The following is a 72,089-nucleotide window of genomic DNA, read 5'->3' as shown; positions in this document are numbered from 1 at the left end:
ACCAGGCACTGGCTAGGTGCTCTCCCTCTGTAATTGTAGCTATCTAGGGCAATCTCCCACAGTGTCTGCTTCCAGTGTTTAAAAAAGTTGATATCCCAATATTTAACTTCCTGTCCTCCTAAAAAGTTCTTTAACTAACTTGCAACATAAATACTAATAATTTTTTAAAAAACCTGAAACTCATAATTCAGATATTTATTAGTTGTTCTACAAAATTTAGACTCTGAGAAACAAAAAGAATAATATTTATGTGGCATTTTGCAATGATTTTGAACTGGTTAGTGGTAAAAAATGTCAAATATTTTTACAATGTAAATAAATTTCTGGGGGAATAATTGTACTGGAGATGTGAAAGCACTTATATCTAAACAACTTGCTGTGTGTAGTTGAGGTAGATGATGTTGTAAGAACCAGTCCTAAGCACAACCATTTAAGTCATTGTGCCCATGTACAAATTAGGAACATTATGAGAACTCTTCACAGTTGTAAAACCCTGAGAAATTTTCTCAAATTCAAAATGTAGATCAAATCCTTCTGTCATTTTAAAACTCTAAGTATAACAATGTGAAAAGTCACATAAGAAGAATTCAGTGTCAGAGAAGCCCAGCCCATTAATCCATTTCTCACCGCAACATTATAATTCCTCTGGCTTCAATAAAATGAAAAAAATATACAGTGCATAGTTTTGTTATCTGTTCCCCTGTATGAATGCTCTCCTTTTCTTTCTCGAAAATCTCTGATTTTCATTTGTGAATCCATGAGGTTTTGGGGGAAATGACACTATTCATATAAAACTGAGGTATCTTACTTGTTCTAGGGTAATCAGCATATGAAATAACCTAGAGAGAGTGATTAATTTAGAAATAGGCATGTGCTTCAAGCCAGTCAAATGGAGCAAAAGTCAAGATTTGTGAGGCAAATTATGCCTATATGGTAAGCATGGTATTTGAAAAATATTTAGAACCATTTTTGCTACATTACAAAACTAATTTTAATGAAACTAACACACAGAGGAAGGGAATAATGAGGAAATCTTAGATAAATGGAGCTTTATGTCATTGTACATCTCTGAAATAAGACTCAGCTTTATTCACAAATAATTCAGTTTGGATTAGTATTTCTGTTACTACTGTCTGTAAAGTAGTCTAACTGCGCAAAAATATCCACTTTAAATATGATTTTGATGCAGTAACAGATCACAGGGTATATTATGTTAGTAACTTTTTTATAAAATATAAAATTAGATCAAAAGCAAAATGAGATATACTTTCTTGAGCAGGATATAAATTTCATTAGAATGTATATATAGTAGTTATTTGTCTTTGTTAGGAATGTGACTGACTGTGGCTATTTGTCACACCAGTAGCTAAAATGTGGATTACCTCAGAAAAAAAGCCAAGTAGGAAGAACAAATATTTGAGGGACTTGCGTAGGAAGAGAAAATGTGAATTAAATACTTCAATTAATTATTTCATCAATCTTTAGAACAGTTAAGAAATTCAATCAATAAAACTCTATTCACGACACCATACAATCATGTCATAAATATGCTAAAATAATAGCTTATAAATTGTGAAGGACAGATTTGCATTTCCACTAAGCTGTCTCTCTTAAAGGACTTTGTAGCAGTAATTTATTTGTATGTCTTATCTTAGCCATAGCCATTTTTACACGAATCTAATTCTTTTTGTCTCCAAAAATATTTCGTATAAAGTTTGATTGCCTCAAGATGTACAATCTCATCAAAGAAAAGTGTTTTTTTTTTTCCAATACTATTTTGCATTATCGTTTATGGGGCTCAAGGAACCTATCACAGTAAAATTATTACTTTATGTTTTGGTGAGCTAGTCTTTATTTGGTGAGCTAGTTTTCCATACTGTATAGATATTCAACTCATTAACTCTTATTTTATAAAATAAATATACTTTATTCTCAGAAATTTTTTCTTGCAAGCATCTTTTATCCTTTCTACAGGTGATAATTTATATATTTATAAAAATACCATAAATATTATCACAATATCTACAAATCTCTAAGCAAATAAGAGAACTGGAGAAAAGTGTTGATATTCTTTCTCTTTTATGCTATTTTATAATAATCTCTTTTTCATTAAAGAGTTGAAGTTTTACAATATGGCCAGAGATTTTTTAGAAATTTTTGTCTGTTGTCCATTGCTTCTCAATGCAAAGCAACGTTTCATAGTGGCCCTCCCATAAGGATTTTATTCTTCCTTTCTTTACAGTTTTTTTTTTTGTCAATATACATTGAAAATTTTCTAAACATTTTTACAAAGCCACCAAAAACTTTATAATCCTAAAATGGGAATTTTACAACTGTGTTGTCAATTGTCCTTATTTTTATAATTTTTAATATTTTAAAAATGTTTTACTTAATACTCTTCTCAATTTGAGCTGCCTTTGTTTTAATCCCATTATATTGCTTTAAGTAATATCTTAATATAATGACTCCCAGATTAATTTATTCAGCCATGACTGCTTATCTGAGCTCCATACTTTTATATTTAACAGCTTGATACTTGCATGAGTATTTCCAATAGGCAGCTTATTATGGTTTGGATATGGTCTGTTTGTCCCCATCATAACTTACGTTGAAATTTGATCACCAATGTGGCAGTGCTGGAGGGTGGAGACTAGTGGGAATTGTTTGGATTATGGGGGTGGATCCTTCATGAATGTCTTGGTGCAGTTCTCCCTCTGACAAGATTGGATTAGATCTCTGAGGAATAGATTATTTCCCTCAAGAGTGGGTTGTTATAAAGCTAGGATGCCCCTTATGTTTTGTCTCTTTGCATGTCTCCACTTCCCCCTTTGACCTCTCAGCCATGCTATGCGGTAGCATGAAAGCTCTTCTCAGAAGCTAGGGACATGTCTTTGAACTTCCCAGTTTACAGAACGGTGAGCTAAATAAACTTTTCTTTATAAAGTACTGAGTCACAGATACTCTGTTACAGCAACACAACATGGACCAAGACACAGCTCAATCTTAAAATGGATAAACATAGAACTATTAATTTCTTCCACCATCCCTAAATCTGCTCATCTCTCCCATTTCAAGAAGATAGCACAATGAAATAAATATCTGGTAGTTATCCGGGATTATTCTATTTTTTTCAGCATCCTTATCCAATTTGATAGTAAGTTCAAAAATGAGATCCATCCATTTTTTTTCCATTTCTATTGTGAGGATCTCTAGTGAAGACTACTAATTCTTGTTTAAAGTCTTAATCTGATTAAATTACTTATTAGCTATATAATTTATTAGAGGGCTTTAAAACTCTCAAATGACTTAGAGTGAAATGTTGGGTCTATATGACCTGGTCCTTATCTATCTCTAACTTCTTTTCTTCCCACTTTCCCATTTATCCCCTCTGTGGTAGCCATGAGGGTGATCTTTTGCACCTTGCTCAAGCCAATGGGTTTCTATCTTTGGGCCTTTACAATAGCTGTTAATTTTTCTGTGATGTACTTTCACTTGATTTCTGTTTGATTGAATTCAAATCACAGTTTGTTATATTTTTGAACACTCAGACTTATGTTTATTCTCTACATAACTACAATTACAATCTGATTTCTTGTTTATGTGTTTATTGTTTTTCTCTATTAAAATCTGAGCATCATGAGAGGAATCATCTTTTTGACTATTATATTCTTCGTGCCCTGTATATAAAACACAGTAAAAACTCTATAAAAATTTTGCAATTAGAATTAATGTGATAGTATAAATTGAATAGTTAAATGTTATTTCAACTCAATTATTTCACAAACTGTGACAGTATAAAATAGAATGCAGAGTTAAAATTGAGAGCACAAGTATTATTTGAACACTACTAGTCCGTGTGGTACTTATAAGAAATTATAGCTATATTACCAATACTCCTTCTTAAGTTATTTTTAGTTGGCTATTCTAAAATATTTTATGTACATTTTGTCTTTTGTTTTGGAGGAAAGAATCACCTAATTATGGCACTATTTATATCATGAGTATAAGGTATAAATCATCTTGTACAACTTTATTGAAACTCATGCTTTTTGGGAGAGAAATTTCAAATGCATAACTTATGATTATTTTTTCTTAAAATTTTTACTTACACTGGCATCCTGGATCACATTGCTACTTTTCCAAGAGTTAAACCTCTATCAGTAAAGGCAGTGTGATCTCTTTTTTTAAGAATATTTTCTTTGCCTTCATTTAGTTTTACTCTTAGGCAAGAATGAAAATGTGACTGCCCCTTAATAACTGCTCTCAGATAGGTATCCATGTACAATTACAGCTGCCATCATAAAAATAAGCTTTGACAAAAAAACTTGCTAAATTATTGAGAATATAGAATTACATATATGTATATACACACATTATGTATACACATATAAAATTAGTAAGAAAACAAACACTGATTTTCATTAAAACAGACTTTGTATGGGGTCTGGTTCTTCTGATTCAGTTCACTACTAGGGAAAACCTTTTACTGAATTTTAACAAACCAATAGAAAACAAATAGAACCATTGAGATGTTGGAAATATTGCTCAGTGCAGCAAATTTCTTGTGGTATAATTAGACTACATTTTTAGGATGCCTTGAGATACACTGTTCCCAGTCTTTAAGTGGCTACTTTGGTTAAGTATTGAATGTTCAACATAGATTGCATGTTCAGGGGCTTCCTCTTGTAGTGCTTTTACATTAAAATGCTTTAATAAAAACACCATGATAATAATAGGAGTAAGTAAGTGAAGTGAAAAATGACAAGCATCTTTATTGTCATTAAAGTATATTCAAATTCATTTGCATGTTCTATTAAGTTCCAAACACCTTCCTACATATTACTTCACACTTTGGATAATTCCTATATAGCATAATGATAGTAAAGATTTACACATATTTCAGGTTCAGATACTTATTAAGAAATACCTATATGAGTTGTGCTTTAATCTAGCTACTTTATTTTTTTCTGAATCTCACTGAAAGTAGCTAATTCTGTCTTGTTCTAGAATTACTTTTTAAAAAATAGATGTTATTTTTATTACATTTTTAAGCTCACAGCAAAATTAAGCAGAACTTACAGATATTTTTCATACACCTGCTGTCCCCAAACATGCATAGACTCTTCCATTGTTAATTTTCCCCATCAGAGTGGAACATTTGTTACAATTGACGAACTTGAATTTATATGTCATTATAATTCAATGTCCATGGTTTACATTAGTATTCTTTCTTGGTGTCCTACATTCTATGGGTTTGGACAAATATATAATGACATGTGTCCACCATTATGATGTGAATCACACAGTCACTTACTGCCCTAAATATTCCCTGTGCTTCTCTTATTCATCCTTCCCCTCCACCTAATCACTGGGAGACCTCGATTGTTTTGTTTTCTCTGTTTTTTTGTTTTTTTTTTCAGAATCTTATATAGTTGGAATCATACAGCAGGTAGCCTTTGGAGGCTGCTTCTTTCACTTATCAACATGCATTTAAGTTTCTTCCATGTCTTTTCATACCTTGATAGCACCTTTCCTTTTAGCACTGAATAATATTCCATTTTCCAGATGTACCACAGTTTGTTTATCCATTTATCATTTATTCATTTACAGAAGGACATCTTGGTTACTTCCAAGTTTTGGCAATTATGAGTCAAGTTGCTATAAATATCCGTGTAGATGTAAGTTTTCAATTCATTTGGGTAAATACCAAGAAACATGATTGCTGGATCCTGTGGTAAGTACGTACTTAGTTTTGTAAAAAAAAACACCAAACTGTCTTCAAAGTGGCTGTACTTTTTTGCTTTTCCACCAAAAATAATTGAGGGTTCCTGTTGCTTCACATCCTTGCCAGTATTTGTTGTTGTCTGTTCTAGATTTCGATCATTCTAACAGGTGTGTAGTGGTATCTCATTGTTGTTTTACTTCGCGTTTCTCTGATGACAGATGACATAATCATCCTTACATATACTTATTTGTCATTCAGATCTTCTTTGGTGAGATGTCTATGCAAGGTCTTTGGTCTGTTTTTTTTTAATTCACTCATTTGCATTCTTATTGTTGAGCTTTCAGACTTCTTTCTGCATTTTGACTAATAGCCTTTTATCAGTTGTTTCTTTTGCAAATATTATCTCCCAATCTGTGGCTTGTCTTTTATTCTTTGACAGTGTCTTCTGCAGAGCAAAACTTTTCATTTTAATGAAGTCCAGTTTATCAATTTTTTCTTCTTTGATTGTGCCTTTAGTTTAGCATCTGTATACTTTGAATGTTTGTGCTCCTCCAAAAATCATGCTGAAACATAATCACCAATGCAATAGTAACAAGTGGAGGCTTTAGGAGATAATTAGGTCATGAGGGTAGAGTCCTCATAAATGGGATTAATGTTCTTATATATAGAAAAAACAACTTGAGAGTGTCTGTTTAGCCATTTTTGAACTTCCACCATGTGAGGACACAGTGTTTACTCTTTTCACCATGTGGAAATGAAGCAATAGGTGCTATCTACAAAGCAGAGAATGAGCCTTTACCAGACACTAAATTTGCTGGTACCTTTAACTTCCTAGCCTATAGCATTTTGAGATATAAATTTGTATATTTATAAATAACCTAGTCAAAGATATTTCATTACAGCAACAGGAACAAATTGTGACAGTATCTAAAAAGTCATCCCCAAACTCAAGACCATTTATATTTTCTTGTTTTATCTTCTAGGGCTTTATAGTTTTAAATTGTGTATTTAGGGCTATGTCCATTTTGAGCTAATTTTTGGGAAGGATATAAACTCAGTGTCTAGATTCTTATTTTCTTTTTGCATATTAATCTCTGTTTTTTTTCACTGCCATTTGTTGAGAAGACTATATTTTCTCCATTTATTGCCTTTGCTCCTTTGTCAAAGATCAGCTTTTTGTCTGTATCTGGGTCTATATCTAGGCTTTCTATTTTGTTTCATTAATTCATTTGTCTATTCTTTTTTATTATTATTATAAGTTCTAGGGTACATGTGCAAAACGTGTAGGTTTGTTACATAGGCATACATGTGCCATGTTGGTTTGCTGCACCCATTAACTCGTCATTTACATTAGGTATTTCTCCTAATGCTACCCCTCCCTCTGCCCCCAACCCCACGACAGGCCCCAGGGTGTGATGTTCCCAGCCCTGTGTCCAAGTGTTCTCATTTTTCAATTCCCACCTATGAGTGAGAACATGTGGTGTTTGGTTTTCTGTTCTTGTGAGAATTTGTTCAGAATTATGGTTTCCAGGTGCATCCATGTCCCTGCAAAGGACATGAACTTATCCTTTTTTATGGCTGCATAGTATTCCATGGTGTATGTGTGCCATATTTTATTAATCCAGTCTATCATTGATGGACATTTGGGTTGGTTCCAAGTATTTGCTATTGTGAATAGTGCTGCAATAAACATATATGTGCATGTGTCTTTATAGCAGCATGATTTATAATCCTTTGGGCATATACCCAGTAATGAGAACACTGGGTCAAATGGTATTTCTAGTTCTAGATCCTTGAGGAATTGCCACACTGTCTTCCACAATGGTTGAAGTACTTTACACTCCCACGAACAGTGTAAAAGCATTCCTATTTCTCCACATCCTCTCCAGCATCTGTTTTTTCCTGACTTTTTAATGATCGCCATTCTAACTGGTGTGAGATGGTATCTCATTGTGGTTTTGATTTGCATTTCTCTGATGACCAGTGATGATGAGCACTTTTTTCATGTGTCTGTTGGCTGCATAAATGTCTTCTTTTGAGAAGTGTCTGCTCATATCCTTTGCCCACTTCTTGATGGGGTTGTTTTTTCTCTTGTAAATTTGTTTCAGTTATTTGTAGATTCTGGATATTAGCGCTTTGTCTGATGGATAGATTGCAAAAATTTTCTCCCATTCTGTAGGTAACCTGTTCACTCTGATGGTAGTTTCTTTTGCTGTGCAGAAGCTCTTTAGTTTAATTAGACCCATTTGTCAATTTTGGCTTTTGTTGCCATTGTTTTTCGTGTTTTAGTTATGAAGTCCTTGCCCATGCCTATGTCCTGAAGGGTATTGCCTAGGTTTTCTTCTAGGGTTTTAGGTCTAACATTTAAGGCTTTAATCCATCTTGAATTAATTTTTGTATAAGGTGTAAGGAAGAGATCCAGTTGCAGCTTTCTATATATGGCTAGCCAGTTTTCCCAGCACCATTTATTAAATAGGGAATCATTTCCCCATTTCTTGTTTTTATCAGGTTTGTCAAAGATCAGATGGTTGTAGATGTGTAGTGTTATTTCTGAGGACTCTGTTCTGTTCCATTGGTCTATATCTCTGTTTTGGTACCAATACCATGCTGTTTTGGTACTGTAGCCTTGTAGTATAGTTTGAAGTCAGGTAGCGTGATGCCTCCAGATTTGTTATTTTGGCTTAGGGTTGCCTTGGCAATGCAGGCTCTTTTTTGGTTCCATATGAACTTTAAAGTAGTTTTTTTCCAATTCTGTGAAGAAAGATATTTGTAGCTTGATGGGGATGGCATTGAATCTATAAACCACCTTGGGCAGTATGGCCATTTTCATGATATTGATTCTTCCTATCCATGAGCATGGAATGTTCTTCCATTTGTTTGTGTCCTCTTTTATTTCATTGAGCAGAGGTTTGTAGTTCTCCTTGAAGAGGTCCTTCACATCCCTTGTAAGTTGGATTCCTAGGTATTTTATTCTCTTTGTAGCAATTGTGAATGGGAGTTCACTCATGATTTGGTTCTCTGTTTGTCTGTTATTGGTGTATAGGAATGCTTGTGATTTTTGCACATTGATTTTGTATCCTGAGACTTTGCTGAAGTTGCTTATCAGCTTAAGGAGATTTTGGGCTAAGACGATGGGGTTTTCTAAATATACAATCATGTCATCTGCAAACAGGAACGATTTGACTTCCTCTTTTCCTAATTGAATACCCTTTATTTCTTTCTCTTGCCTGATTGCCCTGGCCAGAACTTCCAACACTATGTTGAATAGGAGTGGTGAGAGAGGGCATCCCTGTCTTGTGCCAGTTTTCAAAGGGAATGCTTCCAGTTTTTGCCTATTCAGTATGATACTGGCTGTGGATTTGTCATAAATAGTTCTTATTATTTTGAGATACGTTCCATCAATACCTAATTTATTGAGAGTTTTTAGCATGAAGGGCTGTTGAATTTTATCAAAGGCCTTTTCTGCACCTATTGAGATAATCATGTGGTTTTTGTAGTTGGTTCTGTTTATGTGTTGGATTATGTTTATTGATTTGTGTATGTCGAACCAGCCTTACATCCCAGAGATGAAGCCGACTTGATTGTGGTGGATAAGCTTTTTGATGTGCTGCTGAATTCGGTTTGCCAGTATTTTATTGAGGATTTTCGCATCGATGTTCATCACGGATATTGGTCTAAAATTCTCTTTTTTTGTTGTGTCTCTGCCAGGCTTTGGTATCAGGATGATGATGGCCTCGTAAAATGAGTTAGAGAGGATTCCCTCTGTTCCTGTTGATTGGAATAGTTTCAGAAGGAATGGTATCAGCTCCTCTTGGTACCTCTGGTAGTATTCGGCTGTGAATGCATCTGGTCCTGGACTTTTTTTGATTGGTAGGCTATTAATTATTACCTCAATTTCAGAACCTGTTATTGGTCTATTCAGAGATTCAAATTCTTCCTGGTTTAGTCTTGGGAGGGTGTGTATGTCCAGGAATTTATCCATTTCTTCTAGATTTTCAAGTTTATTTGCGTAGAGGTGTTTATAGTATTCTCTGATGGTAGCTTGTATTTCTGTGGGATCGGTGGTAATATCCCCTGTATCATTTTTTATTGCATCTATTTGATTCTTCTCTCTTTTCTTCTTTATTAGTCTTGTTAGCGGTTTATCTATTTTGTTGATCTTTTCAAAAAACCAGCTCCTGGATTCATTGATTTTTTGTAGGGTTTTTTGTGTCTCTATCTCTTTCAGTTCTGCTCTGATCTTAGTTATTTCTTGCCTTCTAGCTTTTGAATTTGTTTGCTCTTGCTTCTCTATTTCTTTTAGTTGTGATGTTAGGGTGTCAATTTTAGATCTTTCCTGCTTTCTCTTGTGGGCATTCAGTGCTATAAATTTCCCTCTACACACTGCTTTAAATGTGTCCCAGAGATTCTGGTATGTTGTGTCTTTGTTCTCATTGGTTTCAAAGAACATCTTTATTTCTGCCTTCAATTCGTTATTTACCCAGTAGTCATTCAGGTGCAGGTTATTCAGTTTCCATGCAGTTGTGCGGTTTTGAGTGAGTTTCTTAATCCTGAGTTCTAATTTGATTGCACTGTGTTCTGACAGACACTTTGTTGTGATTTCTGTTCTTTTACATTTGCTGAGGAGTGCTTTACTTCCAACTATGTGGTCAATTTTGGAATAAGTGTGATATGGTGCTGAGAAGAATGTATATTCTGTTGATTTGGGGTGGAGAGTTCTGTAGATGTCTATTAGATCGGCTTGGTGCAGAGCTGAGTTCAAGTCCCAGCTACCCTTGTTAACCTTCTGTCTCATTGATCTGTCTAATATTGACAATGGAGTATTAAAGTCTCACATTGTTATTGTGTGGGAGTCTAAGTCTCTTTGTAGGTCTCTAAGGACTTGCTTTATGAATCTGGGTGCTCCTGTATTGTGTGAATATATATTTAGGATAGTTAGCTCTTCTTTTTTAATTGATCCCTTTACCATTATGTAATGGTCTTCTTTGTCTCTTTTGATCTTTATTGGTTTAAAGTCTGTTTCATCAGAAACTAGGATTGCAACCCCTCCTTTTTTTTTCTTTCCTTTTGCTTGTTAGATCTCCCTCCATCCCTTTATTTTGAGCCTATGTGTGTCTCTGCATGTGAGATGTGACTCCTGAATATAGCACACTGATGGGTCTTGACTCTTTATCCATTTTGACAGTCTGTGTCTTTTAATTGGGGCATTTAGCCCATTTACATTTAAGGTTAATATTGTTATGTGTGAATTTGATCTTGTCATTATGATGTTAGCAGGTTATTTTGCCCATTAGTTGATGCAGTTCTTTCCTGGCATCGATGGTCTTTACAATTTGGCATGTTTTTGCAGTGGCTGGTACTGGTTGTTCCCTTCCATGTTTAGTGCTTCCTTCAGGAGCTCTGGTAGGGCATGCCTGGTGGTGACAAAATCTCTCAGAGTTTGCTTCTCTGTAAAGGATTTTATTTCTCCTTCACTTATGAAGCTTAGTTTGGCTGGATATGAAATTCTGGGTTGAAAATTCTTTTCTTTAAGAATGTTGAATATTGGCCCCAACTCTCTTCTGGCTTGCAGAGTTTTTGCTGAGATACCCACTGTTAGTCTGATGGGCTTCCCTTTGTGGGTAACCCAACCTTTCTCTCTGGCTGCCCTTAACATTTTTTTCCTTCATTTCAGCCTTGGTGAATCTGACAATTATGTGGCTTGGGTTTGCTCTTCTCGAGGAGTATCTTTGTGGTGTTCTCTGTATTTCCTGAATTTGAATGTTGGCCTGCCTTGCTAGGTTGGGGAAGTTCTCCTGGATAATATCCTGAAGACTGTTTTTCAATTTGGTTCCATTCTTCCAGTCACTTTCATGTACACCAATTAAATGTAGATTTGGTCTTTTCACATAGTCCCATATTTCTTGAAGGCTTTGTTGGTTTATTTTAACTCTTTTTTCTCTAAATTTCTCTTCTTACTTCATTTCATTTGTTTGATCTTCAATCACTGATACCCTTTCTTCTACTTGATCAAATCAGCTACTGAAGCTTTTGCGTGCATCACTTAGCTCTTGCGCCATGGTTTTCAGCTCCATCAGGCCATTTAAGGTCTTTTCTACACTGTTTATTCTAGTTAGCCATTCGTCTAATCTGTTTTTCAAGGTTTTTAGCTTCCTTGTGACAGGTTTGAACATCCTCCTTTTGCTCTGAGAAGTTTGTTATTACTGACCTTCTGAAGCCTACTTCTGTCAGCTCATCAAAGTCATTCTCTATCCAGCTTTGTTCCGTTGCTGGTGAGGAGTTGCAATCCTTTGGAGGAGAAGAGGCACTCTGGTTTTTAGAATTTTCAGCTTTTCTGCTCTGGTTTCTCCCCATCTTTGTGGTTTTATCTACCTTTGGTCTTTGATGTTGGTGACCTACAGATGGGGTTTTGGTGTGGATATCCTTTTGTTGATGTTGATGCTATTCCTTTCTATTTGTTAGTTTTCCTTCTAACAGTCAGGTCCCTCAGCTGCAGGTCTGCTGGAGTTTCCTGGAGATCCAGTCCAGACCCTGTTTGCCTGGGTATCACCCGTGGAGACTGCAGAACAGCAAATATTGCAGAACAGTAAATATTGCTGCCTGATCCTTCCTCTGGAAGCTTTGTGCCAGAGGGGCACCTAGCTGTATGAGGTGTCAGTTGGCCCCTACTGGGAGGTGTCTCCCAGTTAGGCTACACGGGGGTCAGTGACCCATTTGAGGAGGCAGTCTGTCCATTCTCTGAGCTGAAACACTGTGCTGGGAGAACCATTTGTCTATTCTTTTACCAATACCTCATTATTTTAATTACTGTAGCTTTATAGTACGTAAGTTTTACAGTCAGGTAGTGTCAGACTTAACTTTGTTCTTCAATATTGTGGTGGGTAGTCCGCGACTTTTTCTGTATACGTAAACTGCGGAATAATTGTGCCTATTTCTGCAAAGTAAGCTAAGATTGCATTGAATCTATATATCAAGCTGGGTAAAACTGACATCTTGACGATATTGAGTCTTTATCCATGAACACGGAATATCTTTCCATTTAGTTCTTTTGGCTTTTTTTCATCAGAGTTTTGTAGTTTTACACATATACATTTTTCACATTTTTGTTAAATTTATAAGTGACGCTTTTTGGTGCTAATGTAAATAATATATGTTTTAAATTTTGAATTCTAATTTTGTTTATTGCTGATATATGGGGATGATTGAGTTTGTATATATCCTTATATCCTGTAATCTTGCTGTAATTGCTTATTGGTGATATCGGGATGTTTTTGGTCTATTCTTTCACATTCTCTACATAGACAATCATATCATCTGTGAACAAAGAGTTTTATTTCTTCTTTCCCCTTATGTATACCTTTTGTTTCCTTTTCTAATCTTATTGCATTAGCTAGTACTTTCATTATAATGTTGAAAACTAGTGGTGAGAGGGGACTTCAATGCTTTGTGGTAAATATTAGCATGAAAGCTTTTAGTTTCTGAACATTTAGCTTAATGTTTACTGTAGGAATTTTATAGATATTCTTGATTAAGTTGAAGAAGTTTTCTCCTATTCCTAGTTTACTGAGACTTCTATTTATCATAAATAGGTGTTAGATTATGTCAAATGCTTTTGAAATGATCATGTGACTTTTCTTCTTTACATCAATTGATTTCCAAGTGTTGTATCTGCCTTGATATCTAAGATAAATTCCACTTGGTTATTATGTATAATATTTTATACATTGTTGGAATTGATTAGTCATATTTTGTTGAGGATTTTGCATTTATTTTTATTTGAGATATTAGTCTGTTGTTTTCTTGTCTTGTGATGTTTTTGCCTGGTTTTGGTAGCAGGGCATTAGCCTCATAGAATGATTTAGAAAATATTACTTCTACCTTGTGAAGTAGCATATAGAGAATTGCTATAATTTCTTTATTGGAAGTTTGGTAGAAATCAGCAGTGAAAGCATCTGTGCCTGTGCTTTCTGCTTTAGACCTTTAATTATGGATTCAATTTCTTTAATAGATACAAGCCACTTAAAATTGTATGTTTTTTCTTGTGCGAGTTTTGGAAGATTATGCCTTTCAAGGAAATTTTTCATTTCTTATAGCTTATCAAATTTGTGGGAATCAAGTTGTTCACAGTATTCCTTTATAATCTTGTTAATATACATGAGTTATATAGTGATGTCTTTTCTTTCATTTCTGATATGAGTATTACAGCTATGTTTTTCTTACCCTAGCTAGAGGCTTACTGATTTTATTCATCTTCTAATAAGTAGCTTTTGGTTTTCTTGATTTTATATTTTTAATCTTATTGATTCCTGCTCTAATTTTTATTATTTTGTTTCTTCTGCTTACTTTGGATTTCATTTTCTTCTTTCCTAGTTTTCAAAGATAAAGTTGTGGTGATTTATTTTGGATATTTCTTCTTTTCTAATATATGTACTCAATGCTACAAATTTTCCTCTAAGCACTGATTTGCTGCATCTCACACATTTTTGATCAGTGGTGTTTTTATTTTTATTCAGCTTACGCTATTTTTGAAATGTGTATTCTGCTGTTGTTGGATTTAAAAAAATATATAGATGTCTGTTATATCCAGTTGACTGATGATGTTGTTGGGTTCAGCTAAATCCTCACTGATTTTCTGCTAGCTGGATATGTCTATTTCTGATTAAAAAAAAAAAAAGTCTCCAATTATAACAGTGGGTTTATCTATTTCTCATTTTAGTTTTTGCTGCACAAATATTGATGCTCTGTTGTTAAGCATGTATACCCTAAAGATTTCTATGTCTTCTTGGAGAATTGACCCCATTATTATAATATAAATTTCCTTGCTCTGAAATCTGCTGTGTCTGAAATTAATATAGTTACTCCTACTTTGTTTTGATTAGCGTTAGCATGGCATATCTTTCTTCATCTATTTACTTTAAATCAACTTGTTTCTTTATATTTAAAGTGGCTATCTTATACACATACATAGTTGGGTCTCTTTTTTATTCACTCACAGTCTCTGTCTTTTATTTGGTGTATCTAGGTCACAGTAATTAATCATGTTGTTGGATTCGTATTTATCACATTCATTACTGTTTTCTATGTGTTGCCTTCGCCTTTGGCTTCTATTATTGTCTTACACTTTTTTTCTGCTTTTTGTGGTTATAATAAGGCATATCATAAAATTCCACTTTTCCTAACATATCAGTTGTATTTTTTTTTAAATTACTTCCTTAGGAAATTTTAATTCCTTTCTCTCCATTCATCTATTATAATGAAAGGAGTGTGTACATGTGTGTATGTCAATATCAATTAATATATGTTAAATGGATTAACTGAAGTAATTAAAGTAAGCTCTGGCACACAATTGTCCTTTGTAATAAGTACATCAAAAAACCATAATTCAGGTGAACTGAAAAATAATTAATTTAGTGTTACTCATGTGTAAGGTATTATTTTTTAGTGTTGCAATCCCATTATGCATCTATTTGATTTTAGCTCCTCAAATAGGTTCTAAATTTCTAAACCAAATAGACAACATACTTTTGACACTGCTGATACTGGCTTATTCCTTAATTATTCCTACAATTAGCCTATAAGATTCATGAAGCACAGTTCATACCCAGTACAACAGAATTTGGCACATAACTTTGCAATTGGTCAATTATATACCTGTGTCTTTAATCCCTGAGAGCAGAATGATGAATATTTGAGCCCCAGTATATCATATATACATGTAATTAATTTTAAAAAGGTAATTTAATATTCAAATTTATTGCAAAGGTGGCCAAGACAGTGCAAGTGTTGATGACTTATAAATAGAACTACATTGACTATTTACATTAGGTTCTTGAGGATTGAAATAACATTCTTCTGTTTTTCCTAATAAATGACAGGCTTATATACATAGACTTGAGTTAAAAATTGACCAATATTAACTGCCATGAGCCTGTGAACCAATTATTGCTGTCATCTCAAACACAATAATTAATAGATTAATTGCTAGGATTTACCAAAATGGCTTTTTGAAGATCTATCTTTAATGTTGTTTTCTATTAAAAGCAACTTACACAAGTTTCCTAAATCTATACTGCCACTAATGATAGTTCCACACTATCTTAGTATAAAATTTCTGGAGTTTGAATGTTTGCCCCCTCCAAAATTCATGTTGAAATTTAATTGCCATTGTAAAAGTATTAAGATACGAGACCGTGAAGAGGTGATTAGGCCACCCAGTATTATGGGTGGAATTAATGCCATCTATGAAAAAATGAATTTGGTTCCCTTTTTCCTCTGTGTCCTTTGGCCATGTAATGAGACAACAAGAAAGCCCTTGTCAGATGTCACCACCTTTATATTGGACTTTCCAGCCTTCAGGTCTGTAAGCTATTATATTTCCATTCATTATAAGTTACCCAGTCTTGGTATTCTGGTACAGTAGCACAAAATAGATTAAGACAAAAAATGTTCCCTCATATTTATATAAGAACGAATAGTCTTCCTTTTAGTTCTTTTATTTCAGTGATCATGATTTGCTCACCCATCTGCCAGTTCTAGTCTTGCTGTGTTATGTATTGATTAAAACAGTTGTACTTAGTTGAAACATTGGAACTCATAGGGCAATAGACATACATAACCAGACAGTATTGAATCTGTGATATTGGTTATAACTAAGGAACTATGTAGAGGCCAATTACTCTCACCAAATCACACCCATAAAAGTAGCTTAACTGTAAAAGGAAAATTTGATATTTGAGATACTGGTCTTTCAGGTCAAAGTAATTATACAGTCAAATTATGTCCGTAATCTTGGGAAACTTATAGCATAAACTGCATAAATGATAACTACATGCTCTAGAATATATGCAAGTTTTTGTAATGCAAGCATAGTAAGAAAACTTGTTAGCAAACTTTATTTTCCCTAGGAAAATTATTCAAAATTATGTCATGTTAAAATATGATATTTGAATTTGAATGTCATAAACAGGTAAAAAATATATGGGAAAACACAATGCAATTTTGATATCTATAAGAATTCAAAATTTAAAACGTAGCTTATATTAAATTTTAGCAATATTATCTACCATTTATAGCATGCTCAATGTGTGCCAAGGATTTTACATGAATAATTTAATTTAATCATCGCAGTTCCCATATCAACCAACCTACACTATTCCAAATTGCCAAATAAAGTAAGTATGGCTCTTTGAAGTAATTTAGTTGCTAAGTTCAAAATTAGATCTGTTTGTCTGACTCTAAAGACCCTGCATGTTCTCTAGGCATATCATGCATTTTTCAGTTGGCCAAAGTTGTTAAGGAAGTAGATTTGTTTCTACTTACCTCTTATGGCTGAAATTTAGAAACACTCAGATAGGGAAAAATTATAAAATTATATTTAGTTTCTGGAGCAGAGGGTCAAATGGCCCAAAATACTCCTCAGATCTCTTTAAGCTGACACATATAGCATTTTGTATTCAGGGTAAATGTCTGGAAGTAAATTAATTCAAGTTACGAGTTAAGTAATTTTAAGGATAGAGACTCATTTTGAGGAAGACACAAAATTTAAGCACCTAAAATTGTTGAGTTGTTTCTCCAACATATTCTTCTGTTTCAGCATATGATCCTATAATAGTGCAGTACTTTTTGAACTGGCCTGCCTCATGTCCTCCCTGTTTCAGCCCATTCTGCCAAGCACAGCTGGCAAAGTCATTATTCAAAAGCATTTTAGTAAACACAGGCTCTTTGAAGATATATCCCAGGTTCCCAACAACCCATCAGCAGATACATAAATGAGAGCCACAACTCTGATATGTATGGTATCTTCTAGAAATCATAGTCTTGTTTTGCCAAAGTGGACCCCAGAATTTGAATTAAGGCCATCTTCATTTTATCTTCTCTTTTTCTCATTGCCTGAGGTGCTCAGATATGGGATGGAGAAAGAAGGTATGGGGACAAGTATCATGATCATCTATTCCAGCCAGTTGTTTATTTCGCTGCAGATTGATAGTCTTTGCAATATATAGTTTAAGAAATTTCTAGTATTATGGTTTGTACCATATATACATGTCTTACAAATCACATTGGGAAAATGATGTAAATGAAAATTGCATGGAATAACAAGTACTGGTGAAGATGTAAAAAGATTGCAATCATCATAGCTGGTGAAAGTATAAATTATTACAAGCATTTTGAAAAATTCTAGGGCAGCATCTACTAATGCATGTAACGTATAAACTTAGGTTATATACTAAACATAAATGCATACATATATGCATCAAAAAGTGTGTTCATAGAAGTACTATTCATAATAGTCCCAAACTGGATAAAACTTATAGTATATTTATACAATGGGCTATCATATGACAATGACAATAACAAGCTACAACAATTAATGGAACTTCATAAATGTTATGTCGAGTGAAATAAACCAGACACAGGATACAGTCTGTGTAACCATATTTATATGAAATTCAAAAAAGGCAAAGCTAATCTTTTGTATTCGAAGTTATAATATGGTTATACAGATGTAGCAATGGAAGTGAATGTTAGGCAGTCCTGGGTTTCTGCTTATGTTCTATTTCTTGAACTTATTGCTTGTTACCTAGGTGAATTTATTTTGAAAATCAAAAAAAAAATTACCAGTCTATACACTTTGATCTGTATTATTTTCCACATGTATAGTATACTTTAATATAATGTTTGTATTTACAAAAACCCACTTTTCTCTCTGGAGTATGAGATTTGAAACATGTTTAAGTAACACTTATATTTAAAAATATATATTTTACATAAAAGTTCCACTGTTACTCTCAACTTATCCATGTAGCCCATCTCCCTAAGTCAATTTTATGGGAAAGACAAAAAATGCTTATATTGACATAAGTCACACTATATCTGATTTAGGCTTATCATGCAGCACATTCTGTCACCTCTGGTGTGACTTCAGGGTCTATTGACAAAGATCATTTATCTCTACAGGTATCTTCCCCACTTACTCAATGTAAATTGGAAAACCATTCTGGACCTTTGTTTTGCTAGGAGCTTTTATATTTTAATGTGGATTTGCCTAGCGATATAATAGTTTGAGTCATTTATGTTCTAAATTAGTTTATAAAAATAAACATAAAATTTACTCACATAGCGGGCAGGAGAAATATGAAAGAGAAGTATGGAAAGTTCATAGAGTAGAAGAACTGGTACTTCTCCAGTTTCACAGATTTATGTAGAGTTGAGATAAGGCCCCCTTGAGTAGGGTAGAGACAGAGAAGGCCTGTGAGTGAAATTAATATTATTCATCTTATCTTTGAAGTAAATTTATAAATCTAGTAGTAACTTTGGAGCAACGCTTAAAAATACTGCGTTCATCAATAGAACTAAAAAGTAACTATATTACATAGCACAACATTTTTTTTACTTTTTTCCTTCATGCTTGCCTTCTTTCTTTTTTATTTTACTTTTATAATTGACAAATACTAATTTTACATGGAGTACATAGTGATGTTTCAATACATATGATGTAAAGTGATTAGATCAGGGTAATTAGCATATCCATCATCTTAAACATGTATCATTTATTTGTGTTTGGAACACTGAATATCCTCCTTCTATCTATTTGAAATTATGTAATATAGCTAACTATAGTCATCCTACAGTAGCATGGAACACTAGAATGTATTACCGCTATCTAGCTAATGACCCCGTATCCTTAACAAATCTTTCTCTATTCCTTCATTCCTCCCATTATTCCCAGCCTCTAACATAATCTGTTCTACTTTTTGCTTCTATGAGATCAAGTTTGTTTAGCTTCCATATATAAATAAAAACATGCAGTGTTTAATTATGTTTCCCTGATGTGTTGGAGGACATAAAGTCCTCTAGTTTCATCCACGTTGCCGAAAATGACAGAATTCTTTTACATGGCTGAATAGTTTCCTTGTGTGTGTGTGTGTGTGTGTGTGTGTGTGTGTGTGTGTGTGTGTGACGTTTTCTTTATCCTTTCATCTGTTGTTGAACACCTAACTTGATAAGACCTCAAATGCAAAAGCAAATAAGCAAATGGGATTTTATCAAACTATAAAGCTTTTGCATAGCAAAAAAAAAAAAAAAAAAAAAAAAAAAAGAGTAAAAAGGCAACCTAGAGAATTAGAGAAAATATTTACAAACTACTCATTTGACAGGAGATTGACATAAAGAATATACAAGGAACCCAAACATCTCACCAGAAAAAAAAAATACAATTAAACAATGGTTCTGGGCTTATTTTTGTGTTGGTAGGCTATTTATTACGGACTCAGTTAGAGAGCTCATTATTGGTCCGTTCATGAATTCTATTTCTTCCTGGTTCAGTATGGAAGCGTATATGTGTCCAGGAATTTATCCATTTCCTTCAGATTTTTCTAGTTTATAAGGTTAGAAGGGTTCATAATATTCTCTGATTGTTGTTTGTATTCTGTAGGGTCAGTGGTAATGTCTCACTTGTCATTTTTCATTGTGTTTATTTCAATCTTTTTTTTTCTTCTTTATTATTCTAGCTAGTGGTCTATTTTATTAAAAAACAGCTCTTGATATCATTGATTTTCTTTAAATTGTACAAAAAAGAGCTGGTACCATTCCTACTGAAATTATCCCAAAAATTGAGGAGGAAAGACTCCTCCTAACTCATTCTATAAGGGTATCCTGATACCAAAAGCTGGCAGAGACATGACAACAACAACAAAAACTTCAGACCAATATCCTTGGTGAACATTAATGCAAAAATCCTCAAAAAAATGCTGGCAAACTGAATCCAGAAGCACATCAAAAAGCTTATCCACTATGATCTAGTAGGCTTTATCTCTGGGAGCCAACTTTGGTTTAACATATGCAAATCAATAAATGTGATTCATCACATAAACAGAACTAAAGGAAAAAAAAAGCACTTAATAATTTCAATAGTTGCAGAAGAGGCCTTCGGTAAAATTCAACATCTCTTCATGTTAGAAACTCTCAATAAACTAGGTATTGAAGGAACATTCTTCAATATAATGAGAGCCATCTATGACAGATTCACAGACAACAACATACTGAATGGGCAAAAGCTGGAAGCATTCCCCTTGAAAACTGGATCAAGACAAGTATGCCCTCTCTCATCACTCCTATTCAATGTGGTATTGCAGTCATGGCTAGACCAATCAGGTAAAGGAAAGAAAGAAAGGGCATCCAAATAGAAAGAGAGGAAGTCAAACTACCCCTGTTTGCAGATGACATAATCCTATATCTAGAAAACGCAATAGTCTCAGCCCAAAAGTTCCTTAAACAACTTCAGCAAAGTGTCAGGATACAAAATTAATGTGTAAAAAGTCATTAGCATTCCTATACAGCACCAGTCAAGCTGAAAGCCAAATCACAATTAGCACACACACACACACGCACACACACATAAATATCTAGCAATACAGCTAACCAAGGAAGTGAAAGATTTCTACAAGGAGAGCTATAAACCACTGATCAAATAAATTAGAGATGACATGAACAAATGAAAAAAAAGCATTCCATGCTCATGGATAGGAAGAAACAGTATCTTTGAAATGGACACATGGCTAAAGCAATTTATAAATTCAATGCTATTTCTATTAAAATTACCATTGACATTCTTCACAGAATTAGAAAAAAAAACTACTTGAAAATTCAGGTGGAATCAGAAGAGAATCCAAATAACCAAGGTAATACTAAGCAAAAAGAACAAAGCTGGAGTCATCATGCTACCTAACTTCAAACTATACTACAGGGCTAGAGTAACCAAAACAGAATGGTGCTGGTACAAAAACAGACACATAGAACAATGGGACAGAACAGAGAACCCAGAAATAATGCTGCACACCTATGACTATCTGGTCTTTGATAAATCTTTCAGAAACAAACAATGGGGAAAGGACTTTCTATTCGATAAATGGTGCTGAGAAAACTGGCTAGCCATATGCAGGTGATTAAAACTGGACTCCTTCCTTACCCCATATACAAAAATTAACTCAAGATGAATTAAAGACTTACATGTAAAAACCAAAACTACAAGAAACTCTGGAAGATAATCTAGGAAATACCATTTTGGATATAGGAACGAGCAAAGATTTAATGACGAAGACACCAAAAGCAAATGCAACAAAAGCAAAAATTAAAAAATGGGATCTAATTAAAGAGTTCTGCCCAACAAAGGAAAATATCAACAGAGTGAACAGGAAATCTACAAATGGGAGAAAATTTTTGCAAACTATGCATCTGACAAAATTCTAATATCCAGCATCTATAAGGAACTTAAGCAAATTTACAAGAGAAAAACAACACCATTTAAAAGTGGCCAAAGGATATGTACAGACACTTTCTAAGAAGACATACATGTAGCCAACTATCATATAAAAAAAGCTCAACATCAATGATCATTAGAGAAATGCATATCAAAACCCCAATAGGATACCATCTCACACCAGTCAGAATAGCTATTATTAAAAAGTCAAAAAATAACAGATGATGGCAAGGTTGTGGAGTAAAGAATGCTTATACACGGTTGGTCGGAGTGTAAATAAGTTCAACCATTGTGGAAGACAGTGCGGCAATTCCTCAAAGACCTAAAAACAGAAATAACATTCGACCCAGCAATCCCATAACTGGGTATATACCCAAAAGAATACAAATCATTCTATCATAAAGACACATGCAAGCATATGTTCATTGCAGCACTAGTCACAATATCTAAGACATGGAATCAACCTAAATGTTCATCAGTAACAAACTGGATAAAGAAAATATGATACATATATACCATGGAATATCAAGCAGCCATAAAAAAAACAAGATCATGTCTTTTTGCAGAAACATGGATGGAGCTGGGGGTCATTACCCTTATCAAACTAACACTGAACAGAAAACCAAATACTGCATGTTCTCACTTATAAGTAGGAGCTATATGATGAGAATACATGGACACATAGAAGAGAACAACACACACTGGGGCCTATTGGAGGGTGGAAGATGGGAGGAGGGAGAGGATCAGGAAAAATACATAATGAATTCTAGGCTTAATACCTGGGTGACAAAATAATCTGTACAACAAACTCTCATGGCACAAGTTTACCGATATAACAAACCTGCACATGCACCCCTGAAGTTAAAATAAAAGTTAAATTTTTAAAAATGGGCAAATGATCTAAACAGATATTTCTCAAAACAAGGCATAAACTTGGCCTTCTTTTGGCCAAAACTATTTGGAAAATTGCCAAAACTATTTACAAAAATACTCAGCATCACAAATCATCAGGGAAACGCAATTCAAAACCACAATAAGATGTCATCTCATTCCATTTAGAATAGCTATTATCAAAAAGACAAAAAATAAATGCTGGCAAGGACGCAGAGGAAAGTGAACTCTTATACATTATTGGTGGGAATGTAAACTAGTACAGCCACAATGGAGAACAGTGTGGTAGTTCCTCAAAAACCTAGAAACAGAGCTACTATACGGCCTTCTTTCTTGAACAGAGGAATCAGCAAGTAAGTTACATGTTTTTTTCAGAATGCTTTGTATCTCAGATTTTCACTGAGGTTAAGAATTCACAAAATATTTATGACTCTAAACTGTAAAATAAATTTTCAGGGAAAATGATAAATTTTTAATGCCACTTTCCTTTTTACTCTCTGCTTGCCTACTTACACGTATGCACACAAGTGTATTCATATTTTAAAGAAAATATGCAATATATAATATAAAAACATGCAGGTAAGTACTTTTTCTTAGGAGAAAAAAGGAAAAGGGAACTTTCATAAATTCAATGTAAATAGCAAGGACCTCCTCCATTGCCATTGCTTCCTCAAGTACTTCTTGCCTTCTCCACATCACTCACCACTGCTCTATATTTTCAGTCACTGATAGTTACCAACCCTGCCTGGTCTAGAAATCTCTATCACCATTCAGCTGACACATCTTCTGCAAAAGCCATAGTCATGACCAGGGAAACCAGGGAGGGTGAACTACTATGATAAGTGACCTCTGACCTTCATACATAGGTTTTAAAGACAAGAGTGGCAAGATAAAAAAAGAAAAATGTGGAGTTCCATATATACTTCCATATTAAATTTTACAACAAGATTATACTTTCTCCCAGTTGGCTGAAAAAAATATAATGTTATCGTTTAGTAAGTCTTAATAATCTACATTAGAATTTTTTCTCTGCTTTTATTTTTATCCTTTCTTATTCATGTTTTCAATATAGCACTGTCTGCTATGGATGGCACAGCATAGCACCGTCTGCATATGTGCAGACTGAAGAACTCCTCAACAAATAATTATTTATGAGAGTGTATCCTAGAAAATCTCATAGTTAAGCAGGCTGTATTATTATAAGTGACAGAGAAGTGTCAAGCCAAGGTCAGCCAGTAACTCTGACCTCCCTGGAAAGCTGGACCTTGGCTAGATTTAAGATTTCATGCATTTCACAAATGACAACCATATACTCTTCCTTGAAGGGACATAGTAAGATAATAGCAAGGAATTTCAAAGCAGTTAGAAACCCATGATTTCCCCTGTAAATAGTGTTTTTAAGTGCATGCACATCTCTTGGTTAGTAACAGCCAGTAACCTGCAAGTTGCATTATTTATGACACACTTTCATATACATACTGCCACCTGCTGGTGACTGTGTAAATATCAGCCCACAAAAAGTCCTAAATCCTGATTTTTCAAAAGACTGGTTGTTTCAAAAGCCCAATGGCTCAGCTTTGGATTTTAATCATTCTTTCTGTTAATAATTAGAGAAATGCACTGGTGTCAACACCTAGATTCAAGTGAATACTTATGACGATAATGGAGGCTTTTATACAGGGTTTTGTAGTTTAATTGAATCAACTTTTTGAGACAAAAGCAAGCAATACTAGTGAAATATATGGTCAACTTTTTATAAATACACTGACTGAGTAATTTGTAACAGTCTTTTTATCATGTTTATGACTTTTAGTTTACAAATTTATTAAAGTTAAAAATATATGACATTCTTAATTATAGCTGCTGTTAATATGGAGGGTGTATTATATCCCAACTACATTAATTATCTCTTTCCATCCTTACAACAGCATTATGGGGCATTTACTGGAAAACCCTCTTCTTAGAGATGAATTCAAGGACACAAAGCTGGTAAGTGGATTATAAATAGATTACTGAATATTGTGAAATATTAGACAACGTCATTGTTAAATTAAACTTGTCCTCCAAACTGGTTGACTTAGAAATTGGAAATTGTGACTTTCTAAAAACGCAAATCTTTTTATTTTGTAATAAATCTAATTATGATCCTACATTTAATTATAAAGGGCTTTATGTGACGAAAACACTCACTAAGATCGGCGGCTATTTAAAAACACAAAATTGAACAATTAAAATACGTAGTCATGATAGTACATACAATCAGTAAAGGCCTAAAATGAAAAATAATGCAGACATTTCAAAAAAGTTACTCAGTATAGATTTAAATTAGGGAGGAAAAAATGTTGAAAACATGTCTAGGATGATGATACCTATGCTATTACCTAATACAAATACAAGAAATCATTTCCAAGTAGATTCTAGTGATTTAATAACTAATAAAACAACAAAGACATTTTAAAAACATATTTGGAAGACAAAGCAATTTCTAAAAAAGACATGTTAATTCATTTTTTGAAAAGACTGGCACTTAAATTCTGAATGGTGTCCCCTAATGTATATCCATTTACATAGATTTTAGAGACACAAATGATGTTAGAAGGATGAGAAACCTGATTTGTTTCACCATGCCGTGCTGAAAAGCACAATGTAAGACTTAATCATATTTATAGTAACCATATGTTTTTTGTTTTCTGGGACAGTCAGGATATCATATTTGCTTTTCAATAAAGATGACCAGTTAAATTTATAACTAATATGATTTTATTTTTATGCCTTTAGAGTGATAATAAATATATCACTTAAATAAATACAAAGTATAGTACAAAATGTTTTATTTTATTGAATACACTCAATTTTTATTTGGCCAATATAATTATTCTTTATGTTATTGAGCTGTTTTAGGATAAAGGAATTTGGTTGTATCGAGGAACAAGTATGATTTAGAACCTTGAATTTTCTAGTATGTCCAGAAGTACTTCATCTTATGAAATGATGCAAAGAGTGACCAGCTACCTGTAGTCAGGCTTAGGACCAGTGAAATCCTATGCTCTCATTATCCTTTTACCTAGCTCACTAATTTGAAACCCCACCTTTAGATGCCTACTCCTTTATTCAAAGTAAACATAGCTTTATACGCTTAAAATGGAATTTCTCTATAGAAATCTATATGTATTATGAGTTGTGCATTTAAATAACTTACATTATTTCATATGATCAGGTGTCATAGAATACTGAGAAGACAGTGTGATCCTGAAGGGAGAAGCAGAGGTAAACTTCATCTACCTTACTATTATGCTTATTTACATAATATGATGCTGTTTTTGTTCAAATGGACCTAAGTTAAAGCTCATTTGTCATGCTCTCCAGATGGTTCCATAAACCACATATTGGTAGACTCTAAGATTATTATAATATAAATAAATTCCATGTTAAGAAGATTTTTCTCCTGAATTTTGGCATTTAAATGAAATAGCTGTACAAGCTTTAAGGCACATTACACATATGTGTTATTTTCTTCTTTTCTCGAAGTTAACTATGACCAGGTCCATACATAGCTCATGTTATGTTCTCAAAAGTAAACTCCAAACCACATTTTCAACCTTATGTTGAATGTTTTTCTCTGATTGTTAATTCAACAGACATTTTTTAAAAATTCAATGAAACCACCATCCATTGTCATACTTGCACCACAAAAAGAGTACATGTATGGGTAAGGCCCAAGCTACGCTCTTAAAAAGCTTATAGTCTAAGAAGAAACAAGTTAAACATAGGGATATGCTGATAGGTATTTAGCAATCACCTCTTCAGGGAAAAGAGGGAGCCTGATTTGAAGCATTTGCCAATATTTTTGGTGTTAATGCTCCCACCATGACAGGTTTTAGGCTACCAAACTGAAGTCATTGAAGTAGGGATTGGGAAGGAAATGCGCACAGTTAGCTTTTGCAAATTTGTAAAAGTTGACACTAGCACACCATTGGTTATGCACACATTATTTCAAGCACAATGTGATAAATGATGTGATTGAAACATGTCGTAGTGCTGAGGAAACCCAGGAAAATGTAGGCAGTTTTGTCAATCAAAATCAGAGAAGGCTTCCAGTAGGGCAAAGTCAATAACCCAAACTCAGTGTCATCTCATTATTTCCTCAACTTTATTATTTTCCTCATCTGCTTGCTTATATTAAAAATAAAATAGTATTTTTTAAGTTACTTAGAAGAAATACAATCTTAGATTTACCATTATTTCTTCTTTGTTTTTTTTTTTGGTCCATCACCACATGTGTTCAGATGTGAAGCCCCATTATTTTGACTTTCCTTAAAACATTAATATGGATCTCCTGACTTCTGAGCCTCACTGACACAATCCTTTTGCCCTGGTCTAAGACACTTTTCTGATCAAGATAAAGCAGACATGCGTTTTCAAGATGTTGAAAGAGGTTATCTGTGGTTTAGCATTTCTTGCCTCATTCTCGCCATTCATTATATCTATATTTTCTTTGTAATTATTTATTTGTCTTTATAAGTCTTCTTTCAATAACTTACAATTTGCTTGAGGGCAAATGTGTTGTCTTACTCACCACAGTAGCCTTAGGACCTAGCAGGTGTCTCATATTAGTATCCCCAGTAAATATATATTGAATAAATGAATTTATAAATAAGTATCTACTGAATATTTTTTCTTTATTAGTTCTCTAATTATCCTTCTCCTCCATTTTTAGTTTGATCTTCATATCCTTTATTAGACACTGCTCTTTTACCTACAATAACATGCATTATCTGCCTCCTAAGTAACAAATATACTCAAAGTAACAAGACTTGCAGCTACCGGTTGGTCTTGTTTGGCCTCTCTGTGGCTATATGACTAGAAATGGCTTTGTGACTATTCCTATCCAATGATAAGTAAGTGGAAGTGTCTAGGAGTAGTTTGAGGAAGTCTTCTTAAAAAGAAGATAGTAGGCTTTCTTCACCCTTTTTGCTTTTTGTTGCTGGAGCACAAGTGTAATGACTCAATTTCCATTAGCCATGTTAGGACATGAAATGACTTCTAAAATGAAGGCCATGAACAAGATGGTGAAGTAACAAGATAAAAAGAACTTGTGTTTATGACATAACTAAATCATTATATTATCTCTGAATTAAATTTCTCAGAAATTAATTGACTGGAGAGATAAACAACACTGAATTCTCATAGAAACTACTATTATCATAAAACTGCTCCTATTTCTTATCAAATGTAGCATAATCCAATATTAACCAATATTGTTTCCACCATTTCTTGCTGTTCCAACTTTATTTTCCAAGGTCATTTTATTTCCTCTCATGATCACCACTTGTTTCTATTATGCACTGTATCTTCAGCCTGATCTTCTAAATCAATTACTGATTAAGGGTTTCTCAGGGCCCAATACCATCTTCTTGGGGCACTTGTACAAGTTTTGAGCCTCTCCAAATATCAAAGCCCAGTATATCTGCATGTGGTTACTGTCTTCTGTTTCTGAAGCCTCTTTCAGTTGTATTCCAGAAATAGTGCAAGTTCTCCAAGCCAAAAAAAGCTCTTCCTTTATCTTGGAGATAAGGAAAAATTGCAAACAGACCCCTTTAGCAGATTTGTCTGTAGAATGTATTTCTTTTATTCTGGGTTTAGCATTTTTCTGATATATGTCACTGGGATTCATAACTACATGGAAATATCAGGCATCTGTATGATTCACTTTGTGAAGTTTGAGACTTTGTCCACTTCATAAGATACTTGCCCCAAAATATGATGGTGTAGGTAGCTCCCTGGCATTGCAGATGTGGAATGGAAATCACTTATATGTATGAAATTCTGTATAGTTTACAAAGTTTGCCATTAATTATCTGATTGCAGCCTTACAAAACTTAGTGAGGAAAGAACCAGCATTACTACTTATATATTGCACAAAAAAGGATTGAGACTCAGGGAACTTGCCCAAAGAAAATAAGAATAATTAAATTTGACACAGGTGTTTTTAATGCCAAGTCCTATGATCCTTCATTTTAACATTTCTTTGGACCTCTACTGAGCAAAATTTGAACTTGGAATACATTTATTATGAGGGTATTAGTAAAATCTTTCATTTTAATATCAAGAGAAAATTATTAATCCCCAAATACCTTTTGCCTGGTTTAATCTTGAATATGGACTAAGGTATGTTGCAGTAACTGACGGGCTAAACGTTTCAGTAGCTTAAAACCACAAAAGTTTATTTATTGATGCCTTTTAATACATACCCTGAGTAGATAAGCTGGAGTAATATGTTTTTTAAGTCAGTCAGAGACACAGGCTGATGGAAGCATCTTCTTGATTCACGTGTCCACAATCACTCTCAGTTCTTGCTACAGGGCCCTGTACTAACAATTAAATGCTTCCACCTGAAAGTGACTGTCTTCATTGATGCTCATATTTTACTGGTCAACACAAGTCACATGGCCCCAAGGAATGTGTGTTAGTTTCCTAGGGCTGCTGTAAGAAATTACCATGAACTTAGTAGGTTAAAATAACAACAACAACAACAACAACAACAACAAATTCTTTCAGAGTTATGGAAGGCAGAAGTCTAAAATCAAGGTATGAGGAGGGCCATTCTCTCTGAAGCCTCTAAAGAGAATCTTTCCTTGTCTCCTCTAGTTTCTAGTGGCTCCAGGTGCTTCTTAGCTTGTGGCTGCATAACTTCAGTATCTGCCAGTGTCTTCGCATGATCTTCTCTTCTGTTTGCTAAAAGACACTTATAATTGGACGTAGGAGGATGGATGCAACCAGATAATCCAAGATTATCTTATATTAGTATGTGTCTTGTTGGGATAAACCCTAAATATTCACTTGCCATTTGAATTTAATTTCTGCTGCTTTTGCAGGGCTCATATAATTTGGCTTCAATTTGGGTGACTGACGGTATCCTAGTTTCCCTTTTAGAATGGAAGTCAATACTTTCCCTGCCTCTGCACCCCCTCCCACCACTCTACTTAAGGCCAAACCACATATTTCCATATTTCCATATCTCTTATATATGGGACATGGTAGGCAGAATTCTAAGATGGTACCCAAGATTACTGCCCCTTGATTTACATATTCTGTGTAATCTCCTTCCCTTGAATGTAAGCAAAATCTATGAAAATGATGAGATGTCACTCCCATGATTATGCCCTGGTATATGGCAAACGTTGTTTTGAAGATATAACATTCTTAATCAGTTGATACTGAGCTATTGAAAAAGGAGGTTATTCTGGGTGAGTCTAACCAAATCATGTAAGCTCTTACAAGAAGTCAGCAATCTGAAGCCAGAAACACTCACCTACTAGCTTTGAGAAAGCAACAGGCCATGTTGTTGAGACCGCCACGTGTCAGAGAATGATGGGCACCCTCTAAGAGCTGAGGAATTCGGTCCTACAGCCACAAGGAAGTGAATTCTGCCAACAATTTGAATGTGCTTGGAAGTGAACCCTGAGCTCCAAATGACAATTGGATTTGGCTGATACTTGGATTTCAGTTTTGTGAGATCCTGAGTAGAGAATCTCTTATGGTAAACCTGGATTCTGAGCTACAGAACTGTGAGATAATAAATGAGTGTTGTTTTAAGCTGCTACATTGGCTGTAATTTGTTATATACCAATACACAACTAATATACGGAGCATCGTACTTTTTATTGCTTAGTAATATTTGGCTTTAGCTCCAAACGAATTAGCCACAACAGTAGCCTAAACAGTGAAACTGTCACACATGTAACTCATTGACTTACTATTTTATAAAAATGACAGCTTCCGATTTTTATCTGTGAAATTATAACCCCCTTATAAGTATTGATGCTGGCCCATGATACATCTAAATATGTCACATCCCTTTGAACACTGGTTTTTTATTCTGCCACTGGTCATAAAGCTCTCCCATGGTGTAACATTAAGCCAATTATGACCCCTTCTCTGATTTCTGGTTTCTTTCTTTTTCTGAGTAATTACTGATGGGAATTCCTGTCTATTTAGCAGCAAAGCCAGGAGGGATTGCAACAAACATATTGTTAAATTGACTAAAATTGTAAGAGAGCAGTAAATGAAGATGCCACTCTTGGTTACCATCAATGAGATTTCTAATAACATATTGCTTAGAGTAGAAAAATACAGATGGTTTTAGATTATGTGAATTCAATCATATAATAGCAGCAGAGCTGTACATCTTCTAGCATTTTCTTTGTTTTGACATAAAATAAGTTTTAATTTTCACTGAGTTTTGTACTTCTGATTATACCGGTATTTTTCCCTTTTATTTCATTGTGTAAATGTCTAATAATTTCCTATTAGAACGTTGGTTACATTTGTATGTATTTATATATAATCCTCTCATTTTATTCTTTAAAATATGCATAGTTTTGAATTCCTTTAAACTCATTTGTACTGCACACCTCTGTATATTATGTCAGTAGTGAAAAGTTCATCCCAAGAACAAAGATGATGAAGAGGACACCACAGCAGGGAAATTTAAAATAAAAGATAAAACATATTTATTAGCATGGCTATAAGAAAGAGAAAGATGTATATTGTGTGGAAGACCTTCTGCCAACTCCTCAATTTGAACTCCCAACAGTCCTCATTCAAAATAGAAAGAATTCCTCCCCATTTGATGTAAATTCCTTTGCGCTACAAGAATCTGCATTGGACACAAGGGAAGAGATAGGCATGCTTTTAAGAATCCATGGAGGTTACCAGGAAATCAGGAAAGACAAATGGCAACCAACAAGGAGTAGAGTAACTTGGCATTTTAGAAACCTGTGGAACAAATCCAGAAGAAGAAAGGGCAATTTAAAAGCTTGAACAGTCAAGACTCTGATAAATTTGATTTAAATTAAAACTACATGTCTCTTTCATTTTTAAAACATGGATCTTGCTTTGTAAGAGACAACAAACAACACAATGGAAACCTGCCTGCCCAGCTGCTAAGCTCAAGTTTGGCCCTGTCTTCAGTTTAATCTGTAGTCTTGAGTAAGTCACTAAACTGTCATATCCATTGGATTGCAGATGTTTAAATCACTAAAATAATATTTACCTAACTCAGGGGGATTTTGAGTTTTTTTGTTTTTAATTCTTATTCCAAAGCAATCTTTTTCTTTAAAACTTTTAAGTGAACAGTACTGAGATATATAAAATAGCATTATCAGTTTCCTTCTAATTGATTGATTACAAAAATGCAGTCATGTCCCAGTTTTCACCAGGAAGTCAAGTCAAAATCTAAAACTGGTTAAGTCTTAAATTTTACTTTTTTTTTTTTGATAAATGTCCCAGGCCAAATGTACAATATATCTTACATGTATGGCAGGAAAAGAGGTAAAGACAACCCCATATGCACATTTATCTTACTATATTCAGTAGACAGACTTTAGTCTCAAGGTAATGGATAGTCATTATCTCAAATATTTGAGATTAAAACAACACTTAGTAAAAAAGAAAAAACTTATATGCTCTTGTGGCTTACTGCATTATATCTGTAACAGCAGAGTAACTTCGACATCTCACATTGAGACACATTTTATAGTTTTTTAATTTAATATCTTCCAAGCTGACCTCACTAAAAAAATCTGAGGCTTATATACCAGAAATTATTTTGTACTATGCACGTTCTGTATATTACTACAACTTTTATTAATTATTTGTTTCCAGGTAAACTACAGTGGCTTATAATTAGCAAGTTATACTTCTATGTATTGTGGGACTCACAAAGAGTGTAACCACTCGTCCTCAAAGAATCTAAATTTTACATTGGTAGGTCAAATTTGTAAACATAAAAACTCATTTAGAAGAGAATTAAAATACAAAGCATCGCAAGTTCAAAGAAAGCACCAGAAACATTGTTCAAAAATAATTGCTTTCAGATGCATTTCCTTATAAAACAACAAGAAGACCAAAATGTTTCCTTTTTTTCCAGTATTGGTGTTCCTTTTGTAACATGTGAAAACTGAGGCTCAGAGAAGTTAAGAAACTCTAAAGTAGAAAACAGAGAGAAAATCATTTGTAAGTTAGAGAAGTGGGACTGCCAATAGCACATGTAGGGTGAGGAATCTAGACTGACTAGAGCAAGGAATTCAGATGGGGAGTGGTAACATAAGACTAGAGAGAATGGTTAAGTTGGTATCTGGAATAGATTTTTCTTAAGAAATCAGCTTAATTATTTTATGAGCACACACAGTGTCATCTAAGACAGTTTGGCTTTTCAGTTTTTTAGCATTGTCTTCTTGTTTGAGATAGACAATTATCAGTGATTCTACTCGGTTGCTGTGAGTGTAAAGTACACTGGTAGAGTAGATGATGATTTTTTGTTTCCCTGCGTTCCTTCTTTTTTATATATATTTATATAGATTTTTTTTGCCACCCAACATCCGTTAACTCTACATCTGACATTAGCCACCAGTTCCCACTTGAGATTCCATACCGTATTCATTCTCAGTCTGTGTGTTTCTGCCATAGCTAACAGTATTCTTGATGCCAAAAATGGCACATAACTTAAGACTTAAAACCTCCAGGAACAGTGATTAGATTAATAATAGGACTCAGGCCAGGCAATAAAAGCCCAAGACATTAAATTGATATTTTTATTTTGGCTAAGCGAAATGGACACACGATGTGGATGGAGCTGCTGCAGCACTCATTTTGGTGAATTAAAGGAAATAGAGCTGAGATATTGAGAGAAATATGGCCTTGGTGAAATAATTTATACAAATATTCTAGATAAAGCTGTATCTGACTAATTCTATTCCCTAGAATTTTTTGGAATATGAGTTTGGTAGGCAGAATAAAGCCCACCAAAGGTATCCACGTTCTAGTCCCTGGAAGTTGTAAATTTACTAGGTTACATGGCAAAGGAAAATTAAGGTGATGGATGAAATTAAGGCAGAAAAATCAGATGACTTCACAATAGAAAGATTAGTCTGAATTATCTACTAGACCTAATGTAATTGCAAGAGTTCTTAAATGTGGAAGAGTGGGGTAGAAGTAGAGAATCAGAAGATAATCAATCTATGAAAAAAGGGTGAGAATGTTGTAGTATTGCTCTCCTGCAAGATGAAGAAATGGGGGCCAAAATCCAAGAAATGTGAGTGGCCCCTAGAAGCCAGAGAAGGGAAGAAAATGGATTCTTCTCTAGAGACTCTAGAAAAGAACAGCCTTATGACGCCTTGATTTTAGCCGAGTGACATGCATGTTTAATGCTAGTCTACAGAACTGTAAGAATAAATTGCGCTGCTTTAAACCACGAAGTTTGTGGGAGTTTGTTACAGCAGCCACAGAAAATATATTAAGCGAATAAATCTCCCCCCTACCACTTATTTTATTTCTCAAAAGTTTTCCTTCACTTGCAGCAAAGTGGTGGTTTAACTGGTTAAGGTGAGAAAATATATAAAAAACTTACAACTACTTTAGATCAGTTTAGGACTTTGTGACACAGTCAAGGACTACATACAAATTCCATAGTACAGCAGCTTTATGTTATCAGTTTGAGAAACTTAAAACATTAAGCTTATTGCTCAGATAGATTGATTCCTTGGAAAATTGATATTAACAGTGCTGATGTCTGGGGAAATATAGTGAACTACCAGGTACATTTCATGTTGTTTCTTTTTCTATAATTTTTATTATTAGATATATCAAAAATTATAATTTTTAAGGTAATTTCTTTCAAAAGAATCATTACAAGACATTTTTAAGGTAAACAAAGGGTTAATAGATCTAATTTTATACAACAATGCATTTAATTTAAGGAAAATGAGTTTTCTGTACATAGTCAGGAAAAGTTATATTAATTTAGAGCAAGATAGGAGAATTCAGTATTGCATTTCATGAATTATTTTTATAAAGTATCTGTTATGTTTACCATTTATAAAATTGTATTGCTCATGAAATGTAGTTAATCATTCTCTTATGTTCTAGGAAAAACAAAACAAAATGTTACTGTATGTAGAAACGATGAAGCCACCCCATTTAAAAATACCAACCACATGCTTTTAAACTGTTTTCTAACTCATAATGTGTCTAAGAGTGTTAGTGGATTATACAATCTCAACAGACGTTTTTTATTCAGCTGTGGCTTGGAGCCTTGGAGAAACTTTGCAACTGAATCAAGCAATTTTTGGTAGAAACATGTGTCTTTTCCTTTTTTTTTTTTTAAAAAAAAAAGACTGAATAGTTTGTTTATGTGCACTCATATATACAACAGCAGCCATGCAAGTTATTAATGATTATTAATTAAACTTTATATGTAGACTTAAATAAATGTATCAAGGAGAGTAATTTTTTTATTGGTAACTAGAAACAAAATGATGTAAGATGTGAAAAAAAAAAATTGTAGCTTCAGAAAACCAGGCTCATAGCAATATTGGGCAAATAAAAGCATGTTTTGTGTTCCTGACACAGATGACCACCAACACAGTTATGTGACTGTCTTGAAGTCTTCCAATCTATGAGGCATGCAGGAAACAATGACAAAGTAGTTATTCCACTTCACTTTGAGCTGTTGATAATGAAAGCAAAGAAGTCATAGAAAAACTAAGAATTCAGACAATTCTCTAGTTTCAGAACAAATCCATAAATGCCATCTGCTAATTCTCAGGAACTGGATAAACCAGTCCTTATTAAAGTTTTAAGAGTTGACAAGTCAGTATCATAGAAGCTGAGCTATATTATGAAAATGAACTGGGTTCTAATCTTGGATCAAATTCTTAAATCACGTATTAAGTCAAATACTTAAGCGAAAAAATAGTCTTCACTTAAATACTTTTTATTTTCCCCAAAGGAATAATTACCCCTGGTTTATGTTATGGAATAGTAGGCTCTCAATGTAGCAATTTGAAAACACTTGTAAGATTTTATTATGGTTATCTCTTTTCAAGAATATTTTCTATTAAATTTTTGGATGACATATCTAGAGAAATTAACTCATGTAGTTGATGAATCATGATCAAATCTTATGCCCCATTATGTGTAGGGCCCCATTTCTTCATGTCCTTCTAAAAGTACATTCTCTCCCACTTACTTTGGGCAGGAGGCTTTTTTTTTTTTTTTTTTGAGACAGAGTCTCGCTCTGTTGCCCATGCTGGAGTGCAATGGAGTGATCTCGGCTCACTGTAACATCTGCCTCACGGGTTCAAGCAATTCTCCTGCCCCAGCCTCTTGAGTAGCTGGGATGACAGGTGCACAGCACCACGCCCAACTAATTTTTGTATTTTTAGTAGAGACGAAGTTTCGCCATATTGGTCAGGCTGGTCTTGAACTCGTGACCTCATGATCGGCCTGCCTTGGCCTCCCAAAGTGCTGGGATTACAGGCGTGAGCCACCGCGCCTGGCCAAGGATTTTTCAAAGAGTTGCCTGCACAAGTAAGAGCAACCTTACTTGGCTGTCTGCACAGAAGTATGCTGCCTATATGTGTGAAGACGATCATGTCTCATTGCATCCCTGTGGATGTTTTATAATACCAGTATTATACAATTGCAGGCATTTGCTGTTCTAAGCACTTAAAACAGAATTTAAAGCATAAAAGCTATGATAAGAAACAAAATGCTATTTTATTGCCAGAATAAACCTTAAGAGTATGCTGAATGAATTATCTTTTTGGAAACAATCTGATATTACTGTGTTGCTCCACATGTATTGGCATATTGCATTTCTGGCTTGCTATTTAAAAAAAAAATGTTGATTTCAATATTCCTTTTGGTGTAAAGATGAGGGAAGCAATTATGTTTGACTCAAGCCAAGAAAGAAATAGGAGTATTCCATTTGGTATGATTAGGACAAGGTCAATAATAAGTATGAGAGAAAATAACCATGCTTTTGGGCTCACCAGTTCTCACTAAATTTTTATAAAAGAAAAAACAACCTTAATTAAACAATTTGCTATAATGAGAATAATAATAAAATAATCATTTACTGAATATAAAGTTTCTCTAATCTGTCATTTCCTTTCCATCCTAACCATAGTTTCCTGGGTTAGATTTGTATCTTTTCTCCCTCGATTGTTAGTCTCTCTCCCAGTGCAGCTAAAATATTCTAACTGAAACACAAATCAAACCACATTATCCCCCTACTAAAATCTCTTCAATGGTTCTGTAAGTTTAAATCCATTACTTGACTCTTACTTACTGGTAGTTTTTGTTGTTGTTGTTGTTTTTGAGATGGAGTCTCGCTGTGTCCCCAGGCTGGAGTGCAGTGGCGCAAGCTCCGCCTCCCGGGTTCACGCCATTCTCCTGCCTCAGCCTCCCGAGTAGCTGGGACTACAGGCGCCCATCACCTCTCCCGGATAATTTTTTGTATTTTTAGTAGAGACAGGGTTTCACCTTGTTAGCCAGGATGGTCTCGATCTCCTGACCTGGTGATCCTCCTGCCTCGGCCTCCCAAAGTGCTGGGATTACAGGCGTGAGCCACCATGCCTGGCCACTTACTGGTAGCCAGGCTTTTTTTTTGACTTAGTAATACAAATTGCGTTCAGCAGAGTTCCACACATACCACATTCTGATATGCTTTGTTGACTTATTCATTCCCTCTGCCTAAGTGGTCTGCCTATGTAATTTTTGCCAGGCCTATTTTAATTTATCGTCTATAAATTAGCTTCCTGGAACTGAGTTAACTTTATTATTCCCGCTTGAGCTAAATACTCTTATGTTCCCTTAACTACCCCTCTCCCTTGGATATCTCTATCTTAGTATTTATCACTTTATTTTGACATTGATTGTCTTTCTCTTCCATTAGATTTTAAATTCCCTAAGACCATTTATGTATTCTCAACAACCAGCATGACTGACACATAATTTACTCACAATAAATTTTTGTTAGGATGAATTAAGTTAAATCAGATAACTTAGTGCATTATTATCTAAATAATGCTCACACAAACATTTCAGATAGTCTTAACTAATATTATTATTTATATTTTATGTATGAGAAAACCGAAGCATAAACAGTTCTGGTGATTGATCCAAAACCACACATTGAGTGAGAAGAGATGCTGAAACCAAACTCCAGACCTTCTGATATCAGATGTCTTTCTTTCACTGCTTTTCTAGAACATGGGCAATGACAAATCAAAGTTCTGATTTTGACTTTTACATTAAATTTACTATGTGACATTAGGCATGCCATGTGGGTTCTTTTGGTTTCAGTTCCCTCTTTGTAAACTTTGAGCATTAAACTAGACTCTAGAGTCCTGCCATTTTATTTTATGGTCCACTGAAACCAAAATAAGCAGTTTGTTGTTTCACAGTAGTACATTACTCTGATTGCACACTTCTACTTGAACTTTTCCATAATATAAACAGTTTATGGACTTAAATTTTGCTCAATTTCAATTAGCTCCTCTGTGCTAGTTGTTGAGGATTGAGGGAGTCCACTCAATAGCTCTATTCTTGTTTTCCTCAGACTTTTACCAAACCAGATACCAGAGTTAGCCAATGGAGAAAAAAAAATCATTATTGTTGAAACAGGCCAAATTTGAAGATACAGTTTAGTGTGATTGTGAAAACAAGCTTTTAAGCCCCCTTTCCCAGTCTTGACCTTGAATAACTTAAGAGCACAGGCTCCCATAGCTCTGAATGAATAAGCAAACAGAAAAATACCAACACTACCTCTTTCAAGATAAGATGCTCTATTGGTAAACTTCCTTCAATCCATAAACATGGCTAATGGCAACCAGAACTATTTAGAGAATAATTTTCTCTGTGGGAATAAAAAGACTGGGGATAAAGCATTTATTTTAATATGCATATAGATCAGAATAGCTTCATACCAAGCAACTGGTGGGAGCATAGTGTTAATAAAGGACAAAATTATAAATTTAATAAATTTATGGACCAGTCAGTTTTTAATAGAATATATCATGGTTTCAACAATGCAGCTAAATCGCTAATACCAGTCTGTAATCCCAAAAGACAGCAGGTAAGAGGCAGGATTTTAGCTGAGTCAAATTCAACATGCCTATTAGAAAAACAAATAAACAAGAACTCTACAAACAACAAAACTCAAAAAGCCAGTGATTATATATGACTATACATAAATGTAGTTATGCTTAATGAAATTGCTGTCTAAGCTCTCATCAAATAATAATTATGAAATGTGGACAAAATATTTTTGAGTACTCAAAAGCACTGGAGAAAGACTAAAAAGAAACAATATCCACCCAGCAATAAAAAGATATTAAAAAACTGATACACACAACATTAGGTTGAGTGAACAGTCTTTCACAAAATAACACATACTGTATGATTCTCTTTATGTGGAGTTTGAGAACTGGAAAAACTAACCTGTGGTAGAAAATATTAGAAGACTAGTTGTCTCTAGGGGAGAGTAAATTTAACTCTACTAGGAAGAGGCATAATGGGACTACCTCAGGTGAGGGTAATATACTATATCTTGATGGGAATTATAGTTATGTATTTACTTGCCAAAACACAGAAAATGATGCTTTTACAGTGTATGCATTTAATTTATGTGAACTATACCTAAAATAAGTAAGAAATAAATATTTAACTTTGGTTAAAAATATGCATTCTCAAGTAAAAACTGAAGTAAACTGACATCTACAACTTTGAAGTACACCACAAATGATGGAATAAAAGATAGAATAATTGATAGATGGATAAATACGTAATAAATCAAGCATAGAAAATATTTATTACAAAACCTGTGTAACATATATAAAGGTATTCAGTATAAAATTATTTCAGCTTTTCTGTATGTTTAAAAATTTTTATAATAAAAATATAGATTCATGAAAAATGTATATATAATGTAGATTACACACATATGTAAAATATTATAAATAAATGTAAAACACTTCAAGCAGAAGTTAAAACGGTAACTCACCTTTGCTGCATTGGGTCTTGTGCTAAATACTAATTCATTTTTCATTCTCTTAAAGAAGATTACGGGGAGGAGCCAAGATGGCCGAATAGGAACAGCTCTGGTCTACAGCTCCCAGCGTGAGCGACACAGAAGAGGGGTGATTTCTGCATTTCCATCTCAGGTACCGGGTTCATCTTACTAGGGAGTGCCAGACAGTGGGCGCAGGTCAGTGGGTGCGCGCACCGTGCGCGAGCCGAAGAAGGGCGAGGCATTGCCTCACTCGGGAAGCACAAGGGGTCAGGGAGTTCCCTTTCCTAGTCAAAGAAAGGGGTGAAAGACGGCACCTGGAAAATCAGGTCACTCCCACCCAAATACTGCGCTTTTCCAACGGGCTTAAAAAACGGCGCACCATGAGATTATATCCTGCACCTGGCTCAGAGGGTCCTACACCCACAGAGTCTCGCTGATTGCTAGCAGAGCAGTCTGAGATCAAACTGCAAGGTGGCAGCGAGGCTGGGGGAGGGGCGCCCGCCATTGCCCAGGCTCGCTTCGGTAAACAAAGCAGCCGGGAAGCTCGAACTGGGTGGAGCCCACCACAGCTCAAGGAGGCCTGCCTGCCTCTGTAGGCTCCACCTCTGGGGGCAGGGCACAGACAAACAAAAAGACAGCAGTAACCTCTGCAGATTTAAATGTCCCTGTCTGACAGCTTTGAAGAGAGCAGTGGTTCTCCCAGCACGCAGCTGGAGATCTGAGAACGGGCAGACTGCCTCCTCAAGTGGGTCCCTGACACCTGACCCCCGGGCAGCCTAACTGGGAGGCACCCCCCAGCAGGGGCAGACTGACACCTTACAAGGCCGGGTACTCCAACAGAACTGTAGCTGAGGTTCCTGTCTGTTAGAAGGAAAACTAACAAACAGAAAGGACATCCACACCAAAAACCCATCTGTACATCACCATCATCAGAGACCAAAAGTAGATAAAACCACAAAGCTGGGGAAAAAACAGAGCAGAAAAACTGGAAACTCTAAAAAGCAGGGTGCCTCTCCTCCTCCAAAGGAAAGCAGTTCCTCACCAGCAATGGAACAAAGCTGGACGGAGAATGACTTTGACGAGCTGAGAGAAGAAGGCTTCAGACGATCAAATTACTCCGAGCTACGGGAGGATATTCAAACCAAAGGCAAAGAAGTCGAAAACTTTGAAAAAAGTTTAGAAGAATGTATAACTAGAATAACCAATACAGAGAAGTGCTTAAAGGAGCTGATGGAGCTGAAAACCAAGGCTTGAGAACTACGTGAAGAATGCAGAAGCCTCAGGAGCCGATGCGATCAAATGGAAGAAACGGTGTCAGCCATGGAAGATGAAATGAATGAAATGAAGCGAGAAGGGAAGTTTAGAGAAAAAAGAATAAAAAGAAACGAGCAAAGCCTCCAGGAAATATGGGACTATGTGAAAAGACCAAATCTACGTCTGATTGGTGTACCTGAAAGTGACGGGGAGAATGGAACCAAGTTGGAAAACACTCTGCAGGATATTATCCAGGAGAACTTCCCCAATCTAGCAAGGCAGGCCAAAATTCAGGAAATACAGAGAATGCCACAAAGATACTCCTCGAGAAGGGCAACTCCAAAACACATAATTGTCAGATTCACCAAAGTTGAAATGAAGGAAAAAATGTTAAGGGCAGCCAGAGAGAAAGGTCGGGTTACCCTCAAAGGGAAGCCCATCAGACTAACAGCGGATCTCTCGGCAGAAACCCTACAAGCCAGAAGAGAGTGGGGGACAATATTCAACATTCTTAAAGAAAAGAATTTTCAACCCAGAATTTCATATCCAGCCAAACTAAGCTTCATAAGTGAAGGAGAAATAAAATACTTTACAGACAAGCAAATGCTGAGAGATTTTGTCACCACCAGGCCTGCCCTAAAAGAGCTCCTAAGGAAGCGCTAAACATGGAAAGGAACAACCGGTACCAGCTGCTGCAAAATCATGCCAAAATGTAAAGACCATCGAGACTAGGAAGAGACTGCATCAACTAATGAGCAAAATAACCAGCTAACATCATAATGACAGGATCAAATTCACACATAACAATATTAACTTTAAATGTAAATGGACTAAATGCTCCAATTAAAAGACACAGACTGGCAAATTGGATAAAGACTCAAGACCCATTAGTGTGCTGTATTCAGGAAACCCATCTCACGTGCAGAGACACACATAGGCTCAAAATAAAAGGATGGAGGAAGATCTACCAAGCAAATGGAAAGCAAAAAAAGGCAGGGGTTGCAATCCTAGTCTCTGATAAAACAGACTTTAAACCAACAAAGATCAAAAGAGACAAAGAAGGCCATTACATAATGGTAAAGGGATCAATTCAACAAGAAGAGCTAACTATCCTAAATATATATGCACCCAATACAGGAGCACCCAGATTCATAAAGCAAGTCCTGAGTGACCTACAAAGAGACTTAGACTCCCACACATTAATAATGGGAGACTTTAACACCCCACTGTCAACATTAGACAGATCAACGAGACAGAAAGTCAACAACGATACCCAGGAATTGAACTCAGCTCTGCACCAAGCAGACCTAATAGACATCTACAGAACTCTCCACCCCAAATCAACAGAATATACATTTTTTTCAGCACCACACCACACCTATTCCAAAATTGACCACATACTTGGAAGTAAAGCACTCCTCAGCAAATGTAAAAGAACAGAAATTATAACAAACTATCTCTCAGATCACAGTGCAATCAAGCTAGAACTCAGGATTAAGAATCTCACTCAAAACTGCTCAACTACATGGAAACTGAACAACCTGCTCCTGAATGACTACTGGGTATATAACGAAATGAAGGCAGAAATAAAGATGTTCTTTGAAACCAACGAGAACCAAGACACAACATACCAGAATCTCTGGGATGCATTCAAAGCAGTGTGTAGAGGGAAATTTATAGCACTAAATGCCCACAAGAGAAAGCAGGAAAGATCCAAAATTGACACCCTAACATCACAATTAAAAGAACTAGAAAAGCAAGAGCAAACACATTCAAAAGCTAGCAGAAGGCAAGAAAGAACTAAAACCAGAGCAGAACTGAAGGAAATAGAGACACAAAAAACCCTTCAAAAAATGAATGAATCCAGGAGCTGGTTTTTTGAAGGGATCAACAAAATTGATAGACCGCTAGCAAGACTAATAAAGAAAAAAAGAGAGAAGAATCAAATAGATGCAATAAAAAATGATAAAGGGGATATCACCACCGATCCCACAGAAATACAAACTACCATCAGAGAATACTACAAACACCTCTATGCAAATAAACTAGAAAATCTAGAAGAAATGGATAAATTCCTCAACACATACACTCTCCCTAGACTAAACCAGGAAGAAGTTGAAACTCTGAAAAGACCAATAACAGGAGCTGAAATTGTGGCAATCAATAGCTTACCAACCAAAAAGAGTCCAGGACCAGATGGATTCACAGCCGAATTCTACCAGAGGTACAAGGAGGAACTGGTACCATTCCTTCTGAAACTATTCCAATCAATAGAAAAAGAGGGAATCCTCCCTAACTCATTTAATGAGGCCAGCATCATCCTGATACCAAAGCCAGGCAGAGACACAACCAAAAAAGAGAATTTTAGACCAATATCCTTGACGAACATTGATGCAAAAATCCTCAATAAAATACTGGCAAACCGAATCTAGCAGCACATCAAAAAGCTTATCCACCACAATCAAGTCGGCTTCATCCCTGGGATGCAAGGCTGGTTCAATATACGCAAATCAATAAATGTAATCCAGCATATAAACAGAACCAAAGACAAAAACCACATTATTATCTCAATAGATGCAGAAAAGGCTTTTGACAAAATTCAACAACACTTCATGCTAAAAACTCTCAATAAATTAGGTATTGATGGGACGTATCTCAAAATAATAAGAGCTATCTATGACAAACCCACAGCCAATATCATACTGAATGGGCAAAAACTGGAAACATTCCCTTTGAAAACTGGCACAAGACAGGGTTGCCCTCTCTCACCACTCCTATTCAACATAGTGTTGGAAGTTCTGGCCAGGGCAATGAGGCAGGAGAAGGAAATCAAGGGTATTCAATTAGGAAAAGAGGAAGTCAAATTGTCCCTGTTTGCAGATGACATGATTGTATATCTAGAAAACCCCATTGTCTCAGCCCAAAATCTCCTTAAGCTGATAAGCAACTTCAGCAAAGTCTCAGGATACAAAATCAATGTACAAAAATCACAAGCATTCTTATACACCAATAACAGACAAACAGAGAGCCAAATCATGAGTGAACTCCCATTCACAATTGCTTCAAAGAGAATAAAATACCTAGGAATCCAACTTACAAGGGACGTGAAGGACCTCCTCAAGGAGAACTACAAACCACTGCTCATGGAAATAAAAGAGGATACAAACAAATGGAAGAACATTCCATGCTCATGGATAGGAAGAATCAATATCATGAAAATGGCCATACTGCCCAAGGTAATTTATAGATTCAATGCCATCCCCATCAAGCTACCAATGACTTTCTTCACAGAATTGGAAAAAACTACTTTAAAGTTCATATGGAACCAAAAAAGAGCCCGCATCATCAAGTCAATCCTAAGCCAAAAGAACAAAGTTGGAGGCATCACACTACCTGACTTCAAACTATACTACAAGGCTACAGTAACCAAAACAGCATGGTACTGCTACCAAAACAGAGATATAGATCAATGGAACAGAACAGAGCCCTCAGAAATAATGCTGCATATCTACAACTATCTGATCTTTGACAAACCTGAGAAAAACAAGAAATGGGGAAAGGATTCCCTATTTAATAAATGGTGCTGGGAAAACTGGCTAGCCATATGGAGAAAGCTGAAACTGGATCCCTTCCTTACACCTTACACAAAAGTCAACTCAAGATAGATTAAAGACTTAAACGTTAGACCTAAAACCATAAAAACCCTAGAAGAAAACCTAGGCATTACCATTCAGGACATAGGCATGGGCAAGGACTTCATGTCTAAAACACCAAAAGCAATGGCAACAAAAGCCAGAATTGACAAATGGGATCTAATTAAACTAAAGAGCTTCTGCACAGCAAAAGAAACCACCATCAGAGTGAACAGGCCACCTACAAAATAGGAGAACATTTTCGCAACCTACTCATCTGACAAAGGGCTAATATCCGGAATCTGCAATGAACTCAAACAAATTTACAACAAAAAAACAAACAACCCCATTAAAAAGTGGGCAAAGGACATGAACAGACACTTCTCAAAAGAAGACATTAATGCGGCCAAAAAACACATGAAAAAATGCTCGCCATCACTGGCCATCAGAGAAATGCAAATCAAAACCACAATGAAATACCATCTCACACCCGTTAGAATGGCAATCATTAAAAAGTCAGGAAACAACAGATGCTGGAGAGGATGTGGAGAAATAGGAACACTTTTACACTGTTGATGGGACTGTAAACTAGTTCAACCCTTGTTTAAGTCAGTGTGGCGATTCCTCAGGGATCTAGAACTAGAAATACCATTTGACCTAGCCATCCCATTACTGGGTATATACCCAAAGGACTATAAATCATGCTGCTATAAAGACACATGCACACGTATGTTTATTGTGGCATTATTCACAATAGCAAAGACTTAGAACCAACCCAAATGTCCAACAATGATAGACTGGGTTAAGAAAATGTGGCACATATACACCATGGAATACTATGCAGCCATAAAAAATGATGAGCTCACGTCCTTTGTAGGGACATGGATGAAATTGGAAATCATCATTCTCAGTAAACTATCGCAAGAACAAAAAACCAAACACTGCATGTTCTCACTCATAGGTGGGAATTGAAAAATGAGAACACATGGACACAGGAAGGGGAACATCACACTCTGGGGACTGTTGTGGGGTGGGGGGAGAGGGGAGGGATAGCATTGGGAGATATACCTAATGCTAGATGACGAGTTAGTGGGTGCAGCGCACCAGCATGGCACATGTATACATATGTAACTAACCTGCACGTTGCGCATATGTACCCTAAAACCTAAAGTATAATAATAATAAATAAATAAATAAAAAAGAAACAAAATTAGTCATGAACCAGTAACTGTTGCTGCACATGGAATTTGTTATACAATTCTGTCTACATATTTCTTATGTTTGAAATCTTTTATAATAAAAAACATTCTTCTAAAAAACAAAAAAGCTTACGGCTCAGTTGTTTGTGGGAGTACTCATGCCTTGTAGATATATAGTTGTCTTTGACATCCATTGGATGGTATTGACATCACCCTGAATCCAGGAGAACTTCCAAATTAATACCCTTATCTCACAGTAATGGGTGAATAATCTAAAAAGTTTCAATTGGAATCAATGTTAGTAATTTTCAAAAAAAAACTGTAGGAGAGATGCTCTCACTCACTTAGATAAGTATCAGAAAGCATGCAGCTGTTTTTGTACTCGTACCATGATGTTTTGCTTACTGTAGCCTTACAGTATAGTTTGAAGTCTGGCAATGTGATGCTTCCAGCTTTGTTCTTTTTGCTTAGGACTGCTTTGGCAATTCAGCCTCTTTTCTCGTTGCTTACAAATTTTAGAATAGTTTTTTTTTCTAATTCTGTGAAAAATAACATTGGTAGTTTGATAAAAATAGCATTGAATCTGTAAATTGCTTTGGGCAGAATGGCTATTTTAACAATATTGATTTTTTCCTATTCATGAGCATGGAACATTTCTCCATGTGTTTGTGTCCTCTCTGATTTATTTTAGCAGTGTTTTGTAATTCTCATTGTAGAGATCTTTCACCTTCTTGAGAAACTATATTCCTGGGTATTTTATTCTTTTTGTGGCTATTGTAAATGTGATTGCGTTCTTGATTTGATTCTGAGCTTGGATGCTATTGGTGTATAGAAATGCTATTAGTTTTCTTATATATTGATTTTGTATCCTGAAAAATTACTGAAGCCATTTATCCGTTCTAGAAACCTTCAAAAACAGACACAAAGACCAATGGAACAGGAAAGAGAACCCAGAAATAACGTCACACACATAAATAGTCTGATCTCTGACAAAGTCGACAATAACAAACAATGTGGAAAGTAGTCTCTATTCAATAAATGGTGCTGGAATAACTGCCTACCCATATGCAGAAGACTGAAACTAGACCACTTTAATTATATACAAAAATTAACAAGATGGATTAAAGGCTCGAACATCAGGCCTAAAACAATAAAAATCCTAGAAGAAAACTGAGGAAATACCATTCTGGACATCAGCCTTGGCAAATAATTTTTGACTAAGTCCCCAAAAGCAATTGCAACAAAAGTAAACATTGATAGTGGCACCTAATTAAACTAAATAGCTGCTGCACAGCAAAATAAACTATCAACAGAGTAAGCAGATAACCTACAGAGTGGGAGAAAATATTTGCAAACTATACATCCAAGAAAGCTGTAACATCCAGAATGTGCAAAGACCTTAAAGCAGCAAAAAAAAAAAAAACACAAAAAACTATTAAAAAAATGGGCAAAGGACATGAACGGGCACTTCTCAAAGGAATATATACATGCAGCTGATTATATGAAAAAATGCTTATCATCACTAATCATTAGAAAAATGCAAATTAAACCACAATGAGATACCATCTCACATCAGTCAGAATGGCTATTACTAAAATGTCAAAAAACAACTAGCAAAGTTGTAGAGAAAAGGGAACACTTACACAATGACACTGGCAAAGTTGTAGAGACACACTGCTAATAGGAATGTATATTAATTCAGCTACTGCAGAAAGCAGTCTAGAGATGTCTCACAGAACCTAAAAGACAACTACCATCCAACTTAGCAATCTGACTAATAGGTATATACCCAAAGGAAAATAAATCGTTCTACCAAAAAGACACATGCACTCATATGTTCGTCACAGCACTATTAACAATAGCGAAGACCTGGAATCAACCAAGATGCACATTAAGGTGCACTGGATAAAGAAAATGTGGTATATATACACTGTGGAATACTACCCAGCAATAAAAAAGAACAACATCATGTCCTTTGCAGCAACATGGATGCAGTTAGAGGCCACTATCCTAAGTGAACTAACACAGGAAGAGAAAACCAAATATCACAAGTTCTTACTTACAAGTGTGAGCTATATATTGAATGCACATGGACAAGAAGAAGGGAACAATATACACTGAGTATTGCTTGAGAAAAGAGGCTAGAGAAGGGAGCGTGTTTTGGAAGGCTACCTATTGGGTACTGTATTCACTAACTTGGTGATGGGGTCATTTGTACACCAAGCCTCACTGCCACACAATTTACCCATGTGACAAACCTGCACGTGTACTCCCTGAACCTAATTTTTTTAAAAAAGCAGGTAATTATTCTTCCCATGCTTGAAGCCAACCTGAAAATAAAACCGTCTCATGCAGTGGGGCAGAGCCAAGAGAGCCACAGGAAACTCACAGGGATCTGGATTTGCAGTCCTGAAAATGCAGTGGCCTCTGGATCAAAACAACATTATTTCTGATCATTCTACTTACATGAATTTTCTCATTGTTTCTTGATATTTTGACTTGAAGTTTTAAGTAATCTGCCACCAAAGGCATACTACTATTACATAAGCATATGTCTTGTATATATTAAAACATATACTGTCATCTAAAAAGTAACATCTTTCTGTTGTATATTCTCTTCTTTTGCTGTAGTTTCCATTCTCCTCCGTGTCTACTTACTGGGTATTATAAGGCATGCTGTGCTGGATAGAGCTGATAGTCAAGCATGGCATTTTTATTCCCACATGCATCCATACCCCCTCCTCCAAGTTTCACTTCTGTGCCTTACTTAGTTACCACCTACTACTTCTTTGGATATTCCAGAGTACTAACAGTGTAAAATTTAACTTTCTTAAATTTTTTAAGCTTTGGCTTTCTTATCTTTATAATCGGCATTGTCCAATACAGTAACCACTAGCCACATGTCGCTGTTGAAATGTGTCTGGTGCAAATTGAAATGTATTCTAAGTATAAAATATATACTTTTGAGAGATTTCTTATAAAAATAATGTAAAACATTTTATTAATATTATTAAATATTAAATATATGCTTCAATGATAATATTTTGGATATGTTGGGTGAAATAAAATATATTATGTTTACCTATTTCAATTTACTGTTTAAAAAAGTAATTTTTTAAATTTAAAAAATTGTGGAAATTTTAAGTTGTATATTTGAATCACATAATTCTATTGAGTAACACTGTTTATTATGCTGATAATAATGTATGCATCATAGAATTATGGTAAAAATTAATTAATAAAATGTGAAACTATTAACAGAGTCAACACATAGTGAAGACTCAATAAACATTATCTATTTTATTTTCTTCATATAAAATACACATTAATAGTAATGAAATATTAACAGTATATGTGAAAAAGTAGTTTGCATAAATTTCTAATTTATTCAGAAAAATCAATCTCATATTTTTTAATATATGTAATTCCATGTTGTATAAAATAAAGCTAAAATATAGCTTAAATTAGTGACTTACTTATAAATATTTTATAAATATCTATGAGATAAATACTGTCATTCAAAAAATAAATTAATAGTTTATTTTAAGAAAACTAAATATACTAAATGTGACAAGATAATCCACATTATTTGGGCAGTTTATTAGAGAAAGCATGACTCTCAAATCACATTCTTGTAAGTTTCCACTAGAATCATTCATTGACAGTTGAGTAATTCGTTTAAGCTACATCTACCATTAGCATAGGCTATAAACCAAAGCGTGGGAGGAGGACAGTGTTCAATATTTTTATTCAGGAAATATCTTGACACATCCCAATGAGTGTTTTCATAAGGCCAGAAGGGAGTCCTGACAAGTGGGAGTTGAACCACTCTCCGTTGTAGCCACACAGCCAAACAGGTAACACAGATGGGATGTAGACTGACGAGGGAAAAGACAGCTGTTGCAGAAGAGAGACTGCTTGAGTGTACAACTAAAATAGAGGGTCAATGTGGTTGGATAGTCACAGTGGAGGTAGTGAGCCTTCTACTGTCTCCTATTTGAACTCAATTGTTAGACTGTACAGAATGTGTCTTAAGCAGTATGTTAAATAAAAAAAAATGACAGTACTGATTTGAGGAACTTATTATAACCATTGTGTAAACGCAAGAATGGAACATGTAAATGCAGTAAGGGACCCAAATAAATTAATCAACAAAGTCCTTAAAGTAGAATGCAAACAGAGGGAATACATTGTTAAGCAAGGTAACCAGTTCCTCAAGAAAGAGGAACTGCAAGGTGACAGTACAACTGCTCTGTACATTTCTATTTGTTGCATCTACTTCTGCTTATTTGGTGTATAGTAAATTGCATATAGTTTTCATCCTATAAGGAGAATGACAATCCTTTTTTGGATATCTAACTTGTACAGTTAAATAATGTTTTCAGATACGGTTATAGCCATCTAAATATGGTGAATACTACTCAAGTATTATGTAGAAAATTTTGGAGTGCAAATAGGCAAAAGGTAAGTATTGCCTATTTATATACTGAGTCCTTACTTACTGGTCTATTGAGGCTAATTTCTGACTGAATAGGCTATATGTTACATTATTATTTCCCTTTTTTGTTTTCTTCTGAGTATGACTTTTTTCCCTTTGGTCTCTAACTCTTTCTCCTTAAAAGGAGAAAGACCTCCATATAGTCACAGTCAAACAAATTGTATTTGATAATATATTAGTCAGAAACAGTGGAGTTTATAGAAGTTCCCATTTCTCTCAGTTTGGGTCCCTGGGAGGAATTTTCTAAGATGGAGTTTAGCATAAAGGAGATTTATTAGTCATGTACTTAAGATCAAGACCCGTAGAATGCAAAGGGAGGAGGAGGAGGAGTGGGTGCGGGGAAGTTGAGCTGCAATGCAGGCCCAACAGCAGCCTTGGCCAACCCTGGGGGAGCACTGAAACTAGAATGACACTTCAGTTGTGTCCTGAGTTGGAAGGGTAGCCAGGCCTTTAAGTCCTGTCTTGAATGGTCATTAGATTTGGTCACCTCTGGGATGAGCATAGGCTCAGGTAAAGCTGCTTTGTTTCACTACTGTACACTACAGTATTTGTAATTTAATATTAACCAGCTACAGAATATTTTCATCTAGTATATATATATATATATATATAATGTGCAAGTATATTATATAATAAAGTGTATATATATATATATATAATTTTAGAATTTTGGCCTGCAGAAATAAGTCAATAGGACACTCTGCAATTGTAGTCATATTATGTAGAAAGTTAACTATTCAGAATAGCTACAACACAATTGTATATTATGAGAGACTGACAGACATATTAATAATTGAAATGCTTTCTACCTTAAGTGGGATCATACAGGTTTACTCCACCCTTGAGATTTAGATTAAATTGTTTTATGGCAGGAGATAACACGTTTATTAACAATTTGGTGACAAGTCCTTCCTCTCATTGTTAGATTTACGTTTCCCACTCAAGTCTTTGCATGGCTTCAGTTTTCTTCACATTGAGCCTAACGTGGACTCCCATTAACTCTCATTCATATGAGATATTTGTAGGTGTGGCAGATTTGGGGAGACAAAACACTTTGCATCACAGAAATAAAATAAATTATTAATAAATGAGCAATTGCTCTAAAAAATGCCTTTTCTCAGCCATCATGTTCAACCATTCTTTTCTCTCTCTTTCTTTCTCTCTGTCTCTCTTCTAAGACTCAGTTCTCAGGTATCTGCTCATATATATATACACGTATATATACGTGTGTATATACATATATATATATTTTTTTCATTTTGCTATACAGATGAATGTTCATTCTTTTCTCTCTCTTTCTTTCTCTTTCTTTTTAAGACTCAGTTCTCAGGTATCAGCTCATATATATATACACATATATGTGTATATATACGTATATATATACGTGTATATATACGTATATATATACGTGTATATATACGTATATATATACGTGTATATATGTATATATATACACATATGTGTATATATGTATATATATACACATATATGTGTATATATACGTGTATATATGTATGTATATACACATATATGTGTATATATACGTGTATATATGTATATATATACACATATATGTGTATATATACGTGTATATATGTATATATGTGTATATACACATATATGTGTATATATGTGTATATATATGTATATATATACACATATATGTGTATATATATGTATATATATACACATATATGTGTATATATAAGTGTATATATACACATATATGTGTATATATACGTGTATATATATATACACATATATGTGTATATATACGTGTATATATATATATACATATACGTATATATACATATATGTATTTCTTTCTCTTTTTTCTCTTTCTTTTTCTTTCTCTTTCTTTCTAAGACTCAGTTCTCCGGTATCTGCTCATATATATATACATATATACATATATATATACACATACACACACATATACACATATATACACATATATGTATATATACACGTATATATGTGTGTATATATGTATATATGTATATATGTGTGTATATATGTGTATATATATATTTTTTCATTTTGCTATACAGATGAATTTAACTTTTTACTCTGTTATTTGAAGATTTTCTTTAAAGATGATGCACGATTGTTTTACAGTTCACCTCCACTAGTTTCCAAACTCAGTAGTACAAAAATATAAATAGGCACTGAAATTTGAATGTTTACTTTTCTTTATCACTTAACAGTCTGTGAGAGCAAGGGAGTAGTGGCATAAGGAACTTTTCTTCTAGTAATCCTTACTTCATACTTCTTGGGAGGCAGAAGTGGCCACAGTCAGGGTTTCTAGAGTATCCCTGTGATATGAAACCAAGACAAAACTTTAGCTCCACCACTACGTCTTCTCTCACTGTTCCAACTTTCCTGATGGTGTTTATGTTGAGAGAGAAGGAGAAAGGCTGTGAGGTAAATTGAAGTGAATGAAATATGTAAAGATAAAAATTGTTTTCAAATGGCTTAATAAATAATTTATAGGAGGTTGTCTTGCTTTAAATTGAGGAAGTTTAGTACAGGTAAAATTAAAAAGCAGTAAGTGGAACCACATAATTTTTTTTTTCAATTTAAACATAGAAATTAGAATTTCAAAGATAGAATAATATGACGTGTTTTAGGGAAGATTACTCTGACATTTGCATGGAAGATTACTCTGACATTTGCATGCATGGTATACTACAGTGAGAAAAGAATACACATTTGAACTGAAACCTTATGAAGGAAAGGAAAGCAATAACTATAGCTACTTTTTGATCTTCAAATTTTGTTTTAATGAAGAAAGGATCACAAATTAGAAATATAGAGAAAGAGTTCATAAAACCACTCACAGTAAGTAACTTTTAGAGTTTTCAATAAAGTCAATTTTTAGGTTTGGTCTTTGAACCAAATATCCCTAAGTCTAGATACAGGAAACTAACCAACCCTAAGTCTAGATATAAGGAAAATAAGGATCAATTCACAGTACTTGATTTTAGTCATAATATTATTTTAACTCACGTGTCTCATACATTACAATTTTTGAAGACATTTTCTATCAAGATTTTTCAGGACGTTAGTCAAAGAGAATGTGGCTAAAACTGATTTGTGCAATCAACTGTTAGTAAGTATTAAGTATTACTAAGTATTAGTAGTAAGTGTTACAGACAAATTTGTTTTTAATTCATGTACCCTATGCTGCTATAAAAGTGTTTAATATTTTCTAACAGCTATAGTTCCTATTCAAAATGTCTCATGAGAAGCTACTTAAAAGAAGGCTTTCTGAATAGCTTATCATAGGAATGACAAACTCATATTTACCTTTTTCCCCCATGCTTGTATTAGTTAGTGACTTTATAAAATTATGTCAGGAGTTGTATGCATATGTTTAGTGACTTTAAAATCATGACTTTAAAAAATTGATAACAAGGCTTATTTCTTGTTTATAATGTTCATTAGCACTACCGAGGACTAATATAGTATTTTTCACAATAATAGAAAAAGAAATAATTGATCAAATATATTCTAATTATCAAGGTAATTTTCAGAAAAGACAATCTGTTTTTCCTGAGTTTTGCTAATGTTTGTCATTTCAGCATGTGTTCAAAATACACCAGCTACTTCATTTTCAAGGAATCTCTGAAAGCCCATTATTACTCTTGATTTTCCACAACACATTTATTGAAATTACAAAGCAAGGAGTTATTTTACTTTCTAAATGGAGAATTCTTAAATTGTCTTAATTCAAGTTTCTGTGACAAGCAATTTCTATGAAGCCATAACAATGAAGACCTCTGCTTTTGGAAATGGTGAATCACTTAAGACCAGCCTTCCCACTGAGAACAATCAGAAAACTGGTTAAATAAGTAAATTAAAAAAATGTGTGTGTGTTTTTGTGTGTGTGTGACAGTATCAGACAGTAACCAAAGCAGTAAGGATACACAGAGCCTAGTTCTCAGAGAAGAAGAGATGAAAGAAGTGAACTTAATATTTGGTGCAACTGTCCCCCTTCAGGTATTTGCCAGTTGGAAGGAGATTATTGAGATATTGATAAAATGAGTAAATCTTACATCAAATTCATGGGCTTATATAAATAAACATTATAACACAGATCATGCCAAGGGAAAAAAAAAAACACCCAAGGATTTCAGTAAGGATCATGAAGGGACACTCACATTCACAGAGACTAAAGCCCATCTCCAAGTCCAATATTTGAGTGCATTAAGGTGCTCAACTTTTACTGACATGCCTGCTAGAGGCAAACATAAACATACTTGGGGAAAAAAATCATAATCTAGAGGACCAGATAATCACTACCTTTTATTAAATCTACCATGTTTGCCCCCACATTAATTACCATGCAAAACACAAGATTTGACCAAAGTCAAGTCAAAAATATATGCAAGAAACAGACCATAAGAAGCTTGGATATTGAAATTATCTTACATGATTTTTCGAATAAACATCAAGGAATTCAATGACAAAATACATAATTTTGCTACAGAAATGGAAATTACAAAAATATATTGAAGAGAATAAGAATATATATAAATTATTAATTTTTATATTAGAACATAATGGGTAGTTTAAGAACAGAAACATAATATTGATGAGAACACCTCTGAATAAGATTGGTGAAAATTTTACAGCCTGAAGTGTAGAAAGAGAAAAAGCTATACACAGCACACACACAAGATTCTAAGAAACACACATGGTCCAACACATACAGTCCTAGAAGGAGAATAAAAACTAAGGGCAGCAGCAATATTTGGAGATGGTTATGAAATTTCCCAAACTGACAAAAGTGGGCAAGCTGCAAATTCAAGGAGCACTACCAGCACTAAACAAGAATGCAGCAACAAAAACAACCAGTCAACCACAAAACCTCATGCACATGATAGTAAAACTGACAAAGAAAAGTAAAACAAAACAAAACAAAAATTAAAAGCAGGCAGAAGAAAATACATAATATTTAGAACATAGCAAAATTAATCTAACTACCAACTTCTCAACGAAGTAAATGGTAGTAAAAGGAAAGTGAAAAATTCATTCATAGATAAAAAGACTAATCTTAATATAATAATAATGGAAATTATTAGAATCCCTAAATTTCAAATAAAATAACCTCGAATTCCTGGGAAAATATTTTTATTTTGTTTTGCCAAAAGACTTTATACTTTTCAAGTATTTCCTAAGATGCCTAATATCAGAAAAAATATATAAGCAGATTTCTTTCCATTTGACCAGTTTAAGAAATCATGAACTCTGAAAAGCCAAAATGCATTCAAAAGAAAAGACAATTTAGAAAGAAAATTCAGGCATCTATTCTCTCTATCTTAGATTTAAAAATGAACTGTGAATGACAAAACTAGACATTCTCTCTGTACTGTTACTGAGAAATAAAAAAGCTGAGCTAATGCATACTCAAAAATACAGATGCCAATTTATGTTAACACTGTCTGACAAAAAGAAAGTGAGTTTGAAAGTTGATTTACTGTGTTTATTTTAAATGTAAAAAAATAAAAATAATCGAAACCATAATAATTTTGTTTGTAATGTTACCTTAAACACTTCACAGTTTACATATGCAAGATCATTATTTTATCAAAACTTGTAATTAAAAAATAAACTTTAAACTTGTACAATCTGCATCTTCTAAAAATTATTTTTAAGCCTATTTTTATTCTAATGAAGAATCATTGACAATAATCACAAGACCGCCTGATGGAATTTATCATATGTATTCTGTATATTTCTTCAGTCTTAACGTGTTCTTTCTTAACAGTTTCTCTCTCTCGTTAAAAAGGAATGAATTTAAAAAGGCAGGAAACATTTAAAAATTACTTTAAACCAGTTAATACTCATTGTATGCGTGTATATGGCTGAGGGTCGTGGTAGTTGGACTCCCAAGGCTCATAAGGATGTTTTAGGCATGTATAAGCAGAAGCACAACACATCATTGATTGCCAGTGGTACACTCCTCTGTGTGCCCTTGAGTCAGAATAATCTGAATAATCTGTGTTCAGATTTGTGCCCTATGATTTATAAACAGTGTTTTCTTCATTTACATCCAAAGTCTCAGTTTTCTCCTCTATAAAATAATACCTATGTCATGTTGTTTTGTAATGATTAAGTGTAATAATTCACAAAATAATCTACTTAATATAGTTCCTAGAATATAATGCACGCTAAATTCATATAAGTCGTTTTCATTATTGCATTTTTCTTATTATTATCAAATATAGTGAAAATCACAGACCCAGTCCTTTCCACATTTTAAATGGTTGAATTACAAGTCATTAATCTAATTGGAAAACAATTCAGACTCAGTAAAAAAAGAGGAACGAGTTGAGTTCAACCAATTTATTAGCATTTAATCTTTTGCAAAATTACTTAATTTCTCCAATAATTGTAAACTAGAAATAATAATAATAACTTGACTCATAGCATGAATGAGAAATATTGTGGTGGTGCTTAAGATACGGAAGGACACATAACAGAGACACCGTTATCGGTAAGTTTCTCTCTCTTTTAAAAGTTTATTCAATTCAATACCTGAAAAAGAGACTGTGTTTTTTCTTGTATGTGATAAAAAATGTTGAGGTAAAACTTGGTCTCGTGTACATCAACCGCCAAATGTCATTTTGAAAAACAAATAATTGGGAAGGTTAGACAGGCTTATGAGTATTTTTAAAATTCTAATACAAATACAGTTTCCCAAAAAAATAAAATATGAAGCCTTTATAGAAATAATAGCTATATTGTACACATGTTTTTGAACTTTTCCTTAAATTCACAATGAGACTGAAACTGGGCTATGAGCCTAAGTTTCTCAAACCCCATTTTGTTCACAAAATTTTAATGCTTAAAGCATTGGACAAATAAAATTTGCATCAGTGATTCTGATTCATAACATTCACATTCATAGCCTTAATTGGTTGGATTTTACTCAAAAGTTAAAGTTGCTTGATAAGGATTTTAGCTTAGGGAAGTTTTTTACAATTCACATTACTCCATTCAAATAATTTCTCTTTAGGCTTTTGGATGGGTTTGAGAGACAAGGAAAGAAAGATCACCAACTATGTATTCCACCCATGGCAACGGGGAATTTATTTGGGAATTTATAGAACAAAGCAATGATTATCTTAAACAAATGAAGATTTAATACAGTGTTTAAAAATGTGTTGGTTCATATTCTGATTGGAAAATAAAATTTGCAATTAGCAAAATTATATTTCCATTTAGACACTACAAAATAAGACATATCCAAGTGTACCCAGGGAATCTTTCTTTTGATTATTTCTTTTGCAAATCCTTTAAGCTCATACAACCTTTGCAAATAATGTGACCAATAATTTAGGATGACTGTGCTTTAATTATTAGATAAACGATCAGATTAAAAAAATAAATTACTCCAGCTAAACTTTATTCGACAAGTATGTGTCCTTTATACTCTAGTACTTTTAGTCTAATTTATATATATGTTATTTTATACACACATATAATACAATTAATTATAGACACTTGACTATATTTTTCAAAAAACTTGATTGAGTTTGTACTGCAGATTTGTGTGATTGAAGTGTGTAGTTTCAAAATGTGTACCTAAAATGAAAATAATGTTTAGACAAAATAATACTTTGAAAAATTTCTTAAACAATTCTTAAATTATCAAGATTATACACGTCACTTGCCAATAACATTATATCATGCTGAGGTGGGCTTGGCATAGATGTAGACCTGGACCATGTAACTAAAGTTACATGGTCCTTGAGTCATTGAGTCATTGAGTCATTGAGTATAATGGCAGCGAGAGTCTCTCTCTCTCATCTGTTACACCCTTGCTCGCTGTTGCTGTTTATCTCTGCTGATTCCATATAACTAAATGTGTGATTGTTATATTTCCACAGTAACAGATACAGTACCATGTTTTTGTATGTGTATGCTATTCTAGTCAGTACTGAAAGGTTACAAATCAGAGTTTAAACCAAATTTCAGAAAGCAAGGTATAATCTAAATGTAGATTTAAACATATACACATATGTATATACACACACATATATATACACATATGTGTATATGTGTGTGTATGAATATATACACATGCAGCTTTCTTCTCTTCCCAAAAGTCCTAGCCCTAATTTTGACACTTTTAATGTGCTGCAGAAAGATGAAAGTATATGAATAGTGACAAGATTTTTGTTTTTAACTTTATAAAACAGGTGGTGTATAGTTAGGTTTTTAACATTTTGAAAAATTTAACCTTTTTTAAAGGGCTGAATTAGTGCACTATAAGATTGAAAAAAACATAAAACGTATTAACTATTGAAATCTAATATATGACTTGACCAAATGATGACAATATCTGTTCTAAGAACTAAGCTAGTTTGGCCTTTGTGAAACCCCTAGGTTCATATTATGCATGCAGTACCGTGTATAACTTTTAAGGATGACTAGTCATGGAATCTATTATCTATTCCCATTGAATATGATATTCTAATAATATTCTAGCATAAATTAGATTTTTCAGATTTCATACTAGGTGAGGTTGGGTAGATGTTTAACAATGGCAAAATATTTAAATATTTAGGTCTTTATAAAGCCCAAGATAAACTATTATTGGTAAATGTACTATTTTACTAATTTTTTAAAGCAAAAGTATCCTACACTTGCCTATACTCTGGCATCAGAAGTTTTAAGAATGTTTTAAATGTAGAGCTTTCTTACATAAATACTTTTTTCATCCAAAAAAAATTTAGTTAACATATAGAGTGTGCAATAATGAACATCAAATCAGTATCTTCACACTTGCTCCCAACTTGCTTATCTAAATTATTTTACTCAACTGAGTCTTGAGATCTGGTAACTTCTTGCTAAATGTGCGATTTTTAAAATATTTTATTTTGTCTTATTTTATTGCCAAGGGTCTGCTTTGTAAGCTTCAGGTCGTGTTTCCCCCCACACTCTAGGTAAAATATATCCTTGGCTGTGTGCTTGGTTCATTGGATCTTTTAAAATTGATCACTCCCACTATGTAAATTTGAACAAAAAGGAAAGCAGATGATACTACTTCTTTTTGTTATGTTACACCCCTATAGACTTTCCTCATCATGCCTTTCTCTTATATCTCCAAGGTATCTGTTCAGCTGATTAGTCACTTTTGGTCTTTCTGAAATCTTGCTCTCTCTGTCTCTCTCTCTCTAGGCCCCTCTTATTTCTATTATTTCTTGAGTAAACCTTTCCTCTTATCCAATTCTTAAATTTACAGTGATAGTCATGTTACCTAAAGTGATGAATTACTTGCAGATTTTTAGGAAATGTCTAACCCCAACTTTCTAATTATAATTGATGCTACACTCTTGTTTCGTTTTGTAGCTTATATATACTAAAATTAGCTAATGTAGAGGGAATCTGAGAGTCCTACTTAGTGAGAAATAACTGAGTTTTATTACCAGGAGAATAATTGAGTATGTACATTTATAGTAAATCAGTTATGTACATGATATTGAGGAACTGGGGAAAGAGAACTGTAACACATTTGTTCCTGCTAATAGACGTGATTCAACCCTTGCTGAAAATTCTCCTTACTCAGAATTCTGGCATTCCATTTATATAAACGGCTGTTCCACGTCAAATTTCTGGTGGGATACATTCATCTTATACTATACAGTAAAATGTAAGGAAAAATGCTATATTACTAGCTTTCAAAATGTGCAGTATATAAAACAGATGCCTGAAGCACACCAATACATCCATTGTGAATACCAGGCTGTCACCACACCTCTGGCACATCTCCTGCAAGCCCTACTTCATCTGTCATTATTAATACACTTCATTTTAAAGAGACATAAGACAGAGCAGACCATGCTCCTGAATACATTTTCCTGCTTAAAGGCCTCAAATGTGCTCCCATTATTATTTTAAGTAATTAACTCACGGTATTGGGCAGGTTCTGGCCCAAAGATAAATTTTAATGTTTTCTCTAATGTTTTAGCGTCTCTGGTATGCAGATGATAAAAAAACAAAGTCCACATTCTAGATAAACCTCGAACAACTCCCTGAAATAAACTTACTCCTGTTGAAGAGAGCTGTCATTTTCCTCTCATCTCTTGGGCAGCAAGATTTGGGAGGTCTCCTTTCAAATTAACTCTAGAGGGCTATGTTCATTGCTCATATGGGCTACATTTACTGACTTAGGAGCATGTGCTCCACCACTCTTAAGTGCTGACAGATCTGCAATTCTAAGTGGGTTTTAAAATTAAGAATATTCTATTTTGCTTAATAAGATTATTGCCATGAAAGGGGCTGGCCACTCAAAGATAGTACTCAAAGAGAGTACAATGAAGACGCAGCCTATGAAATTGCTGTTTTGTTAATGTGGGATTATTTAATATCAACCTTGGACCTTGAAAATAACTTACTAGTTCATTGGAGAAGTTCTGAATTGTGAATTACAATTACAGAAGTTTTCATAGAGATACTTTTTGCAAAGGGCTTATTTGATAAATTATACTTATTTTAGGTATTGACTATATAAATGATTGCACTTCCTATGCAACTTATGAGACCAGCATGGCCCTGATACTAGAACTTGATAACAATATTACAAGAAAATATCATAGGCCAATATGCCTCGTAAATATGTCTAAAAAGTCTTAATTAAATATTACTAATGAATCAAACTATATAAAATTGATAACACATCATAACCAAGTGGGGCTGTCCCCCAAATTCAATTAAAGTCTACATAGTAAACCTCATTAACAGAATTAAAGAGAACACCATTTTCAATCTCACTAAAGAAGCAGTGTCTCTTTATAATATAAAATTTATCTCAGTAGATTTAAAATAAAAAGAACTTCCTCCTTCTAATTAAGGGCAAATATGAGAAAAAATTTTAACATCGTAATATGAGAAAAAATTTTAACATCATAATTAATTGTGAAATATTAAATATTTATTATTGGCTATAAATAATGCAAGGATATTTGTTACACCTGCAATTAGGCAAAAATTAGAAATGAATTAAGAGAAGTAAACTTTCATTGATTACAGATGTTATGACTTATACACAGAAAATCTTTAAAAATATATAAACTATTACAAATAGTAAATGAAGTTAAGAAGCCACGAGATACAAGATTATCATAAGGTACAGTTATTTTGTGGTATCTAATAGCAATAGACAAAAAATTATTTTAAAATATGCTTTCATAGTAGCATGAAGAAACATCTGATGATGAGGAATGACTAATAAAAACTGAATAAGACCTCAATACTGATTCTGTGAACAATGTGAAAATAAATTAAATACATAAATAAATAAAAACAAAGATAAGCCATATTCATGGGTTGGAAAATTCTGTATTATTATTTGGATTCTCTCCAAATTGATTCATACATTTAGCCATATTCCTGATTAAAATTTCAAGAGGCTCCTTTGAAGAAATAGTCATTTCTAAAATTACATGTAGGTGAAAGTATCTAAAATAGCCACATCCTGAAAAAGAATAGTGAATTATTTTATGTATATCTTATAAATAATGTAATTATAAAATATACCACCTGAATTAAAGGTTTACAATACAATTAAATTACAATTAAAGCTACAATACAGACAATGTGATCTTGGCACACAGGTAAGCAAATACATCAGTGTAGCAAACTAAAGAGTTTTGAAATAAATCTATCATCTATCTACGTATCTATCTATATATCCATGTATGTATCTATCTATTAAAATTACACTACGATTGCAAATAATAAACTATTACAAATAATAAAGTTAAGAAGACACAGGTTACAAGATCAACATAAGGTATGCTTATTTTGTGGTATCTACTAGGAATAAACAAAAAAAAATTTAAATTGCTTTAATAGTAGCATTGAAAAACATATATATGGGGTCAAAGTTTTTTCATGAAAGATGCCAAAAAAAAAAAAAAAAGCTCAATGGAGAAATGACAGTTTTTAAAAAAAAATGCGGCTGAACAACTGGATATTTATGTAGGGAAAATGATTATTGCAGTCTATACCCCCAAACTTGAGATGAATTGTTGATCTATACATAAATCCTAAACCATAAAATTATCAGAAACACAAAAGAATATCTTCATAGCTTTAGGCTAAGAAAATATTTATTGACAGAACACAAGAAGCACAAATCATAAAAGAAAAAATTATAAAATGGAATTTATTAAAATTAAATTTTTTTCAACCATAAAAAGATGTCATTAAGGAAATGAATAAACAAGTGACGGACTTGGGAAAATAATCACATAGATCAGACAAACAACTTGTGTACAGAATACATAAAGAACTCCCATGAATTAGCAATAAACAATTTAACAGTCTACAAAATCGTCAAAAGACTTGAACACATACTTTATAAACATAAGATACAAGTGGGCAATAAGCACATGAGAAGATGTTCACCATTATTAGCCATCAGGGAAGTACATATTAAAATCACAATATAATATCACTACAAACCCAGTAAAATGACAAACAAAAATGACTGACAATAACATATTGGTGAGAATTCCAGTAACTTTCATATTATTGATGAGAAAGTAAGCCTATGAATTACTCTGGAGAACTGCAAACAATTTTTATTTAAAATTGAGTATATATCTGCCATATAACCCAGCAATTCAACTTTTGGTATTTACCTAAAAGGGATGAAAATATAGCCACACAAAAACTTGCACAAGTAACTTCATAGCTTTATTCATAATAGCCCTAACTTGGAAACTTTCCAAATGCCCATCAACAAAAGAAAAGATAAACAAATTTTGTTATAGCCATATTATCTAATATACTGAGAAGTTAAAACAACAAAAGGAATAAATTGCTGAACACTCAACAATAGGAAAAATCTCAAAATATTACGTAAATAAATGAAACCAGATGCAAAAGAGTACAGAGTGATTTCATTCCTCTAAATACAAATAGAAAAAAAAAATAAACAACTAATTTATGTCCTAGTAATTGTGATAATGACATGAGTGTACTTTCTGGGGGCTTGGTAATTCATGCTCAATATTTTGATGAGAATGTTCATTACACATTGATCAAAATATTGAACAGTTAAGACATTTTATTGCTGGTTAATTGTATCTCCATTTAAAAAAAAAGAACAGCGTACTATTTAGAAAAAGGATGATCTAGTTCGGAAAAATGAACTATTTGATACTGTATATAGAGTCACCACAAAATATATTTTTTATATTGAATGTATGTATACATTATTTTTTAAAAATCCAAAAATTCCCTTTCCTATTTTTGTATATTTTTATAAAACATTTATTTTCTCAACTTTCTTATTTCTCTTTGTAATACAAACTCATTATAAAAAGGAAACTTAAGCAACATAAAAGTTAAAAAACAATACTACAACTTGGAAAACAAAGTAAAACAATGAAGCAAACAAAAAACCTCACTATTAACCACTTGGTGGATACCCTTTCATGTAGCACTCTGAGTAGTAGATAGCTTGATGGGTAAATTCAGATTAAAATGTGTTCATTGACACCAACACAAAAAATAAAATGAATTGACTTAACCAACTGTTTGAAGAAATGAGGATATACAATGGGAGATAACTTTTAAATGAATAAAGGTATTATTTAATTAGTATTTAGACAAGCTTGCTTTATGATAAGTGCTTCCAATGGGACATTTGAAACTATACTCCAAAACCTCTTTAAATCTCTTTTTGTTCCCCTTAGAGATTAGCCTACTCTATTGATGTTTTACATCCATCTCTATGGACACTCATTATCACTTTCCTACATTTACTCCTTATGTGTTGAAGTTTTCCAGGCACCCTCCTTCGATCACTTTAGTACTCTCCCTTGGTGATGTCATCCACAAAAACAGAACTCATAAACACTCATACACTGAGGGTCCCAAAATGTGTGTTTCAAGCATAAATTATTACTCGAGTCTTGGAGACAGCATTTTACTGTCCACCAGCATTAAAGATTAAACATGTTCAAAATAAACCCTCTCCCTCTGCGCACCTGCTTCTTAGCCTACCTTTTTTCACTTAACAGAATAAATAGCATAAACCGACACTTTCCTGTACATAACAGAAATGAAAGAGTCCTCTTTCTTTATTTTGATTTTTTTTTTACTCCTTCACAGCCATACACCACAACCTTCCCAACCTATTTTCTAAATTTCTTATAAACAAATTTTCATTCTGCCTTGCTACTGACACTGCATGAGTTCAAATCCTCAAGCTTTCTCTTGCCCCTGGTCAATACACTAATAGTGTTTTTTCTTTTATCCATTGGCTTCTTACTGGGTCTGTGTCATCTTCCACTAATGAAAATATAAGAAGGCCATTTTCTATTTAAATCTGCTTACTACCCATTGTATTTTGGTAATTCTTACTCATTGTAAGAATCAGAATTTGCATCACTTTCTCAATGGAGCTATCATTTATATTCCTCTTCTCTAGCCCAAGGCAGGTGCCTTCCCCTTTGACCTCGTAGCATTCTTTGCATATCTTCTCAAAGCATTTATTACTCAAAATAATTTTCATTTGTCTATCTTTGCTTCTTGACATTGTCCTCTTTGATGACATGAGCTTTTTGGCATCTCTTTATAGTTAGCAACTAACTCTAAACCAGTACATGGTAGATTTTGAAGAAATATTTTTAAATGAATGCCATACATTGAAACCATTTTTCCAAATAGGCATACAACTATGTTAGCACAGTAATGTTGAAGATTAACAGATAATTTTAGTCCTTCTTATTGAATGCATTCATCATGTCAAAAAACATTTATTCAGTGGCTCTGACACCCAGGGTGTTTAGTGCTGTGCATGTGTAATGAATTACACAAGGTCTATAATTTAAAACCATTTTTATTCTGAAATAGAAAGATCCATGTAGATAAACTGTTATTGAACATTTTTGGAAGTATGAGATAGATAGCTCTGAAACAGAATGGGAGACTATTGGAAAATCTTTGAAATTAATCTTAAGTAATGCGTTGTGTAGAGGTAGTGTACAGATAGATTTGTAGAGTGGGGCATTTGAAATAAAAGCGATTTCAACAAAGTCATGGAAGTGTGAACCACCCTGCACTTAGAGAAACTTTATTGTAATTTAGGATGGCTAGAGCAAAGAGCAAAAAAGAAGTTTCTAGAAGAAATGAGTTTGGCAAAAGACAACCAGATTTTGCAGGCTCATGTATGCTATGCTAAAGAGAGCAAAGGGGAGATAAAGTCAAGATGGGAAAGGGAAACAAAGGCATGAAAAGTAAGATAAGGAAAGGAAAAGCAACTAATTCAAATGTGCAGAAGCCAGAATTGTAACTGAAGCACTAGCAAGGTAAAAAAGAAAAGAGAACGGTAGAGTTGTGGTTGAAATTGTGGAGTATGTCAGACAAAGTTGCCAGAGAAGGATCGAAACATAGGGTCAAAAAAGTCTGCTTCAGATACTAGGCAGACTCATTATTCTGGCTATCTCTTCTATTTTAAGTATTTGCTATACTGTTATCTGGATAACATGAAATGTGTTATGTTGCTGAACATAGGACTATTTGCATTTTTTTTCTAAAACAGAAGTCTGTCATGAAGAATTTCATAGAAAACCTACTCTAAAAAACAATTGATATAATTATTGGCAATTGGTGTATAGATGGATTTAATTTCCGTGTTTCTTTTAAAAATAAGTTCCTATACCCTCAAGTTTTTATTTGGAAAAAAATCAAATTGATGGAAAAATTTAAAAAATAGTACAACACTCATGAATACACCTTTCAACTACAATCATCAATAGTTAACAATTTATGAAGTCACTTTCTCTTCAGTTTTCTCTTCGTCTCTATTTACGTGTACAGTTTCATTAGCTGAAAATCATTAGAAAATTAATGGCAGACTTTATGATATTTCACACATAAGTACTTTGCAAGAAATTCCACAGAATGATTCCTGGTTGAGCTAGTTAAATAGTGAAATAGTTATTGGAAATGTTCCCCTGCAAATTATAGCTCTGGTTAAGTTCTTTAAGCTCCATCTTTCACTTCTTAACAGAAATGTATGCTTAAAAGGACTTTTTCTATGGCCCTTTCTAACACAGTTCCCAACTCTATCACCTCATTATGCACTATCTCAACAACCTGATTTTTGCTTTGCCAACATTATTTGTTTACTACTTATATGTTTCTTTTTTCTCCATATAATAATATGCTTTTTATAAAGGAAAAAAAAAACCTTTGTTTTCTTCACCATTTTTGCATTAGGACTAAATTGACTTAATGCAAGACTCAGATTTAGAAACTACATCTTCTACTTTTGAATTCATAAGTTTCTTTATATTTAATATCTTCATTCTATTTTCAATTAAAAAAACACTCAGGGCATTTTTACCTTTTTGCCATTTTCAGAATTAAATTTTGGATTCTAAACAACGATAACTTCTAGGTCATTTAATAACAATCAAAATTTTCTCACATATTGGCATATTATGAAATGATGAGACTAATTCACTATTTTATTTTAATGATTTTGTGTAAATTGAATATGAACAGGCAGTCTTACCACAGATGTTATTTGTGTTGGCTAGACATTAAATCACTGTGTTTTGAATTTTTTATATAAACATTGAGATTTTGTTTGGAACGTATTCAGGTAAACAGGAACACATGGATTCTATTTTCCAGTATAGAAGTATTTGGAAAATCTTCTTAAGAACCCACGCCCAAAGACCCGATCACTTTCTATTTTGTAAGGATATAAAGCTTAAAGTATTTCCATAATTTTCAATAGCTGCATGTAACTCAGTAGGGTTTAAAATTAACGTTGCCTCTCAGATTTGTTTTTATAAGCACCTGAATTTGGAAATCTGTCAAGTGGTGTTTTGTGCTTGCTAGTAAGAAACATCTTGATTTAATTTAGCATACGTATCATCTAAAATGAACAACTTGTTATATGACAAGGTATCCTATGTGGCAAACATGTACCCACAATAGCCTTGACAAGCCCATGAGCAGCATTTCCATTCGTGTTGTACTGCAATCAGAGATGACCAGAATTGATCACAGAGTTGCTGAATGAGATTTGAGACAGTTTCCCTTGCATACTATTGCCTGGCTCTTTAAATCCCCCTCCCCCACAAAAGGAAATTAAAAACCCATAATTTATTCTCCAGGTCTTCCTATGTTTGGCAAGCACAAAAATTTAATTTTGTTGAAGGAAGCATAATTTTAGCATGGTTTTCAAATTATTGCTCTCCACCACCATAAACACGCATATACTCATCCTAAATGAAAATATTCAGTTTTTCTTTCATCTGATTTTAGGTGAGATCATTTTTTCCTCCCATTCAGATTATGGCAATATGCCTTATCTTATTTAAACTAAAGTATTATTATTGGTGGAGGACTGCTGTTTATAAGTCACTATGCTTGGGGCTTATGAATGTGGTGGAATAACACTGAGAATAAGATATATAATTTCTGCTTATAGGAGTTCACAGCAAAGTTACTTCATATGCATACACTTTTCATGTTTCAATATCTGCTGATGTCATTATAAAAATATGAAGTTCAGATATTACCTCAGACTCAGAAATCTGGCTGGCTTCTCTCTTTTAAGCATGATGGCTTACTCCTTACTCTACTAATATCTAGACACCAAACTCATATCCAATATCAACTTTACTAAATGATTCAATGTACTGTTTAAAAGCAATTCTAAGTATATTGGTAGTTTATAAAAGTAAATGAGCAATGTTAATATTAATACATTAATGTTTACTCAAGAAGAGGCTATTTTTAGTAATAAAAGTTCATCATAATAGGAATATATCTTGGTACGCTGGATAATAATGAGTTGCTGAATATATATTTTAAGTCACAAAAAATGTCAGCATTTGAAACTTAAGACATATACTTAGTCCAGACAGAGAAGCGAAGAGAAGTTGGCTTAACGAAAATGAATTTCATCATTAAACAAGCACATCAGAGCCTCGTGGCTGGGTAGGACAAGTAAAAGATTTCCCTGTTCATCAGTTCCCAGGTAAACTTCTTAAAGAAGCAAGGATCTAGGCCGGGAGCCGTGGCTCACGCCTGTAATCCCAGCGCTTCGGCAGGCCGAGGCTGGCGGATCACGAGGTCAGGAGATGGAGACCATCCTGGCTAACACGGTGAAACCCCGTCTCTACTAAAAATACAAAAAAAAAAAAAAAAAAAAAAAAATTAGCCGGGCGTGCTGGCAGGCGCCTGTAGTCCCAGCTACTCCAGAGGCCGAGGCAGGAGAATGGCATGAACCAGGGAGGCGGAGCTTGCAGTGAGTGGAGATGGTGCCACTGCACACCAGCCTGGGCGACAGAGCGAGATTCCGTCTCAAAAAAAAAAAAAAAAAAAAAAGAAGCGAGGATCTAACCACCCATGAATTAGGAGAGAGAAGGAAAAGCTCCTCCCGTTACTGAGTGCCAGTCACTGTTGAGTGGTTAGTCACATTTGCCTTGTAAGCAAACAGCCTTAGTGATTCTTGTTTCTCTTCTTTCTGATATCTGAATCCTGATACTCCTTTAACTGAGTGAAGTAAATTTGCTTTTATTCTATAGCAACAGATAAAATGCTTAAACTGGCGGTGTTCCTGGGTTCATGGTTTTGAAAGTAACCACATCAAAGACAATCCTCGATCTTGTATATCTCACTGTGGAGAAGGTGAATAAACCTGACAGCTTCAACCGTGTATATTTGAGGAAGAGATAGAAGCCTTAAGATAGACAGGCTTTTCCCCGTGCTTAATATTGCTTCTATTGTAACAAAAAGGGAAAACAGACATTTTACTTGAATCCATGTTAGGCATGATGACACATGCTGATAATGGCTCATGAGTAAAAATATAATGTGAATGACTTATTCTGAAGGGGCCTAACATCCAGAAAATATTTTAATTCAGATAATATTGCTAATATTTTTCTGTTTTTCAATGTTATGTTCTTGGCACTAGAGATACTGAGAGAAAAAAAAATCCACTTCTGTCCTTGAAGAACTCAAAGTTTGTGGGATTTTAACAGGTATGTAAATATGTGCGATCTTAAAAGATACCTTCAAAAGGTCAAAAGGATAAAGAAAAGGGGGAAACTAACTGTGGGAATGGTTTAAGTCTGGAATGGGTTCTTGACATCCTGGATATAGGATTTTTTGTCAATCATGGTTCTTAGACTTTTGTTACTACTTACCAGTTAATAAACACCAGCAAACTACAGCACATATGAATCAGTTTTTAAGTAGTATTAACGGAAGTAATTGGAAGTGGTAAATCGTCCCATACCACCATCTTGCCTTTCTTGTACCTTAGGATATAATTCCTTTTGCAGAGTTATAATAGAGTCATATTTCTGCTGGTAAAAGTGTTTCCACTTCATATGAGATAATTAAATACGTCAGTATTTCATGGTCTGTTGTTATGGCTATGAAAGTCTCCAAAGAACACTATGACTTCCAGGTGCTTTTCCATATTAGCACTGGGCCAGATGATGTTTAACATGTATTCCAGCTCTATATTTTTGTAATTACTTGATTCACAATTAGGTATGATGTAGTCAAACTGAAATAACACATCAACACAGACATTCAATAAAACGACTTTCGAAAGTGACTTTCATAAAACTATTAAGGTATACTTTACATTAGATTTAACCTTTTACATTGCCTTATGCTTAAGAAAGATCACTAAACGATGGGTGAGGATGAGTAGTGAGGATGTCAGTCAGGATCTGGCCAGGAAAACACACACTAGATAATTTAATAGAGAAAAAATTAAATATAAAAATTGTTTTCAGGTATTAGACAACTAAAAAGGCAAATGGAGAATATTGAGGTATCACAGATATAGCAAATGAAGAACACAGTTACCACTACAAGGGCTGGGAAAACAAAGGGAAATGGTGGAATTTGGACTGCAGACTAGAACTTGAAGGAGAGGCCCTGTCTCTGGTGCTGGGGCCCAGATGCTTGAGAGGAGAACACTACACAGCTGGTGCTTGTGCTTCAAGAGCTCAGATGAGAGCCCCTGTGCAATTGAGACAGAACTCTGTGGCCAGGGAGCCAGCCAATTGTTTGCTGGTATTTCCAAGGGGACTCAATGAGGCTAGTTCTAGGAGTGTGACACTAAAGTAAAGAACCAGAACCAGGGTAAAGAACTATTGCTGAAGCAATGCTGATGGGTTCGGGAAGCAAACAAGAGGAGTAAAATCCTTTTTTCTCTCCCAGATTTCCCATCTCCCTCTAGTAAAACCTAACATGGAGCCAGCTGGTAATTGAAAAATGTGTTTCTCAGAGTCCCACACTTAGCCTCACACAGAAAAGTACAGAAGGAAGCTGCAAAATAATAAGTTTATAACCAGCACAGTGAAGTGGGGGGGCGGGGGGCGGGTGACAGGCATTGTAACAAAGATTTAGAGTACAAGTATATATTCAAAGGTAAAACTGGGAAAAATTGTTAAGCTATGAAAGCAAAAGCGGCACTTTTAAAAGCTTTATATTTCGACAAATGAACTTAAAATTACAGCTTATTTATCTTGCAGAAGAAAAAGAACATCAACTTAATTGTTATACTGAACAAACAGTGTTTTACTAGTCAGATGTTAAATAATGACAATTAAGAACTACCAATTCTTTCTTTACATTAAATAAAAACTGAAGCCCTGGTACAAAGAGTAGTTTTTTTTTTCTTTCCACAGGACTCACAAATACAGACATGCAAATACATACATGCAAATACAGATGCTTAAACAATTATTTTTTAATCTGCTAATTTTATTTTCCAATATGGAACATTAGCAAATAATGGACATAAGTTTACAAAATTTATTCCAGTAAGTTGTTTTGAGAATCAAAACCTAAAATACTCGGAAGATAAAATGCTTTTAAAAATAAATTGTCATTTAGTGAAAAACAAAGCAGAACATAGAGGTTTTCTTATTTTAAAAGAAAAGAACTATTGTAGTAGAAATTCACTGAAATATCTACTTATAACTTAGGTAACTCTATGAGTGCAGTAAAATTTACACAATGTTATTGTATGGCTCTTGGAATGTTCCAGCTGCACTGACTGTTTAATTGATCTACCCATTTATTTTTCACTACTGAAAAACATTAATTGATAAAAATGACTCAAACTAATCATTTGAGAATTGTGTAGACATAACAGATTTAAAAGCTATTCTGTATCTCCCAATTAATATAAGAATCAAGAAAAAAGTTAAAGTAGAAACTGTTAAACAATGTTTGAGTAAAAAAAAAATCAATGACTATTTTTCCAGTTTTATATAACTAAATATTAAATAAAAATAACTATGGTTTATTTCATGTAAAATTGAAAAATCTATATCCTTTTGCCCAAACATATTGTAGATTTTAATCTAAGCTATCTTTATAGGATAATATACTATTTTGTAATTTTGCTCTTTGTTATGAGATTTCAATGAGGTTGGAACAATTTAAATATTTTCTTATATGATTATGCACCTGTTTAAACTTATGTTAAATGTAGATTTTTATCTTTATCTTTTTAGTTTAATTCATTTTCATAGAATGACATAAAAATGTTGAATAAACTATTTTATGCCAGCAGCTTCTGATTTAACATTCAGAAATCCACAAAAAAAAAAAATTCTAAATTGTGCACAGGGATCATAGTCCTGAACTTGGAAAAACGCTATAATTTATATTAAATGAATTACAGCTTTAATTATCATCTTGATGACTTCAGTCATTCTTTCAATAACATTTTTAAACTAATATTTATATGGA

This window comes from Pongo pygmaeus, chromosome 6 (genome assembly GCF_028885625.2).
Source record: "Pongo pygmaeus isolate AG05252 chromosome 6, NHGRI_mPonPyg2-v2.0_pri, whole genome shotgun sequence".
Lineage (NCBI taxonomy): Eukaryota > Metazoa > Chordata > Mammalia > Primates > Hominidae > Pongo > Pongo pygmaeus.
Note: the sequence above shows the minus strand (reverse complement) of the source record.